This window comes from Rattus rattus, chromosome 11, assembly GCF_011064425.1.
Source record: "Rattus rattus isolate New Zealand chromosome 11, Rrattus_CSIRO_v1, whole genome shotgun sequence".
NCBI lineage: Eukaryota > Metazoa > Chordata > Mammalia > Rodentia > Muridae > Rattus > Rattus rattus.
In genome coordinates, this window is record NC_046164.1 from 43,360,667 (window position 1) to 43,432,755 (window position 72,089).

Here is a 72,089-nt window from a genome sequence, read left to right on the forward strand (position 1 = left end):
AGATTGAATTGCCCAGCAAGTAAAATTATAAAATATGATTTTAGATTAAATATAATGTAGAATATTTCTTTGATTTTTGTCATCATTTTTTTTTCTTAAAATGAGAGAATTACTTTTCCATCCCTAATTGGATGAAGCACAGTCAGGCATTGAATACCATGTGGTATAGTGATTTTTACTTGCTACATGTGGCCATCAGTGCTTGTTTTTCTACATATCATTTTATGTCTCAAACATTCAGTTTAATGAAGGTATAGCTAAACAAAGTTGAAAATTAATCAACTAGAAACAATAATTAAGAACAAACTTTATACCACACCCTTTTGCTGCACTTACTAGAAAACTTTGATTACTATTGCTACTCTTACTATCAACAACTACATGAGTCTGCAAGTGTTTAAGAAACTCTTATAGGTATATATAGTAAGAGTTTTATATCTGAAGATCATATAAATTATATTTTACTCCATATTTTTCTTGAAACTCATGTGTGGAAAGCCGTGATAGCATTCACCATTACAAGATGGCGCTGGCTTCTGCTGCGCCAGCCCGACTTCCTTTCAGGAAACTAGCTGTGTGCGCATGTGCAAGAGTGTGTTCACGCCAAGTCTTTGCCCACCCCGGGGCGTGCCAGTGAGATCATGGGTAAGCGACCAATCAGGCGTGGACGTGCCTTGCTAGGGTTTTATAAGCAGCGCCTTTCTGGGCCCCAGCTCTCTCCTCTTCAAGATGCAATAAACGCTTTGCTGCAGAAGGATCCAGGTGTCCGCGCGTCATTCTTGCTAGCGAGACGTTCGGCGCGTGACATTTGGTGCCAAAACCCGGGACAAACGCCTCACCATCGCCGGTGCCGAGGAGAGCCTCTGCTCGCGGAGAGGATTCAGAACTGCAGGACGAAAGGTAAGCTCTGAGAGGCATGTTTGGTCTTGATCTCTCATCTCTCTCCCCATTAGAAGATGGGTGGAAGCTTTTTGTTATTGTTTTGGCAGCGCCATTCTTTTCTTTTGGTTTTTTTTGATTTTGTGGCTGCCGCTAGGCACAGTCAGAAATCGTGCCTAGAAGATGAGAAATGCCGCCCAACAGTAATAGCAGGACAGGGGGCATTAGAGGAGTTACAGGACAGCATGTCAGAAACAGAGTGAGGTGAAAGATTAGAAGATTTAAGAAGGAAAGGTGCACCTAAGAAAAGAGGCCCTTCCAAGGACCTTGGATCCGAGGAAGCGAGCGATAAGGGAAAGGACGCCCTGGGAGAGAAAAAAGGAGGAGATAAAAGGAACACAGTATTTTGGTAGAAAAATTTTGTCTTTGTGCTTGTAAAAGGTGTGATTAGGCTCTGGAAACTTCACAGAGTCATACTGATCAGATTTGATAGAGGTAGACTGCCTGAAACATCTATTCAGGAGAATCAAACAAAAGATATCTCAATTCTAAACTTTTGTCTTCAGAGTTGTATTTTACAGAGTGTGCCTACTTGGATTCCTGGTCTCAAGGACTTTTAGCTGGGACCAGACAGAACACATCAGCTACAGCATTAGTTTCATTTTTCCTACCCCCTACCCCCAAGGACATCGCAATGCCCATGCACAGCTTGATGGAGTTAATGTAATTGTGTTGTGAGTGGGAATATTCAGTGCTGTGTTTCACTTCCATACCATTTGTGAATGTCAGTCGTGTGCTCAGATATCCCGTGATATATCTCAGTATCTTTCAGGAATTTGGTTTCAACACGTTGATGGACTAGTCCAGGAATTGAGACAATCCATCGTCCATATCAACTCCACTCGAGTGGATGGTCACCGTGGAAGTGGTGGGAAAGGGGAAATCCTACCTCTCTGCTGACTCCTATTGGAATCTGGGTCCCTTTGGTGGGACACCATCTAGTTTTTCCTCTTTGTCTATTGTCTGTCCTTGGTGCACCAAGCTGTCCATATATGTCAGTTTATGGATATCTATTGTCTGTCCTTGGTGCACCAAACTGTCCATGTCTGTCAGTTTATGTCTGTGGTTTTTGTTTCTCGTTGTTTAAATGTTTTATGTTTCATGTTCAAAAGCTGTGGTTTTTGTTTCTTGTTGCTTAAATGTTTTATGTTTCATGTTCAAAAGAGAAAATGGTAAAAACTTTATCTACTGGTCGTTCACACCTTGATTTTGGCTTTTATGTTATTGGATATGGTTAAAAAATGTAACATTGGTAACAGAAAGTTGAGAAAAAAAGTGTAACATTGGTAACAAAGTTGACATAAAACTGTTAATTTGGATGAAGTCATTCTAGACAACATGTGACATGAGCCAACCTAGGGAAACAGGTCTAAATTGAGATAATATTTTTATGGAACTCTTATCCTAGAAACCAGGCTTCTAAAAGAATTTAGGATAATGTCTCTTTGTTGAGGTATTGGAGACCGCACCATCGTGCGTTCATATGTAGGTATTGGCAATCAAACTTGGTAGCATGAAGGATAGACTTGGTGTTTTGGACACTGGATTTTGGAGACTAGATTGTTTGTTGGAGGTTGAGTTTTGCTTTCCAAAGTTGTGGTTTGCCCTGAAGTTATCTGTATTTTAATGCTAATTCCAATGCCCCAAGGACAGCTGCCTAGCCACTACTCAGAACTCAGGTGACCTTGTGGTTGTGCTCTGGTGTTACAAGGAGAACTTAAGGATTGTGATTAAGGATTGCCAGTGTTGCATTGACTAACTCAAACTTATTTATAATTGAGAAAAAAATCAAACAGGTAGAGACTGTTACAGGATTTACAAAGGATTGATGAGGTTTTGGAACTTGTGAGAGCATTACAGCCAGTTTGCTTACTCCAACTGCCATTTCAAGATAGATTTAGAGGATTGTTTTTATACAATTTATTTATGTCCTGGCGATTGTGAGTTTTCATTTCGTGAAGTTGCTTATAATTTTAGAGAGCCCATGAAGTGATATCATTAAAAATTTTTACAAAAGAATGGCTAATAGCCTTGTATTAAGTAATTTTGTTGCTTCTTCAATGTAAGAAGTTAGAACTTTGAATCTTTCAATGTATATGGAAATTTTTACTACAAACCTTTGTTCTCAAAATGAGCTTTAATATTTGGGGAGTAGCTGTTACACTACTCCAGAAAAGAATATTTGAAACTAATTTTAAGCTTCTAAGGATATGTTAATTGCCAAAGTACCTCACCTTACCAGAGGACTTAACTTTGTAATCCTCATTGGAGATAAAGCTTCAGTTGTGTTAATACAGAATTGTAGGCTAAAGTCATGGAAGTATTTTAAAAAGAAACCTGGTGAAACATACCTTATTCCAAACATCAATCAAATTGATTATTACAAAATACTGATATTTGGCCTATCACTTATACAAATTTTTCAGGCAAAGTTGATAAATTTACTCTTTGCATGCTTTTGTATTTACTGTAAATTTGTGCATGCAACCCATAGAAAATGCGCTTAGTGAATTTATAGGTGGTTCATCTAATGAAAAGGCTACATGTATGATTGGATCACTTGTTTATTCTCTTGAGTTTCCCCTGCTTCAACACAGACTATTAAATTACGTGCTGTAGCCACCGTTTTTAAAATGTTAAAAAATCAAGCTTTCAATTCATACCCTGATAGCCAATGTGTAGCTTGTGGTTTACAATTGATTTCAATTACTTAATGCTTTATTAGAGGCAGGTTTTCTACATAAAATCAGTGAGTGATGATTTCATTGTGAATGTCTGACAACTCACTGTCCTTTCAGTGCTCTGGCTCAGACAACTAAACAAAACCATAGACCCAGCTCTTTGAAAATAGTAATGGAGTTGATAACAGACCCTCACGAAAAGAGGAAGACTCCATTTGCTTACTTTCAACGCCCAGCCTCACCCTGCCAGCTCAGGGATTTCTAGTAAGACTGAAATTGGACAATATTTACAAGATTTGCCATTTCTAATTAATGCTTATGTTTAGGTAAATAAAGTTTGTGAGGTGCTAGAGAGATGGCTTAGTGGTTAAGAACACTAAATACTGTTCCTTTAGAGGCCATTTAAGAACTCAACTGGATTGCCTGGACCCCTTAGCAAGGGAGGACAATGATACCAGGCAGATTATAGGCCTTACATAGGAACAATTAGTCAAAAAATCTCATTCTTTATATCACCAAAACAATAATGCTAGAAACAATAATTTGGTATAAAAGTCAATTTATAAATACAAGTGCTCAGTGTCCTCAATTTAATCCTCAAGGACTTATCTTAATAAATAATATTTTAACAAAATTTCAATAAATAAAAAGGGGGAGTTATTCCTGTATGCTAAATAATACTCTTTTTATTTCAATTTTAAAATTTGGATGCCAAGGTTTATGGCACCCTACAACTAGGCATACTTCTGCCTAGGTGAAATAGAAAGATACACATATTGGCATGATCCTGTCCAGGTATTTTATATGGGGAAGAGGGAATGTTTGTGTTTTTTTACAGGATGCTACAGGAGTGTGCCAGCTGCCTGAGTGGCTAATGAGACTTTCTGATACTGGGAGCATAAAGATTCAGTTCTCATGGTTTGGGTCCCTGGAGTCATTACTGTGTCCTTGGAGGAAGATGGAGGATTCCCCCTCATCTTTTGTCATCACAGAAATTCTGGCGTTGCTGCAGTCATTGTGTCCCGTCCCACCGTGGCCTGCACTCCAACCCTCTGCGCACTGCTACTTGCTGGAGAAGACTGGACTCCAGCTTTACCCCTGCCCCCCTCATTCCCCTGGTGACTCTTGCTGCCTTAGTCATTTTGCAGTCTGTAGCTTCACAGGAATGCCATCTGCGTGAAGCTGCTGTGGACTGGGGAACTCTGCCCTGGTTGTGCAGATCTCAGACATGGTTCCATTGCCTGCTGGTTGTTCCAGAGAAGAATGACCATCCTAAACTGTCCTGGGGAAAGACCTTGTTACTTTAAGCTGCATATTGTAGCAGCCATTACTGCTGCAGCCATTGTGTCTGCAGTGTCTAGAGTTACCCTCCCCCAATCTATTGTTAGGCAAGCACAGTGGGTGAACTTTCTGGAGTAGTTGCTAACAATTGGGAATTCTAAATTTTATTATAGGAGCAGCTTGACTACGGCCCTAGGTGGTAGCATCTGAGGAGAACCAGATGAGGTGCTCACTACTTATCGGGAGTGGCTCTGTTTGGTGCAGTCCTATGCTGTGGATTAGTGTTCATGCTATGGTTGGTTTGCAAACTCAGATCTCAACAGAAACGTGACAAGGTCGTTGTCACTCAAGCACTTGTGGCCATTGAACAAGGGGCCTCCCCTGGAATTTGGTTATCTATGCTCAGGAATTAGTTGGCATCTGAGTTCTTTGCTCTTGCACCCCATGGATTTGTGGATCCATTGCACTGGGATGAGAGAGACTCAATGATTCTTTGATCAGCCCTTCTACATCGCTGAGGTCTCATTGCATGCGATAGGGTGATCATGATTTCCCCACTAACTCATTTTCTGGCTGGCCTTTTTTGTAAAGTTCGACCTAGGTCGTTTAGTAGTTACTGTCACACAGCACTGCGGTATCCAGAGACGGGCAACTTTCCTCATGCACAGACCAATCTAAGACACGGGGCCTGGTGGCGATAGGGTTACCCTACGACGGATAAGGCTGTAACGTTAGAGGAACGACCTAAGACAGGAGCCACAGCAGACGGACTTCACTGCAGAGGCCTAGACCAGCCTCATTCTAGTAAAACAAAAACGGGGAGATGTGGAAAGCCGTGATAGTATTAGCCATTACAAGATGGCGCTGGCTTCCGCTGAGCCAGCCCTTCTTCCTTTCAGGAAACTAGCTGTGTGCGCATGTGCAAGAGTGTGTTCGCGCCAAGTCTTTGCCCACCCCGGGGCGTGCCAGTGAGGTCATGGGTAAGTGACCAATCAGGCATGGACACGCCATGCTATGGTTTTATAAGCAGCGCCTTTCTGGGCCCTGGCTCTCTCCTCTTCAAGATGCAATAAACGCTTTGCTGCAGAAGGATCCTGGTGTCCGTGCGTCATTCTTGCTGGCGAGACGTTGGGCGTGCGACACTCATGTAAATATCCCATTTATGCAGCCACTAAAGCCAGTCACTATTGCTGATAACAAGAATGCTTGTTGACAGGAGCCAGATATGGAGACTCTGGCAGAGCCTTACTGATACTTGAGAATGGTTGCAGCTAACCATTGGACTGAACAAGGGAACCCCAGTGGAGAAGTTAGAGAAAAGACTGGTGGAGCTGAAGGAGTTTGAATCCCCATAGGAAGAACAAAAATATCAAACAACCAGTCTTCCCATGCTCAGATCTCCCAGGGAATAAGTCACCAACAAATGAGTACACATAAAGGGACTCATGACTCCAGCCTCATTTGTAGCAGAGGATGGCCTTGTCCAGCATCAATGGGAGGAAAAGCCCTTGGTCCTCAGAAGGTTCATTTCCCCAATGTAGGAGAATGCCAGGGAATTGAGGTGGGTGTGGGTGGTTGGGAATGGAAGCATCCTCACTGAAACAGGGGGAGGTGGAGGGGGTATAGGAGAGAGGGGAAATGGCATAACATTTGAAATGTAAATACATAAGACATCTAAGAAAAATAAAATTAAAAAAGAAAATGTTATTTTTATAAGTGTCAATACAAGGTGATTATTTTTATGTTATTTTAATTTCACTATAATAAATATAAAAATATTAATAGTAAATAAAATAAAAAATATATATATATATATATATATATATATATATATATATATATATCCTAGTATCCTAGTAAACAATTAGTATCCTGACTATCCTAATCCAAACTTAGACTGTTTTACTCTTTATCAGAGTAGGCTTTTTCATAGTAGATTTATATGTTCAAGAAAAATAATTCCAAAAAAAAAAAAAAAAACAGGGTCAGATGCCACGTAAGCCTTTCAATCCTCTTAAGCACAAACCAGGAAACGTCATGTTGATTGTCCTTGGATTGTGCACTTTATTTCATACAAACCAAATTATGCATTTGTTTTCGAGCACCATGGCATTTATTAATTATCCCAGTTGAATTCTCATTTCAGCAAATGGCACCTTGCACAGTGGGGCCATGTCATACAGGAGCTTTGACTAGGCAACAAATGTCAATGTGGTGAGAAGCCTGCTGAGTGTTTAATAACTACAAATGAAATGCACTGTTAGTGTTACAAAGCACCGTTCCATCACCCAGTAGGTTTCTTTTGTAAGTAAAGATAAAATGACTTGGACAATCTGTACTGAATCCATCAACATTAATTGTAAGGGCTCCAGGGAAGGCAAAAGTCCTTAACTTAGAGTGGATGTATGAGAAGAAAGAATAAAAATGCCATCATCTAAATATAGAGAAAAATTTTTGCAATATAATCAGTGATTGCCCATTATTATCGTTTTGGAAAATGATCATATTCACAAATTATTTTGAAAATGACACATATTTCATGGTTTATTGATTTTATCTTGAAAGTTTTACATATAATGTTCTGTTCTGTGGTATTAATTTCTTCAAAATAAACATTTAAATTGAATTGTCATTGTTATGGTATTAAGGAATATAAGACAACGATCTCCAAGCAATGACTAAATTATGAACGTGTGTCTTTACAAACATCCTGAAGAGGACTTGGTTAGCTACAACAGGAATAGTTCGCTAATAAAAGAATATCTGGTCACCACACTAATATTCAGCATGAGGTCTCATGGTACAAAGACTAAATAATCTTGGAAATAGATGTCTCTAGAGTTGACAGCAAAAAATATATTCTCTATGAAGTACTCATGCAAAACATTCCAGTTTCATTTCTGTGCAGTAGTAAAACTGTGAGCAAATTAAAATGAGAAGAAAAATGGATTTGTTTTGCTTCCATATCCAAGGAATGCTTGCTCTATTATTGGGAAAAGTTGGAAAAGAATTGAAAATAAGAACACAGAAGCAGGAACAGTGAAGGTACATCACTATCATGTGCTGGCTCACTTTCTAACTCTAATATTTACCAAGCTTTTTATATAGTCCAGGACTCCCTGCCTATTGATGGTACTATGTGCACTTGGCTTTCTACTCCTGCATAAATTAATAATCAAAACATTTTTTTACAGACATGGCCAAGAGCAATTAATTAAAAACAATTACTCAACTGTAATTCTTTTCAAGTAATTCCAGGTTGTCTCAAGTTGAGTGTTACTGTCAGCTCTAACACAGGATATTCTATCATTACATTAAAAATTGCTGTATCAAGGACATTTATCTTGTTTGTGTATTCCAGTGCTGAGGAAGAATATTGGAATCTATTTATAAAAATAAAAGAGTGATCCAGTTTACCTATAACATATATAGACAATGCAAGTTACATTACCACATTCTACAGAAAGAGATTACTGTAGCAAGTGGCCTTTCTTTCAGTGAAATTTCTAGATTTAAGATAATATTAAGAATAATGTCTCACAAAAATGATATTCCTTAGAATTATTGGGAACTGGAACAATAAATTGAGATCATTAAGAAACATTTTATTTAAAATAGATTATACTCAACTTAATTGATAGAATATCTGATTCTTATAAGGATTTTTTGATGTAAGTATTATTGGAACATATTTAAACATGATGTAATTTTGGTTGAAAGGGATTAGGTAAGTCAGGATCACTTAAAGAAACCAAATTCAAAATTATGAATTTATAAAACAACTGTGACCAATCTCTGCCTATCTTTAAGAGAAACAAAACTGTGAAGGAGCCCATAAGATTTGTTAGTTGGTGTTGTACTGACCTGTGCTATAAGATATTTTAAACAAAACAAATAACCCCCCTCAAAAAAATCCAAAACAAAACAAAATGTAGACCATTCCTCTGAAACATGGAATTATGTGTACAAGCGGATCATCTATGTTAATATTTAGCATCATCTGGAGAATCCAAAAATGATAGGAGAAAATTGATAAGGAGGGATTTGAAAATAGGGTATAGAGAAAGAAAAAGGATATCCTGCTTGAGTATATCAGAATGTCGTGGGTTTAGCCCACACTGGCCTATTCCTGCAATCACCCATTACTAAGCTTTACTCACTCAATATCCCAGTCCAGTTCCTCAATTACTGAGCCAGCTTCCCAGGGTTTTCTGATAATCTATACTGACCATGGTTGGTATTTTGCTCATATTTGATGTAGCAAAACTATCATGAGTTGACTGAAACAACTACTTGAGGTTTAAAGTACTATTAATCTACTTGCTGAATAGCTTGCATAAAGCCCAAGGTCTAAAAATTGTCTAAGTATTTCTCATTAAAAACTGGGATAGAATGATTTCTAATAGTATGAATTTAAGCATCCAGAAAAGCAAGGCCCTTTGTGCTAACATTGAGTAGCTTGTGCTCATAAATTTCTGGGAGCTACAGAGCTATTCATCCTTTCTGTAGTACCAATAGGCTTATGAAGTCATCTTCCACACAGGTGATCTGAATAGAGTAGCCAATTCTTCTCTTTTTAAAAAAATGTATATTTTGTGTATTTACATTTCAAATGTTATCCTTTTTCCCTCACACCCTGGCATTCTGGGGAAATGAGCCTTCACAGGACCAAGGGCTTCTCCTCCTATTGATGCCAGACAATGCCATCCTCTGCTACATATGAGGATGGAGCATGGGTACCCCCATGTGTAGTCTTTGGTTGGTAGTTTAGTACCTGAAACCTCTAGGAGGTCTGGTTGGTTGATATTGTTTTTCTTCCTATGGGGTTGCAAACCCTTTCAGCTCCTTCAGTCCTTTCTCTAACTCCTCTATTGGGACTCCCATGCTTAGTCTGATGGTTAACTACAAGCATCCTCATCTGTTTCAGTAAGGCTCTGGCAGAGTCTCTCAGGGGACATCCATATCAGTTTCCTATCAGCCAGCACTTCTTGGTATCAGCAATAATGACTGGATTTGGTGTCATGATGGATCCCCAGGTGGGGCAGTCTCTGGATGGCCTTTCCTTCAGTATCTGCTCTACTCTTTGTCCCTATATTTCCTCTCATGAGTATTTTGTTCCCCCTTCTAAGAAGGACTGATGAATCTACATTTTGTTCTTCCTTCTTCTTGAGCTTCATATGGTCTGTGAATAGTACCTTGGGTGTTCTGAGCTTTTAGGCTAATATCCACTTATCAGTGAGTGCATACCATGTCTGATATTTTGTGACTGAGTTACCTCACTCAGAATGATATTTTCTAGTTCCATCCATTTGCCTGCAAATTTCATGATGTCTTTCATTTTAATATAGGAGTAGTATTCTACTGTGTAGATGTACCACACCTAGGTTGTTTCCTGTTTCTGACTATCATGAATAAATCTATAAACATAAGTGAGCAAGTGTCTTTGTGTTGTGGTAGTGTGTGTGTGTGTGTGTGTGTGTGTGTGTGTGTGTGTGTGTGTGTGTGTGTGTCCAGAAGTGCTATAGCTAGATCTTTAGGTAAAACTATTGACAAATTTCTGAGAAACCAGCAAATGGATTTCCAAAGTGCTTGTATAAATTTGCACTCCCACCAGCAATGGAGGGGTGTCCCCCTTGCTCTACACATCTTTGTCAGCATGTGCTATCATTTGAGTTTTTGATCTTAGCCATCCTGATGGGTGTAGGATGGAATCTCAGAGTGGTTTTGATTTGCATTTCCCTCATGACTAAGGACATCGAACATTTAAGTGTTTCTAGGGTATTAGAAATTCCTTTGTTGAAGAATACATTTAGTTCCATATGCCATTTTTTAACTGGGTTATTTGGTTTGTAGATGTCTAATTTCTTCAGTTCTGTATATAACTGGGCATTATACCTCTGTCAGATGTAAGGTTGGCTAAGATTTTTTCCCATTCTGTAGGTGGTTACTTTTCCCTATTGAAGGTGTCTTTTGTCTTATAGAAGCTTTTCAGTTTCATGTCATGCAATTTATTGTTGATCTTAGTACCTGGGATATTGGTGTTCTGTTCAGGAAGTTGTCTCCTGTACCTATGTGTTCAAGGCTATTCCCCACTTTCTATTCGATTTAGTGTATCTGGTTTTATATTAAGTCTTTGATTCACTTGGACTTGAGTTCTGTGCTGGATGATAGATATGCATTTATTTTCATTCTTCTACATGTAGACATCATCCTGTTAGACCAGCACCATTTGTTGAAAATGCTTTTATTTTCCCATTGTGTGGTTTTTGCTTCTTTGCCAAAACTCAACGGTCTATAATATGTAGATCTATTTGCAAATCTTTGATTCAATTCTATTTACCAACATGTATGTTTCTATATCATTACCATGTAGTTTTTATTACTACTGGTCTATAGTATAGCTTGAAATCACAATTGAATAATACTTCCATAAATTCTTTTATTGTTTAGGATTGTTTTAGCTATCTTGGGTTTTGTTTTTTTTGTTTGTTTGTTTGTTTGTTTTGTTTTTTAAAGAAATGAAGTGGAGAATTGCTTCTTCAAGGTCTATAAAGATTTGAGTTTGAATTTTGATGGGAATTGCATTGAATCTACAAATTGCTTTTGGTAGGATGATCATTTTAAATATGTTAATCCTACTGACCTATGAGCATGGGCAATCTTTCTATCTTCTGATAGCTTCCTCTTTCTTTTTTCAGAGACTTGAAGTTTTTGTCCTACAGGTCTTTGTTTTGCTTGGTTAGAGTTGTTCCAAAATATTTTGTATTATTTTTGTCCATCGTAAAGTATGGGTTTTTCCTCTAATTTCTTTCAGAACATGCAAATATACTTACAGAAGGTCCAGACACTGGTTCTAGAGAATAAAAGTGCAACTTCAATGTTTAGGAATATATATGTACATTCACATGCATTTTGTATGCAATACAATTATTTTTTGAAAAAGATACCATGGATCTGCAGGAGAGTGTGGAGTATATGAGAGAAGGTGCTTACGTTTTATGGAAATAAAGGGAAAGGGCAAATGTAATTATATTATAACCATAAAATTAAAATACTAGATGCATATAAAGCACATGAAGACTAAAATATTCTTCGCTTTATTATTTATTCTACTAAATGTATGTTTTCTTTGTCTCTTTATAATTTCTAATTATTTTGGTATTAAAAAAAGGCTCTTTGGGAAAAAAGAAATGCTTTTATCTACTCTCAAAGCTAATACCATGGCTATAAGTAAGATAAGTAAGGTAAGAAAATATTTCTAGTTTCTAAACAGTTTTGAAAGACTTCTCTTTGATTTCTACACAGAGTCAGAAGATAATAGTTTTACCTCAGAAGAGAACAGTGCTGTCCACTTGCTTGAAAAACATCATTATGTGAACATTATTTATAATAAAAAAGCTAGAGTGTGTTAACTTGTTTCTTTTTGATGAATCCTTTGCACAATGATTATATAAGGCTTGTTCCTGAAGTTAATCCTATAAAAATCCAGCTTTTTAAAATATTAGCTGAATACAAAGGAAATTTATTCTTTGATCTTTTACCACTGATTCTTATAGCTTACTTATTAGCAATAATGATGATGTTGTTTTACCTACTTTGAAAATAACTTATTAGAATAAATGAAGAAAAATGAGGTTAAAGTCATTAGAACTAATGAAAATTTACTTACCATGTATAATTTCACTGTAATGTAGATTTCATTTATCCTATTATATTAAAACAGGTGGAAGATTTCTCAAAATGCTTTAAAGCAATACTGACTAATTTTAAAATTTATATTTTCCATTTATGTTCATACACATTAATATCAAATTATATGTGATTAAATATTATTTAAATACTGCCAATATATGACCTGTATCCTTCAAACTCTCAAATGCATAGAGATAATTCTAATCCATTTACTATTTTATTATTATTTGCACATTACCTCTGTTGCTATTTCTTTTAAAATAGAAACAAATGACAATTAAAACAAAGAAATTAAACAGGAAGCCAATGTGTTTTATTTGGAGATGATGTTGTTTCTAAGCATGTATACAGGTCTTGTTATCAATCACAAAGATAAACTGAAGTTTATACCAACAAACAATACATAGTATGTCAGTGAAGATGAAGAAAACAGCCACTTCTCTTTGTAATACAGCAACTGACGGTCAAAGCCATTATTTCTTATGCTAGGAAAGGCTCTACCACTCAAATATATCTAAAGTTTCCACTCCCTGATAAATAGAAACCAATATATGCTAACCAAAATCTAACTTGTGACTTAATAAATTTACTTTGACATATACTATTTTTTCAAAAGGGAAAAGTAAATAAACTAGTGTACAGGAATTTCCCTTAATTATCTGATTGGCTAAGAAAGAAGCCAAATAGCTAACTACTGGGTTAAAATGAGGAGGTGGGTTTTCCAGGCAAAGAAGGAAGAGGAGAGAAAGAGGAAGAGTTGCAGGAAACTGCAAACAGAGGAGGACAGAGGGACTGTTTTTTGGAAGGAAGATGGAATAGAGGTGCATGGCCTAGGGAAACTGCAAGTAGTAGGGATTTCATAGCTAGGAAAAAGGTTGTGCAGTGGCAGATCTGCCCAATATAGTCATGCAGTTTATAAATATACAACTGAGTTGTGGGTTTTTGGTTTTTTTTTTTTGTTGTTTGTTTGTTTGCATGGGTTTATTGGATTGGTGATTCCCTGTAACAAAGTTGTGTTTTCCTTGAATGGGCTTATTGTAGTTAGAGATTTACCACAACAAATTAGAAACAGTATTTGAGAAGAATGACACAGGTAGAGAGTTGTTACTTTAAGGCTTTGCTCCTTTACATTCTCAAAGGAGAACAAGAGGCTAGATTTAATGACCACATAGTGTTCTAGAGCAGAGCTTATGTTTCTGTAATCTCTAAATATGCATTTTCATGTCTTTCTGTTTTAGAGAGTTTTCTTTTGAATAAAGGAGCAATGTTAGGTGTAATGCAGATGTCAATTAATTAATGTCATAATCCCTTTATAAATATTAAAAATATATATAATAATATGCATGTTCAAATACAGTCACAGACATGGGCTCAGCTATCAAAAGAACATTTTGTTAGTTGTGGATGCAAGGACAAGAAAGCAGATATATAATTCAGATTGCCAACAAAATAGCTAATGAAGAAGATTTAAGTTACACCTTTAAATTAACATTTGTGTAACCATAATATGTAATATTCTAGAAAGGCATTTTACCTATTGTGTAAATTTTTATCTTTATATATTTAGTTTTTTTCAAATTACTTTGTAAACTTAATTTATTTTCTTAATCAAAAAGAAGTTTATTTGTGTTAAATTTAGAATATTTAGCTTTCCATTGATCTTTCCATTACTTGCCAGATAGATGCTAACAGCGCTCAGAACTGGGAAGTTAACACCCAATACCACATTTTCTAAGACTTTCCTCAAGGCATTGGTGATTGTAATTTAAAAATAAAGGAATTTTGTTGGGGATTTAGCTCAGTGGTAGAGCGCTTGCCTAGGAAGCACAAGGCCCTGGGCTCCGGAAAAAAAAGAAAAAAAAAATAAAGGAATTTTAATTAGCATTGGAAATCTAAGTGATGATGGGTTTCAAGAGCTAAAGATCAGATCTTTTAAAAAAGGCTTTGTTTTATTTTGAAGGACTCAAACCTGAAGAATGCCTCCAATAGAATACAGTATGTCCCAACTCCTAAATTAGTAAAGTCATCATTTCACCTTAGAGTAGGAGAATTATAAAATGGAATCTCTAAATTATTACATATGTAAATACATCATTTTAACAGTCATGTTTGCTAGCAGAATTATGAAATAAAAACAAATTCTACATTCAAGGTACAAAGAATAATGTTCTTTCACTGTTTTATTCAATTCCATCCTATTCTTCCTTGTTTTCCACCCCTTATTTATTTAAAGTCATGGTCAAAGCCAAGAGATGATAATTTTCTACACTCAGTAGTCCTTGATATCAGTCCTATATACAGCATGTGTCCTGTAATGGGCCCAGGACTCCCAGGATTGGAGAATTTGACAGCATGATTTAGGTGTGCTTAGGAGGTCTGTGACTCTGAGTCTAGTGCCCAACGCAAGCAGTCGGCACGATTAAGGCTATTATATTATACTGACCTGTCATGCACACAGACTTCTCCTATTGTTCAAATTGAATTAAAACAGGCAAAAATACTTAATATCACAGAAGCTGCATTATTAAGACAAACTTCCTTTTGCTGCTGATTTTATATAATCGAACCATGGACAGCCAGGGCAGGAAGGTGGTGGTGTGTGACAATGGCACTGGGTTTGTGAAGTGTGGATATGCAGGCTCTAACTTTCCAGAACACATCTTCCCACCTTTGTTTGGAAGACCTATTATCAGATCAACCACCAATGTGGGAAACATTGAAATCAAGGATCTCATGGTTGGCGATGAGGCAAGTGAGCTGTGCTCCATGTTGGAAATGAACTACCCAATGGAGAATGGCATCGTGCAGAACTGGGATGACATGAAGCACCTGTGGGACTACACATTTGGACCAGAGAAACTCAATATAGACACCAGAAACTGCAAAATTGTACTTACAGAACCTCCCATGAATCCAATCGAAAACAGAGAGAAGATTGTGAAACTTAACCAGTTTTCTGGTGTATATGTAGCCATCCAAACAGTTCTGACTTTGTATGCTCAAGGTTTACTGACTGGTGTGGTAATGGACTCTGGAGATGGTGTCACTCACATTTGCCCAGTATATAAAGGCTGTTCCCTCCCTCACCTTACAAGGAGGCTGGATATTGCTGGGAGGGATATTACCAGGTATCTTATCAAGCTGCTGCTGTTGCGAGGATATGCATTCAACCATTCTGCTGATTGAGACAGTTCTCATGATTAAAGAAAAACTTTGTTATGTGGGTTAAAATATTGAACAAGAGCAGAAGCTGGCCTTAGACACAACAGTGCTAGTTGAGTCATATACTCTTCCAGATGGACATATTATTAAGGTTGGAGGAGAAAAATTTGAAGCACCAGAAGCTTTATTTCAGCCTCATTTGATCAATGTTGAGGGGGTTGGTGTTGCTGAATTGCTTTTTAACACAATCCAGGCAGCCGACATTGATACCAGATCTGAATTTTACAAGCACATTGTGCTTTTTGGAGGTTCTACCATGTATCCTGGCCAGCCATTGAGGTTGGAACGAGCTTAAACAGCTTTAGAACGAGTTCTGAAGGAGATCATGGAAACTTTCCAGGGTGGAGTCAAATTGAGACCCACCTAGGGCTTTGTAATTCTTCAGTGGCACAGTCATAGACATTGAATGATCCCCCAGAGCTGGAGACCCTCACTCAAGTCTTGGGATGACGTGACTGACCCCCCCCCCCCAAGAACTCAAACAAGACCATCCTTGCTAATCACATGAGGTTTATGGATAGGAACCAGTGCACTGGGGTCGAGACTCATATCCCACGCAGGGGCAGTGGAGTTCGACCACGAGGGCGGGAGAAAAAAGTATTTAAAGGGCTGTGAGCCCCCAGGGGGTTGAGGGATGGCAAGGGAATGTCAAAGATACCTGAAGTTGCAAGTTGTTTTGTGGCTCCAGGAGATAAGGGGCCAAAGGTTTACAGGCCCCTTGGTTCCTGGAACAGAGCCTACTAAATCAGGAGGGTTGGGTCCTCAGGTCCTCACTATTTTTATCTCTTGTCCTGTCCCGGTAAAAGTTTGCCAGAGTTGATGAAGCATCTGCATTTGAAACATATGTGGTTAGGCTTGGGCCAGCTGGTTCCTGGAATGCTCTCTGCAGGACGCAATGGCAGGAAGGCACAATGAGGACTTAAACAAACATCACAGGGGCAGAACAGTTACTCACACAGGGTGATAAGCAAAGTAGTTCTCTTGCATTTTTAACAATCTGTCTTCCTGAATCAGGTCCTGTTGCTGAGTTTTAGACTAATTTAAAACTCTATCTCTCAACGTCGTGAAAGACAAAGACAACTTTTGGATGACCAGACAAGAGTACCAAGAAAAGGGTGTCTGTGTGCTGGAGAAACGGTGTGACTGTTCAATAAAATAGCAGGCTTGTCCCCATCACACTTCTAATGCTTTTCTTTTTCCCTTTATAAAAAAAAAAAAAAAAAAAAAATTCTTTATTGCCAATCTTTAAATTCATTCAACTCCAGGATGAAAAGAGGCCTCTCTTTCCTTTGACAGAAAGGTCAAAGTTTTTTCCCTGTCTTGGGGAAGCTTTGCTGAATTCATTAATATGGGTAAACCTTTGTTTGAGCAGCCGGTTCTCTGAACCTAAAGTGAGGACAAAGGTTGCTGCTGCATCATTTCACTTCATTCAAGATATTCTTCAGGCCAGTCTTTGCTTGCACTCTGCAGCTGTGGAATTTAGTTTTAGTGCTATAGGTGGGTATATCTCTTTATTAACATAAGAAAAAACTTTCCCAGGAGCTCTTACATAGTCTGGGCAGGGGTGGTATGGGATGGGTGGGCAACCCTGAGCCCTTGAGGGCATTTCCTCTGTAGTGTTAGCTCTCAGCAGTTACCTGCTGCTCCTTTTTTAGTACCTGAAGTGTCTCTGGTTAACATCTTAGGGAAATATTCAGTTAAGAACTAAGGTGTTGGGGTAGAGTTTTGTGATGAAACAAATGATTTGGTCTTTCTATTTGTGATTTTTGGGTTTCTTCTGGGTACAAAAGATAGATGAACCTCATTGCGTGCTTTGACTTGGTAAAGGTTTCTTCTTTTGGTCTGCAGGACTGTTTCCATGTGACAGGATAAAAGCAAGCCTAGAGGCTTAGGGGATGTTTGCTCTTTCAGTAAACCTATCAGCTGGGAGTATATTTCCTAGACTATCAGTGAAAAAGCTTTTGCTAGGTCAAATTGCAGATACAAAATTGCTCAAGGGCCAGCATTTTGTAAATGCTGTTGTTTTTTCTGGAAGCATTGAGGTAATGATACCAAGTTCCATTCTTGAAAGCTTCACGTTTATGTTCCTGATCAGCGCTTCTCGATGAAAGCAGCTGTACAGAGAAGTCGTGGCCGGAGTTAACAATAATTGCTGTGTTAGCATTGACATTGGGACTTGGTGCCAGCTGTGTTGTGTTGTGTTTTCATGAGACCTGGGACTACAATTTTAGCAACAACAACCACAATAGAAAATTTACCAGTAGTCACCTTGTCTGGTCAGTCATAGAGGCCATTTCCCAGCCCTCTCTTGTTCTTGCAGGAAGAGTGCAGACCTGTCAGGAAACCCTATTCATGAGTCCTGTTGGTATTGTCTGTCAATTCAGAGACAATCGGATGGTACCCAAGTGTGAGGTCTACCTAACACTGAAAAATGAAATGAGAAGCTGTATCACAGAAAATACAAAATGATGATTCTGAGAGAAATATTTTCCTTCATTTCAGAATATTCTTTACTAATGATGAATTTGAAAGGATGGCTTTTTTTTCCTTTTTCTTTCTTTTTGGATGCTTAAAATCAGAATTTTTAATGGATTTTTTTAAGGTAACTTTATAATATATTTAGTTTTAATATATCATTGAGATTATTTTTTTATGTGCTTTTTAATGGCTACATACAAATTTATTATTCTTTTTGATAGTTGAGAATTTAAACTAAATATGTAACTTTTGTATTAGTCAGGATTCTCTACAGTTACAGAACTTATGGAATATCTCTGTTTTTTAAGGAAATTTGTTGTGATAACTTACAGTCTATCATCCAACTAATCCAACCACGGGCAGCTCTGGATGGGAAGTCAAAGAATGTAATAGTTATTCAGACCCAAAGACTAGTTGTTTCAGCTGGTCTTCTGTAGGTTCCAACAGATGTGCTGACAAATAAATGCAAGCAGACAAGAAGAATCTTCCTTCTTCCAATGTCCTTATGTAGATCTCCAACAAAAGGAGTGGCCCAGAGGAAAGGTATCTACCACCATTCCTAGATCTGGGACTTGCTTTATCCCAGGCTGACCTGAATCTCAGAGATCTGATTGGCTCAAAATTTCCTGGGATTAATGTGTGTACTACCTTGCCTGGGCCTAAGTTTTTCATGGCCACTATGGCTCAAGATCTCTGTGCCAAGATCCAAGTCAGAAACTTGTTTCTTCTAGCCTCAATCCATATCAGATTACAGGTGAGCCTTCCAGTTCTGGATTGAAGTTCATTCCAGATATAGTCAAAGTAACAACCAGGAATAGCCATTACAACATATATTTATCAAATCTACTCTTCCATGTCTTCCCTTTCAATTTCTTCCCTATCTACCCATCAGTTTCCTTTTCACTAACTATGAATTATGATTTTATTAAATCACTAGATTATACTCAGTATTCTGCACATGCATGAGTTTAGAAGCAACTATTGGTATCTGGGCAGTCTCTATTGCCCCACATCTTTTACTGGAAAACTTGAGTCTTGCTTCGCTTAGCAGTTATAGAGGCGCCAATAGTTCTTCAACTTTTAGATGGTACTTCAAAGTTCACCTCGTTCGTTCTGTTCTTCATCTATCTGAGCCTTTCTGAGGCTGTGAATGCTATCTCAACTACTGTGAAGTACTATGTACATTCGAAGTACTTTGACTGGAAAAACACTAGTGTTAGGCATCTAAACTTCTGGTAAATTACAATATTTCTGTTGTATCTCCTGACAAGATTCTTGAACTTTTGGAAGAGTAATACCATAATGGATTCTTACATTGACTGGAATTAATGGACTCTTATGCATGTTGTGCAACTCTGGATCATCTTGTTAACATAATCTACATACAAAAAGAAGCTTTTTGGTGAGGTTGAAGAATACACACTTGTCCATAATAGGTGTAACAGTAAGTCTTTAGAGTCAGTTTCATACTAGGTCATTATCAGAATAGTAGCAGATCCTCCCCATAGTCTGTGACCATTCTATCTGTTAATTCTTGGTCCTCATAATATTGCTTGAGTATGAATTTCAATTTGTAGAGTTAGCCTTAAATAAAACTGGAAAGGTTTATTTAACTCCATGATATCAGGTTGTTTTTCGGCCATAAGGTAACTATAATATATTTAGTTTTAATATATCATTGAGATTATTTTTTTTTATGTGCTTTTTAATGGCTACATACAAATTTATTATTCTTTTGATAGTTGAGAATTTAAAACTAAATATGTAACTTTTTTGTATTAGTCAGGATTCTCTACAGTTACAGAACTTATGGAATATCTCTGTTTTTTAAGGAAATTTGTTGTGATAACTTACAGTCTATCATCCAACTAATCCAACCACGGGCAGCTCTGGATGGGAAGTCAAAGAATGTAATAGTTATTCAGACCCAAAGACTAGTTGTTTCAGCTGGTCTTCTGTAGGTTCCAACAGATGTGCTGACAAATAAATGCAAGCAGACAAGAAGAATCTTCCTTCTTCCAATGTCCTTATGTAGATCTCCAACAAAAGGAGTGGCCCAGAGGAAAGGTATCTACCACCATTCCTAGATCTGGGACTTGCTTTATCCCAGGCTGACCTGAATCTCAGAGATCTGATTGGCTCAAAATTTCCTGGGATTAATGTGTGTACTACCTTGCCTGGGCCTAAGTTTTCATGGCCACTATGGCTCAAGATCTCTGTGCCAAGATCCAAGTCAGAAACTTGTTTCTTCTAGCCTCAATCCATATCAGATTACAGGTGAGCCTTCCAGTTCTGGATTGAAGTTCATTCCAGATATAGTCAAAGTAACAACCAGGAATAGCCATTACAACATATATTTATCAAATCTACTCTTCCATGTCTTCCCTTTCAATTTCTTCCCTATCTACCCATCAGTTTCCTTTCATAACTTCATGAATTATGATTTATTAAATCCACTAGTTATACTCAGTATTCTGCACATGCATGAGTTTAGAAGCAACTATTGGTATCTGGGCAGTCTCTATTGCCCCACATCTTTTACTGAAACTGAGTCTTACTTCCTTAGCAGTTATAGAACGCCAATAGTTCTTCAACTTTTAGATGGTACTTAAAGTTCACCTCTTCGTTCTGTATTTCATCTATCTTGACCTTTCTGAGAGCTGTGAATGCTATCTCAACTACTGTGAAGTACTATGTACATTCGAAGTACTTTGACTGGAAAACACTAGTGTTAGGCATCTAAAACTTCTGGTAAGTGCAATATTTCTGTTGTATCTCCTGACAAGATTCATGAGACTTTGGAAGAGTAATGCCATGTGGATGTTACATTAGGCCTGGAATTAATGGACTCTTGTTCTCTGCATGTTGTGCAACTCTGGATCATCTTGTTAAACATAATCTAATACAAAAAGAAGCTTTTTGATGAGGTTGAGAGATGCACTTGTCCATGGGTGTAACAGTAAGTCTTTAGGAGTCAGTTTCATACTAGGTCCATTATCAGAATAGTAGCAGATCCTCCCATAGCGTCTGTGACCATTCTATCTGTTAATTCTTGGTCCTCATAATATTGCCAGGTATGAATTTCAATTTGTAGAGTTAGCCTTAAATAAAACTGGAGAAGGTTTATTTAACTCCATGATATCAGGGTTTGTTTTCCAGCCAAACTTTTGTCTTACCATATTAACAGCTGGATAAGACTGATGGTTATTTTCCTCCCCCAAAATATACATAGTACCTTGCATCACTCTGGATGCTATGAGCAGGGGTTGGATTTTCCACATTGATGCAGCTTGATACCTCCATGTTTCATGATGTTTTCTTCAGGAAGATTTTACCTTCAGGCTCTAAGTGCTACCAAGAGCTAATACCATTAGGAAGTTTGTGCAACCTTTCTGACTAACAATTGCAAAATCTGTGTTAGTTTGTGATGTCAGGTAGGGACATTGCCATTCTGCTACATTGTAAGGCCATTTAGACTCTTCTTATACATGTATATGCTTATATTTTTATGAAGCATTAATAGTAATAGATACACATATGATTATTTCTGCAGGTGTTTAGTTACTTCACCCCATCCTTCTTTTTGTACCTTCTTTTCCCATTCCCACTCCTAATCTTATCCCACTGTTCTGCATATCTCCTTAATACTAGACATGTTCTATCCAAGCCCCCATTATGCTTTACTAGCATTCGATCCTCTATAAGTATTCTAATTTCTTAGCATTTACATATTAATGCGAACATAGGATGTTTGATCTCCTGGGTATAAATCAGCTCAATCAGACATATTTCCACCTCCATCTATTTACCTGCAAATTTCATGACTTCAGTTTTCTGTTAAGAAAACTATCCCATTGTGTAAACATACAATACTTTTATTTCCCATTTATGAGTTGATGAACACTCAGTTTGTTTATATTTCCTGAATATTATGACTAGAGCTGCAATGAATATGACTAATATCTCTACAGTAGGATATAAAACAATTTGGGTTTATGCCAAAGAGTGGTATAGCTAAATTATCCTGATAACTAAGGGTATTAAACATTTAAAAATATATAAATATATAAAAGTTTAACAGCCATTGTGTTTCATTTTGAGAGCTCTCTGCTTAGTTCTGTAAACTTAGTTTTTAATTGTTTTCTTTATTTACATTCCAAATGTTACCTCCTTTTCTGGTCTCCCTCCAAGAATTGTTCACCCCTCACTCTTTGCATTTGAGAGGGTGCTTCCCACCACACCCCCACCCAATCATCCCCTGCTCACACACCCCTGCATTCCCCTTCAGGAGCATCAAGGCCCTACAGGATTAGGCACATCCTGACCTACTGGGGCCAGTCAACAGGGTGCTCTGCTATATATATGCCTGGGACCAAGAACCAGCCTGCCCTGGACTGCAGGGCAGTCAGTGGAGGTTGGAGACCACCTTGGAGAGAATGGGAGACAAGAGACGAGAAGGATGCCAATACAAGAGTCTGATCAAGGCAACCAATTTTGTTTTTTCCCAAGGCTGAATTTATACCATAGCAGGGGTAACAGAGGGAGGGGAAAGCAGGAAACATCTATACAAGCCAAGGAGACTGTGCTCTTGTTGTCAGCTTATGTCAGGAGGATTTTTTTTTTCTCAGAAATGTCACACAATTGTCATATCATTAGGCAACCTGACATCAGATGTATTTCTCACAAAGGTCACAAGTTTGTCATACCATTAGGCAACCTGACTACCAGATGTGTTTCTCTGAAAGGTCACACGTTTGTAATATCATTAGGCATTCTGACCACCAAATTGGTATTAGCCTTCTGAAGCTGGCTGGGGATTTTCCATTGTCCTGATCTCTTAATGAACCCAGTCATACTTAACTCTAACTATAACATCAATAATGGAGGGTTTGGGCATAGCTCCCACCATCTCCCCCTTCCTTATAATCAAATAAAAGGGTGACCAATGGCCATGCTGTCCTGGAATGAGACCCTCTAGAACAGCATCTGTCTTAGGTTAGAACAATATCTGTCACATGAATCTCGTGGCAAGGGTCCATCATGGGATAAGGCAACAGCTAATAGCAGCCCTCCTGTGTTAGGCCCTTTATTCATGAGTAGATCGATCTCTTACCCATCATTGACTGTCCAGCTCTGCACATAGGGGTGACAATTTGTTGATGTCTCAGTGAAGGCATCAGAACAACAGGCATAAAAGAATGTTGGCCTCATTTGGCTCAAAGACATAAAGGTCCTTGCATGGGCTGGGAGGAGATGTGTAGGTGAGCTTGGCCCTCATCAAAGTCATCCTGCATAGCTAGCCTATGATAATATACCTGAATAGGTTTTGTTGCCTTATTATCTACCTGTTCTTTAATAATGATGGTTAAATGATTAAATGCCCAAGGGTCAAAAGATATAAGCAACAGAAGGACTACTAGGGGAGCCCAAGAAGGAACGAGCAGAGTGAACAACCAAGGGGAGGTAGAGATCCAATTTTGATACCAGCTCTCGGCCTTTTCTCTTTCTCGATTTCTCTTTTCTAAGCCTTCTCTGACCTTTTTCATGCTCTCTTTAACCATTCCTAAGACACAGGAAGTATCCAAGCACTGCCTTTCTCTCACAAACCAGAATTCACTGTGATTGCTCAAAGTTGGAAAATTAAAGGTAAAAAGCCAATCAGGTATCCCATGAATGTTATGTAAGAAATAAGCAAACCCCAAGTCAACACAGTATCAATGACTGAAAGTTAAATAATATGTTGATACAAAGAAGGAAAAGATAATATGTTGACCAGCATTATTGAAATTCCCAAAATATTTTGCAGGAACCCAAATTGAATTGTCTATTGGAATTATTTTGGGAATTTCAATAATGGTGGTCAACATGTTGTGTTATCCAAAATCCCAAACCCTATGAAAGGTATCACATTGTAGAAGAATACATACCTCAGCTGTCCTGGAGTGGGTAGCAGAAGTTCCAATTTTTCTTGATTGATGGCATGGCATTGGACTCGAAACAGTGCTGCTATTTGAGCAAGCAGCTCCTCTTGTTGGAGTGCAGTCTGTAGATGAAGTCCCATGTGGGGAATTTCAACAGATGGAAGTCCTAGGGACTGCATTGTCCTGGGCCTGCCTAGGATCACACACAAAGCCTGGAGCTCTGGTGCCAGGGTAGCTCTAGTCGGACTGGTGGGGAGACCACTGGGCATAGTCCGATCCTAGGGAGCCCAGTGTCTGGAAGGAAGAACCCCCTAGAGGGGTTGACATTATCAAAAGCTAGCTGTTTAATAGAGGGGTTTTCAGGCTCTTGGACACCAAATAAGCTGTCTCCACCAAGAGACCAGGGGAGAAAAGCATTTGAGCCTCTCGCGTGTTGAAAGGAGGCTTGTCTAGGAGGGGTGTGATCCGACTGAAGCCTCAGGTATCAGAGAGTAAGCTATAGTCAGAGATAACTGACTTGCCTGGGCTATAAGGACTTTTTCCTTTGCCATTCCTGAGGCAGGAGTCATAGTTGAGCTGGACTTCCTGCTTCTTACATCCAATAAAGAGATTTCTAACACTGGAGTATTGACCTTTAATAGAACTACAGCCCTCTCTGTGCCTCTGAATTCCAGGACTCCAGTAGCAGTCCCCAACTTTTCACTAAGCTGTCACACTGGGTTAGAGGCCCATGGAAATGAAAATATTGATCCTGACCTTGGCCACAGCTTCCAGTTGGAGTAGGTTGAAGAGCCTGTGCCAAGACTTCCTCTTTATATAATCCTAGAGTAAACACAGACAAAACCTGTTCTGAATTCTGTCTGGCAAAACAAAGTTCCTCTCAGTTTGCTGCAGACTCTTTCTGGAACAAGCAAGAGATTAGAAGAAACTTGAGTAGGACTGAGCACCTACATGAGAATGAGCCCAAGACAGAAGTTTCTCAAATGCTCTAGGCTCTTTGGTGGGCTGGACAAGGAGTCAGATATGTGGTATGTGGCCTGGACAGGGAGTTTGCCTGAGCCAATCACAGGTCAGGTGCCATAGAGGCCCAAATTACCCATGCCTAGTGCTATAATTCATGCAAGTGGCATAACACTCCTGAGACAATTCCAGACACTCAGAGACACAGTCTCCACTAAGAGGGGCAAGTAAGTGGTGGAAAAATGGAAGAGAAAGAGAAACAGAAGGATGTGGGCACAATGAACAGAGGTGGAACTAGTGATTCGAGGGTAGTGAGGAACAGCCTGATGTGAGTGCTTGGTGATGGCATCTGGGATTATGATGAAGTCCTAGGCTGTGCTACCAATTTGGACCATACTTACATCAATGTCCTCTGCAGCAGCAGGGGCTTGATACCACCAAAGTTGAAGCAGATGTCTGGACTACTGCATAGGAACCTGTTGATGTCTAAGGGTTATACAGAACTGGCCCCACCCCTTACCGGACAATTATGGTATAGCTGGTCCTGGGTGCAAGAGAGCCAGAGAGTTGACCTGCAGTACTTGAGAGAGTGGGCCCCATGCACTGCAGGATTTTTGAGTAAGCCATACCCTGTGTTTAATAACAAGTTGGGAGACCCGGCTCTGACACTCTTCTTTTGTGAACTGACATGTACAAGGGAGAAATACCTTTCCCCCTCATTACTAGCAACAGGTGGGAAACCTTGCCCTGGGATCATAAGATCCATGCTTTAGCACTCAAAAGAATGGGCCTTGCACTTTACCTGGGCAACACAGTGTATCTGACTGTTTTGGCAGCAGAATTGGTGAGCTGGTTTTGAGGGTATGAGCATGGGAGAACTGGCTCCAAAACTTGCCTAACATGTGGTGACATGGGCAAAGGAATGTTGAACCCTGCTCCTTGCTGCCAATGACAGGCAGAAGAGCTGGCCCCAAGGTCATAATAGCAAGAGAACTTGCCTTGTCCCTAACCATTGTACCTAACCTGGGCAACATAGTACAGCTGAACCTAGATGTGAGGACTGTACATTAGTCAACCATGAAGGTGTGAGTGTGGAAGAGCAGACCCTGCCTCTTCTCTGCTGGCCAGTGACACAGATGAGGGAGACATGCACTCCTTTTTTCCCGCACCCCTTGCTTTCTATAGCAGTCAAGTGTGCTAGCTCTGGTTTCATGAGAGTAGGAGAACTAGGCAAGTCCTTCTCTGGCTGTAGCACTCAGTAGAGCAAGCCCTGTACTTCACCTAATCAAAATCATCAGGATAGATCTAGCTATGGTAGCAGGGGTTCCTGGTGAGCCAGCTCCAAGGACATGAGAGTAAGAGAGATTGAGCTGACCAGGTCAGATACCTCTCAGGCACAGAATCAGGCCTTAGATTTGACCAACTCCAATGTTTACCCCATCAATGAATCACCATGGGGGTTGGGGATTTAGCTCAGCGGTAGAGCGCTTGCCTAGGGAGCGCAAGGCCCTGGGTTTGGTCCCCAGCTCCAGAAAAAAAAAAAAAAAAAAAAAAAAAAAAAAAAAAAAAAAAAAAAAAAAAAAAAAAAGAAAAAAAAAAAAGAAAGAAAAAAAAAAGAAAAGTGAATCACCATGACACAGGACAGTAACAGGAAATCCAAGAGCAATCCCATTGAGATTCTCTCGTATTGATATAGTAATGCAAGGCAGAAGCCAGACAAATAAGTCTTTGCAATGAATATTTGCAAACAAATCAGTATAAAGGCTTAAATAAGGAATACACTGTGACAGTATAGTTTCTATAATGAGATTTTTTTTCTTTGTTGGGAGATACTTTGGAGTGTTTTTTTTGTACACTGTGTGAAGATGAGTTTTTCTCCTTGCTTGCCTAAGGTACTTTCTGATTGGTTAAAATATAAACCCTAGAGACTATAAAAACAGAATAGTAAGGTGTGATTTCCTGACATACAGAAGAACTCTGGAAAGGAGTCAGACATGGGAGATTCTACAGCCAGCCAGGGATGAAGAAGCTGGAGTTAGGGGTTAGGGGGTGGTAACTAACCAGCCATATGGCAGAATTTAGATTAGCATAAACAGGATTAGCTGCACCAAAAGCTGAAAGCCAGTCACCAGAAGGGTCAACATACCTGAGAGCAGAGATAAGACCAACTCTTCTGCACCGAGCATCCTGCCTGGTGGCCTCAGGACACACAAAGTCAGAAGTCCTCTGGGACAGGACACTTCCAGTCTCTGGCTGTGCCTAGAACTGAACTGAACTGATGCCATTGTTCCCTGCACCCAAACCAGTCCAGAGAGAGCTGAACTCCAAGAAGTGCAGGCAATACTGAGACCTCAGCAGAGACCACCACTTCTGCCTACTTCTGCAAACATTCCTGGCAGGAGAGGTAACTGCATAGTGTCTCTGGATATAGGAATATTGGAACAGTCAGCTGCAGGAACCTGGTTTCTTCCTGCTCCCAGAACTGAGCTGAACCTGTCCTACAGCTTACTGTACCCAAATCCTGGGTGGTGGTGGTGCTGCTGCTGCTGCTGGTGGTGGTGGTGTTGAGAGCTAAACCCTGAGAAGTTTGGACACTCCTGAGAACTCAGAGGAAACAAGTACTTTCAACCCACATTCCTGACCCAAGAGGAAACTGCCTAATGCCATCTGTGCCCTCTGGGCACAGGGACTTAGGATCACTGAGGGGCAGGACCCTTCCAGTTTCTGCCTGCACTGAGAGTTGAAAGCCAGTCACCAGGAGCACTTAAACACCTGAGAGCAGAGAGCAGACCAACCCTTCTGCACCAAGCAATCTGTCTGGTGGCTTCAGGTCACACAAACCCAGAAGCAGCTCTCTGTTCCTGGATCCTGCTGAAAGAAAACAGGTGTACAGGAGTGCTAACACACAGGCCTAGAGGAGGGTCAAGCCACTCTCAGAGACAGCAAGACAAGCTGCTAACACCAGAGAAAATGTAATGGAAAGAGGCAAGCACAGGAATCTAAGCAACAGAAACCAAGACTACTTGGCATCATCAGAGCCCAGTTCTCCCACAAAAGCAAATACTGGATATCCAAACACACAGGAAAAGCAGGATTTCGACTTAAAATCTCATTTATGATGATGATGGAAATTAAGAAAGACATAAGTAACTCCCTTAAAGAAATACAGGATAACACAAATAAATATGTAGAAGCCCTTAAAGAGGAAACAAAAAATGCCTTTAAGATTACAGGAAAACAACCAAACAGGTGAAGGAATTGAACAAAAATATGCAGGATTTTAAAATGGAAATAGAAACAATAATAAAAGCACCAAGGGGGACAACTCTGGAGATGCAGAAACCTAGGGAAGAGATCAGGAGTCACAGATGCAAGCTTTACCAACAGAATACAAGAGATAGAAGAGAGAATCTCAGAGACAAAAGGTACCCTAGAAAATATCAATACACTCATCAAAGGTAATGTAAAACACAAAAAGCTCCTAGCCCAAAACATCCAAGAAATCCAGGACACAATGAGAAGATGAAACCTAAGGATAATAGGTACAGAAGAGAGTGAAGACTCCCAATATAAAGGGCCTGAAAATACCGTCAACAAAATAATGGAAGAAAACTACCCTAAACTAAAGAAAGAGATGCCCATAAACATACAAGAAGCCTAGAACTACAAATAGATTGGACCAGAAAAGAAATTCATCCCTTCACATAATAGACAAAACACCAAATGCACAAAACAAAGAATATTAAAAGCAGTCAGGGAAAAAGGTCAAGTAACACATAAAGGCAGACCTATCAGAATAACAACAGATTTGCCACCAGAGACTATGATAGCCAGAGGATTCTGGGCATATGTCATTCAGACCCCAAGGGAACACAAATGACAGCCCCGGCTACTATATCCAGCAAAACTCTCAATTAACATAGATGGAGAAACCAAGATACTCTATGACAAAACCAAATTGACACAATTTCTTTCAATAAATCCAGCCCTACAAAGGATAGTAGATGGAAAACTCCAACACAAAGAGGGAAACTACACCCTAGAAAAAGCAAGAAAGTAATTCTCCTTGCAACAATACCTAAAAAAAGAGAGAAACACGGAAAAAATTAAACCTCTAACAACAAAAATAAAAGGAACAAAAATCACTATTACTTAATATCTCTTAATATCAATGGACTCAATTCTCCAATAAAAAGACATAGACTAACATAGAATACATAAAGGGGACCCAGAATTCTGCTGCATATAGAAAACACACCTCAGAGACAAAGATAGAAACTACCTCAGAGTAAAAGCCTGGAAAACAACTTTTCAAGCAAGTGGTCTGAAGAAACAAGCTAGATTATCCATTCTAATATTGAATAGAATGGACTTTCAACCAAAAGTTATCAAAAAATATAAGAAATGACACTCCCTATTCATCAAAGGAAAAAATCCACCAAGATGAACTCTCAATCCTAAACACCTATGCTCCAAACACAAGGACTCCTACATTCATAAAAGAAACCTTACTAAAGTTCAAAACACACATTGCACCTCACACAATAAGAGTAGAAGATCTCAACATCCCACTCTCATCAATGGACAGATCATGGAAACAGAAATTAAATAGAGACATAGAAAAACTACCATAAGTTATGAACCAAATGAACTTAACAGATATTTATAGAACATTTTATCCTGAAACAAAAGAATATATCTTCTTCTCAGCAACCCCATGGTACCTTCTCCAAAATTGACCATATAATTGGTCACAAAACAGGCCTCAACAGAAGCAAGAAGATTGAAATTATTGCATGTATCTTCTCAGATCACCATGTGTTAAGGCTAGTCTTCAATAACAACAAAAACAACAGAAAGCCCACACATACATTGAAGTTGAATAGCACTCTACTCAATGATAACTTGGTCAAGGAAGAAATAAAGAGAGAAATTAAAGGCTTTTTTGAATTTAATGATATTGAAGGCATAACATTCCCAAACTTATGGGACACAGGGAAACGAGGGCTAAGAGGAAAACTAATAGCTCCTTAGAGGCCTCTAAAAAGAAAGAGGAGAGAGCATAGATTAGCAGCTTAACAGGACACCTAAAAGCACTAGAACAAAAAGATGGAAAGAAGTAGAAGGCAGGAAATAATCAAACTCAGGGCCAAAAGCAACCATGTAGGAAAATAAGAAAAAAAGACTATACAAAGAATCAACAAACCCAGGAGCTGGTTCTATGAGAAAAACAACAAGATAGATAATCACTAGCCAGACCAACCATACAGCACAAAGAGTGTACCCAAATTAACAAAATCAGACATGAAAAAGTAGACATAACCACAGGATCTGAGGAAATACAAAAAATTATCGGATCCTACTACAAAAGCCTATATTCAACAAAACTCGAATGTCTGGAGGAAATGGACGATTTTCTAGACAGATACCAGGTACCAAATTTAAATAAGGAACAGATAAACCATCTAAACAACCCCATAACTCCTGAAAAAAATAGAAGCTGTCATTAAAAGTCTCCCAGCCAAGAAAATCCCAGGACCATATGGGTTTTATGCAGAATTCTATCAGACCTACATAAAAAACCTCAAACTAATACTGTACAAATTATTTGATAAAATAGAAACAGATGGAGCACTAACGAATTCCTTCTAAGAAGCCACGATTATGCTTATACCTAAATCAAACAAGACCCAAGAAAGAAAGAGAACTTCAGACCAACTTCTCTTAGGAATGTCTATGCAAAAATATTCAGTAAAATTCTTAATTCTTGCAAGTATAATACAAGAATAAAAGATACAATCATCCATCATCAGCAAGTAGGCTTTATCCCAGGAAAGCAGGGATGGATCAACATAAGACAAACAAACAAAAAAAAAAACAAAAAAACAAAAACAAACAAACAAACAAACAAAAAATAGATGATGATTTCATTAGATGCTGAAAAAGAGTTTGACAACATTCATCACCCCTTCGTGATAAAAGTCCTGGAAAGATCAGGAATTCAAGACTCATACCTAAACATAGTAAAAGCAACATACAGCAAACTAGTACCTACGATTAAACTAAACCAAGAGAAATTTCAAAAGATCCCACTAAAGTCAGGGACTAAACAAGGCTGCCCAGTCTCTCTGTACTTATTCAATGTAGTACTGAAAGTCCTAGTCAGAGAAATCAGACAATGAAAGAGGTCAAAGGGATAAAAATTGGAAAGGAAGAAGATCACTATTTGCACATGATATGGTTGTATACTTAAGTGAGCCCAAAAGTTCCATCAGAGAATTACAAGGCCTGATAAAAAACTTTAGCTCAGTGACTGGGTATAAAACCAAGTCAAACAAATCAGTAATAGCCTTCCTCTACTCAAAGGATAAACAGGTTGAGAAATAAAATAGGGTTATGACACCTTCAAAATAGTCCCAAACAATAAAAATAACTTGATGTGACTCTAACCACCAATTGAAAGATCTGTATCACAAGAACTTCATGTCTCTGAAGAATGAAATTGACAGTGCCAGAAGATGGATAGACCTCTCATGGATTAGAAGGATTAATATAGTAATAATGGCCATTTTTTTCCAAAAGCAATCTACAAATTCAATACAATCCCCATCAAAATTCCAATTCAATTCTTCATAGAGTTGGAAAGAGCAATTTGCAAATTCGTTTGGAATAACAAAAAACCCAGGATAGCAAAAACTATTCTCAACAATAAACAAATTCTGGGGAAATCATCATCCCTTACCTCAAGCAGTATTACACAGGAATAGTAATAAAAACTGTATGGTATTGACACAGAGACAGGAAGGTAAATCAGTGGAATAGAACTGAAGATCCAGAAATGAACCCACACACCTATGGTCACTTGATCTTTGACAAAGGAGCTAAAACGTTACAATGAAAAAAAGATATCGTTTTCAACAAATGGTGCTGGTCCACTGTAGGTCAGCGTATAGAAGAATGCAAATTGATCCATTTTTATTGCCCTCTACAAAGGTTAAGTCCAAGTGCATCAAGGTCCTCCACATCAATCCAGAAACACTCAAACTATTAGAAGAAAAAGTGGGGAAGAATCTTGAACACATTGGCACTGGGGAAAATTTCCTGAACAAAACACCAATCGCTTATGCTCTAAGATCAAGAATCAACAAATGGGACCTCATAAAACTGCATAGTTTCTGTAAGGCAAAGGACACTGTCATTAGGGAAAAGACCTTTACCAATCGTACATCTGATAGAGTGCTAATATCCAAAATATACAAAGAACTCAAGAAGTTAGATTCCAGAGAGCCAAGTATCCCTATTTAAAAAATGGGGTACACAGATAAACAAAGAATTTTCAGCTGAGGAATTTTGAATGACTGAGAAGTACCTAAAGAAATGTTCAACATCCTTAGTCATCAGGGAAATGCAAATCACAACAACCCTGAGGTCGCACCTCACACCAGTCAGAATGCCTAAGATAAAAAACTCAGATGACACCAGATGCTGGAGAGGATGTTGAGAAAAAGGAACACTCCTCCATTGTTGGTGGGACTGCAAACTGGTATAACCAGTCTGGAAATCAGTGTGGAGGTTCTTCAGAAAATTGGACATTACCTGAGGACCCAGATATACCTCTCCTGGGCATCTACCCAAAAGATGCTCAAACATACAAAAAAAAAAAAAAAAAAAAAAAACAACAAAAAAAAAAAACACATGCTCCACTATGTTCATAACAGCTTTATTTATAATAGCCAGTAGTTGGAAAGAACCCAGATGTCCTTCAACAGAGGAATAGATAGAGAAAATGTGGTACATCCACACAATGGAGTACTACTCAGCTTTCAAAAACATTAACTTCACAAAATTCATAAGCAAAATTCATAGGAATGGACTAGAAAATATCATTCTGACTGTGGTAATCCAATCACAAAAAAACATACATGGTATGCACTTACTGATAAGTGGATACTAGCCCAAAAGCTCTAATCACCAAAGATACAATCCACAGACCACATGAAGCTCAAGAAGAAGGATGACCAAAGTGCAGATGCTTCACTCTTTCTTAAAACGAGGAACAAAAATATTCATAGGAGGGGATATGGAGGCAGAGTTTGGAGTAGGGACTGAAGGACCAGCCATTCAGAGCCTGTGCCCACATGTGCCCATATGTATATGTATGTGTGTGTATATATATATGTGTGTGTGTGTGTGTGTGTGTGTGTGTGTGTGTATATATATATATATATATATATATATATATATAGTCACCAAGACTAGATAAGTTTAATGAAGCTATGAAGGGAATGCTGACAGGAACTGGATATATTTGTCTACAGAGAGACACAGCCCAAGCATGTCAAATACATGGGAATGCTAGCAGCAAATCAGTGAACTAGAACAGGACCCCTACTGAAGGAATTAGTGAAAGGATTGAAAGAGCTGAAGGGGCTTGCAACCCCACAAGAACAACAACGCCAACCAACCAGAGCTCCCAGGGACTAAAGTACTACCCAAAGACTATACTTGGACTGACCCATGGCTCCAACTGCACATGTAGCAGAGGATGGCTTTGTTGGGTACCAATGGAAGGAGAAGCCCTTAGTCCTGCTAAGGTTGGACCCCTAGTGCAGCGGAATGCCAGGGTGGAAGCGAAGGGGTATGGATGGGGAGGGGAGCACCCTTACAGTAGATGGGGCAAGGGATAGTAAAGGGGGCTTATGTCCGGAAAACCAGGAAAGGGAAAAACATTTCATATGTAAATAAAAAATTCAATAAAAAATAATTATGTTATATAAATTTTACCTTCTTGAAAGTGTTCTGGCTATTTTTATGATCTGTTTTTAACGATTAGACACAAATTCTAAATGACTTTACCTTTTAAACTTACTGCAATAAGTTTGATATGTTATCTCTCCTGTTAATTTTTGTTTATGGTAGTTCTGGGCAGAATGCATTCTCTTAACATTTTGGGTTGTAATGTTTGTATATATGTTTTGAACTCTTATTTCCACAAAATTGTCTTCCTTTTACCTATTTTTCTCTAACTCAATGAACCATGAGTTTTACTGTGTTTACAGGAAAGGGGGTAAGAAGTTACTTACAGGTATGATAAATGACTCAAGTACACCTGCATCATCGAAGTTCATCCCTGCATGGGTGACAGCACATTAAGTTAGGAATCTAGAGCACACTGCAATGTCTGAAGGCACTCTATAAGTGGAAGGTTAACCTGTTCATGTGCCTCAGTTAGTGTATACATCTTTCAGTAAGCTGGGCCTCCTTTCTGCTCCCTGCAGGCAAATGGACTGGTCTCAGAATCTTCTTTGTATCATTTGTTCTTCTGAGATTTTTTTCCCAGCTTAGCTAGTCTGGGAGTCTTTTTCACATCCTGGCTTGTCTGCAAGTCTTATGATTTGAAATAGTGTTTCCTCAACACTTAATTTATATCCATTTTCTTCTTGATTGCTAAAAATCTAATGTGAATCTAGAAGTTACTCTTAGTTTACTGTCTGGTCTAAATCCTCCCACCCTTGGCTACTCCTATAATTTTACTTTTATCATTAGGTGTGTGTGTTTGTGTGTGTGTGTGTTTTGTGTGTGTGTGTCTCTGTGTGTATGTGTTTGAGAGAGAGAGACAGAGACAGAGACAGAGAGACAGAGACAGAGAGAGACAGAGAGACAGAGACAGAGAGAGAGACAGAGACAGAGAGAGACAGAGACAGAGAGAGACAGAGACAGAGAGAGACAGAGACAGACAGACAGATTATATTCCTTTGACTTTACTAAACTTCCCAGTAGATAACACTGCTATCATCAAGCATTTAGAATTAATGTCCTCATTTCTCTCCTTTTAAACCTCAAATCTACCAAACCTTTGCCTACTTGAAAATCACTTCCTCTAGCTCCACTGTCTTCATTTCTTACCTCCTTTTCTTATAACAAAGACTCTCCCCATAATTCTTTAGGATTATAAAGATTTGATTTTGCAATATCTAGACTGTAATTTCTGGGTTTTATTTCTTTTTAATGTGTTATTTTGAACTTTCCTCATCTTTTATTTCCTGAAGTTGTAGAATAGAGCTCCCATTGTTGAAATAATATGTCTGCTAATTTTTTTTTCATTTTCATATTTTCCAGTTTTATGCTGAATGATTTTCTTTAGGTGAGGTGTTGTGCTTTTTCCAGTTGGAAGTCTGAGGTATACCTCATTTATGAGGGAAGGAGTTGATACAACTTACTGTTGCCATATGGATATATGAGTTCATATTATCTCCACTGGATCATAAGAGGGTTCCTTCACTAGTGCGTGGTAGTGAAGAAATTCCTGTCTCCTATTTTAGCATTCTCACATACCATCCTGGTGAGGAACTGAAAAAAAAAAGTTGGCTGATTTCTTACGAATTGATAAGGATACAAGTTAATAATATAATATGATGATGAAATTCATCATTTTATGCATGTGATGCATCACATTACAGAGCAGTGGACACTGTGAAGCATGATTCTCATTTACTAAGGGTATAGACTAACAAAACTCTGAATCTGCTCTTCAAAGCTAAAAGACCAATGAAGTTAATGTATTTGAGATAAAGCATCGGGACAATTCTCTCTAAAGTGGTTAAAAACCACAGGAAGAAAACACGTGTCACTTCACCTGATAAATGCTCTGGGAGGTCAAATACAGAACAACATTTTTTAAGTAGATAAGGAAAATAATTTGAAAATGAGATGGGACCAGAGAGCAATGTTGACTTTTCATTTAAATTTTCTCTAGGAACTCCCAGACCATGGAATCAGGGTTCAGGTATAGTGACAATTTTAGCGTTTTTGGTTTCTTTGAAAAGCATAGAAAAATTATATATGATGTTTATTCCCAGTTGTGAGCTTAACTATACTTGGGATGACCCACAATCTAGAAATGGAGAGAAAAACCTGTGACCCATAACTTGAGGACTGAAGACACAGGCTTTGATCCAGATCTTGAAGCATAGTTGCCCAGGCAAGGTTATACATGTCTTTAATTCGAGGAGACAGATGTAAGAAGATCTCTGAATACAAGGACAGCATGGGAAAGAGTAAGTTCCAAGTGAAGAACAATTTAGGTATGGGCGATAACTTCTGCTGGAGTTAGGCCTACGCAAGGAAAATGGAAAAAAGAAGGCCTCCTTTTCTTTTCCTGTTTACACTCACCAGCACATCTGTTGAAACCTACTTCTTCATGTTTCCAGCTTATACAACACTAGCTCAAACAACTAGTCTCATGGGAATGAGCAATACTATATTCCTGGAATTCCCAGTCACAGCTGCCCATTCTTGAGTTACTTGAGCTGCAGACTATAAGTCATTCCAATAATTTTTCATAAGGTCTTTGACTCTAGTGAATCCCTGACTAATATACTATATGAATATGTTTTTGTTTTAATTTCAATTGTGAGATATGTGGCTATTTAAGACACTTCACGGCAGTTGATTCTGATTTGTCTCATGCTCTAGCAGGGGTATGATTTTGCCAAGAGCAGACTGTTTCTGTGATTTGTGATATTTGGCATTCTGGTGAGATTTCAGAGAGCATATAAATGTGATGGTCCCAAGAGGTGGTTGGGTTTTTAATCATTGGTTGGCATTATTGGTCACAGTGTGGAATTTCATCATGCTTAGAGAAAAAACAAAAAAATAGATATTCTTAAGGCAAAGATTAAATTTTGCCCCCAAAGATTTTGATGACGCTAAGCATCAGGAAGTAGTCTAACCATAACATTACCCCCATTTTCCTCTATTCTTTCTTCTCTACTCTCTAGTGTGAGAGGTTTGAAAGGATTGAAGAAAAACATTGGAGAAGGGTATAAGAAAAAGGGACCCACAAAGTAGCCAAAAAACAGCTACAATAAGTCTTCATTGTTTTATACTCACTTACATAAAGAATGAGAGGTTAGACATGGAACTATTACATTCATTCTTAGGTTTTGCCTAAAGTGTGCACGGACACTTTTAAAGACTCTCAACTTAATAAATAAAAATGGAAACTTAATATGCTTAATCAAATTATACCATGGGTTACCATTCCTACTTGGAGTAGTCTTTTATGCTTTTATGAAATTACAACTAACTTCTAAGTGATATTACTAAATTACTAAATTTGGATATAAATTAGAGAGTTATACATGTTTTAGGTTTTACTGTTTGTAACAAAAAGTGTTTTGAGTGTGATAAGATTAGCCCCTCTTCTTAGTTTCTCTTATATCATGCTGTTTACATTTAAGTACATGTTACACAGAGTTGTGCATATTGTCCATATACAATGTTTTAACCTGATTTCTTTCATATCTCTTTTTAAAATCCCCTATTACAAAAAGTAGTTTTGAGTCTTTAAGATGTCTCTCATCTAAAATGGCTTTGAAATAAGTTCATTTTCTAATTGTTTTGAAAATAAGTTCATTTTCTGAATGGCCTTATTTAAAAAAATTAGTCAATTAGTATGAATATCTTCACTGAAATGAATGAAAATTAAATATTAACATCATTGAAAAGAATAAAAAGTAATTCTGCTTCAACAACCATTTCTGCATGATTTTTAAATGACTGGCAGAACAATGGTGAAGTCATTTCAACTGTATAGTTTACAGCTATTGGCTATTTCCAATAGTAAACACCTTCTGTCATTTATCAGCAACCTAACAGGATAGGTTTCAATGTAGAAACATTTTGTTTTTATCTGAAAACCTCACTATCCTCATGAAAAATGCAATTTTCGGGCTGAAAAATGACTGAGTGTATAAGAGAACTTAGTTCTTTCTCAGAAGACTCAAGTTCAGTTCTGTATATCTATAACTTACAACCACCAGTAACTGCACAGACAAGAGATCATAATAAAAATAATAAATTTGAATTTTAATCACAAAAATAGAATTAAACAATATTATCTGGATTCATTATTCTTTTCAAGAGTACAAAGCATAGTATGGTATGGCATTATCTCTCAAAATTGACTTCATCATTCTATTGAGCTACAGTCATTCCACTGAATAGCCTTTGAAAGTTAGGAATTAAGCCCAAAACATATTTTACAATGAACTCATAGTTGGTAAATCTAATTTTCTGTAATTTTTATAAGATGATTGTCTGAGTATAAATGACATATAGTAACAAAATGATTGTTAAAGACGTAGATATATTGTTTCTGAGATAAAATCTACAATACTAAAATGTGAAAAGAGAGGAAAGTGTTTTGTATGTTAAGTAGCATTAAGTTTTACTAAATTTCATCATGAAGGCTAATAAAAGTTTTATTTGCTGTTTTATATATTTAAATGTTATTTTGATCATTTGATTATCAATGACTATTATTGTTAAGGAAAAAGATATTATTATAGAATTGTAGAAGAATGCATATTGATCCATCCTAATCTCCTGGTACAAAGCTCAAGTTCAAATGGTTCAAGGACCTATGTTAGGCGAAATAATAATGATGGTGATGATGATGATGATGATGATGATGATGATGATTAATGATAATAATAACAATAATAATAATAATAATAATAATAATAATAATAATAATAATAATAATAATAATAACAATAATAATAATAATGCCACCATGCTATGATCAGCAGGAGGCCGGTGAGTGTGGCCTTTTCTGACTCAGAGCTCTGAAATCTGTCCACTGGACCTTCTAAGTTCCCATGGTGGGTTGCTGCCATGCCAGCCCCACACATCCAAATTTACAAGGCTAGCTGAGGTGCACCTCTCACAAACTCATGCCTTGAGACCATACCTTTCTATCTGGAACCCAGCAGAATCACCACATGAAAGAAAACACCACACAATCTTAGTTTGGAATCAACAGGTATCAACTATTGATAATGGCACCACTATCATCCTAATTTGTAAGCCATTCTAAGTTAAATCCTCCAGTGGTGAATCCTAGTGGATCCATCATCTAACCCTGGGGCCTCTTGTTTGCTACACCCTCCTCCAAGTTCTCCCTGTCCAAAAGCTTGTCACCTTTTTCTGTCTCTTCTCCTCTCAGACCAGATGTCCTGCCTACTCTTTGCTGAGTGATTGGTACCCTGAAATCTTTATTCATTGAGCGATGGTTCTGCCATAGACCTCCACATAAAACCAGATGTGCTGAATCAAATAGAAGGGAAAGTGGAGAACAACTTCGAACACATTGGTACAGGAGAAAACTTCCTGAAAAGAACACTAATGACCTATGTTCTAAGATCAACAATCGGCAAATGAGACCTCATAAAATTGAAAAGTTCCTGAAAGGCAAAGGACAAAACTGCAAATCTCAGATTGGAAAAGATCTTTGCCAACTCTACAGCTGAGAGAGGGCTAAAACATATACAAAGAACTCAGGAAGTTAAACTCCAAAGAAACAAAGAAGCCTATTTTAAAAATGCAGTACAGAGAGAGCTAAACAGAGAATTATCAAGTGAGGGACCTCGAATGGGTGAGTAGCACTTAAAAATGCTCAACATCCTTAGTCACAAGGGAAATGCAAATCAAAACGATGCTGAGATTCTACCTGACACTACTCAGAATGCCTAAGATCAAATAATGTAGGTGACAGCATATGCTGGCGTGGATGCAAAGAAAGAATGCTTTTTCATTGCTATACCACTACTGGGCATATACCACAAAGATGCTCCACTATGTTCATAGCAGCATTATTTATAATAGCCAGAAGCTGGAAAGAACCCAGATGTCCTTCAACAGAAACTGTGGTATATTTCCGCAGTGGAATACTACTCAGCTATTAAAAGCAATGACTTTATGAAATTCTTAGGCAAATAGATGGAACTAAAAAATATTATCCTAAGTGAAATAACCCAGACACAAAAGAACATACATTGTATGCCCTCACTGATAAGTGGATATTAGCCCAAAAGCTAAAAGTACCCATGATAAAACCCACAGATCATATGGCGCTTAGGAGAAAGGAAAGTCATGGTGTGTATGCTTCAGTTCTGCACTGAGGAGGTAATGCGATGATAGTGCGAGGTGGGAGAAGGGGGAACCAGGGAAAGAGAGGAGGGGAAAGAAATAAGGGGGGGGGCAGTATCAAGTCCTGGAAGGAACAGGAGAGAGGTACAGAGGGTGAGGAAATTGAAAAAAAATATGTAGCAGTGGGGGGTGAGAACTAGGGATAGCCACTGGAGAGTCCCACACATCAGTGAAAGGATAGACTCCCAGGACCCAAAGGAGATGACTTTAGCAGAAATGTTTGTAGAAGGGGAGATAGAACCTATAGAGCTCATCTCTAGTAGATTAGCTTGGCCCCTGATTGAAGGATGGGGCCACCCAACAATCTTAAATGTCTTAACCCAGAAATGTTCCTCTCCAAAGGAAGAACAGACAAAAAATTGAAGCAGGATTGAAGAAAGGGCCATCAGGGAATCCTCCAACTGGGGATCGAACCTGTCTGCAGACACCAAACCCTACACTCTTACTATTGTCCAGAGGAGCTTGCTGACAGGAACCTGGTGTGGATGCTCTCTGAGTGGTTTGGCCAACAACTGACCAACGCAAATGTGGATGTTGTAGTCAACCATCAGAAACTGATCTCATGGCCCCAAGAAGGGGAGCTTACAGAAGGAGCTATAGGAGATTGCCACCCCATAAGAACAACCTCAGCTGAATGGACCACCCAGTGCTCCTAGCAACTACACCACCAACCAAGGAGTGAACAGGGAGGGATCCATGTCTTCAGATACATATGTAGCATAGGACAGCCTTGTTTGACATCAATGGAAGGGGAGGACATTGTTCCTGTGGAGGTTTGATGCCCCAGGGATGCTGGAGTGGTGGGGCTGGAGAAGGTGGGTGAGTTAGGGAAGCACCCTCATAGAGGCAAAAGCTAGGCAGGAAAGGGTGGAGGGTCACATGTGGAATGCAGGGTTTTGTGGAGTGTTAACCAGGGAGTGGGATATTACTTGAAATGTAAAAGAATGGAATGATTAGTAAAAGTATAAACAATTAACAAAAAGAAAAGGCAGCACCTTAACTTACATATTTTTCTGTAAATATATCTATACTTTATAAAAACATGCTGCTTTTCTGTATTTGTGAATGTTTGTTTTCCTTCTTTAATTTTTATTAGAAGTATGAAGAATATTTCTAGAATTGTTTTACAATACATAGTTATATAGTTGGGGAAAATAATTATTTATTTTGAATCTGCTTCAGTTTGTCAAGGATTATTCAAAGATAGGATTTTGGACTTCACTCTCTTTGGGCAAATGGTTCAGTTTTTGCTCAAAGTATTATAGTTAGATATTTTTTTCTTGATAGATTCTCATTCAAACAAGCCTAGCATTAAAATTACTGTTTATTTGATGTTGGCCTTGACCTCGATGCTCTTGCTTCTACCTCCCAAGTGCTAGGATTCAGACCCACCACATTTTGATTCAGTTATACATTTTGTATTGCATTGAAATAAAATATGAAGGTTCTTAATTTTAATAACAAGGGCAAGAAGCACAATTACTTGATTAATTCAGTGATGCTTTTAATTCTGAAATGCCTGATACAGAATACATGTTCAAATCTTGTTCTCTACTGAAGGAAATATTTATTTATATTTGATGACCACATTGACTTATTTACTATCTCCTTGAAGGCTGCTGACTAGATAATTTTGTTACACCGAAAAGTGTGATTCATCTTGGCATTTGTTGATATTATTTCTGGCAGTCTTAGTGTTTATTATGAAGAAACTTGGGATGGTCACATATACATCCCAGGAAGTACACTAGCATAGTCACTTAAGGTAAGTTTTGGTATGCTTTCAATTGGAAATTTTTAGTGAAATGACTTCTTGTGTCTTTTGATGAAAATGCTAATATGTACCCATAAGTATTCATATGAAGAAATAATATAAATATTTATAAGAAATTAAACATTTCCTGAATTAAAATATATTTTGCTTGGAACACGGCATCAACAATAGTAAGCCCGATTGTCATTCCTATGTTCTAGTAACATTTCAACATCTTGGGCACTATATGTACAAAGAAACTAAGTTTTTGTGTTTCATTGTATTTAAATAAAATATGTGAAATTCTTTTTTTCCAGTGATATGCCAGTAACACAATAAGGATTTTGTATATATTTAAGCTGTATTTGTTCCCATCTATCCACATGCTGAAAACTAGAAATGATTGTGAACTGCTATTGCTACTCCAACACCCAGGGAACTGTCCTTATAAATTAATTACAGAGGGCTCATGAGAATTAATCTCATTTGATTGCTTAGAGGTTGCATATTTAAATATCTGAATTTAAAACCATGGTGTTATTTTTCTCAGCTTCAAAAATAATTAGTAATTAACAACCTAAAATTGGAAATACCTTTTAATGCATTATTTGTATTTTCATGGTATAAACATTGTTGTCAAATTATCTACTATCATAAAGTGAAATCCGGGTATCTCAATTGAACAATGGCCACAAAGGCATAACTTTGTTTTTAGGTTAAGTATGGATGATTTAGTCCTTATTATCAAACCCAGTGGCCCAAAAATTGACAGTTAAGACACATCAGCTTTTGATGTTCCTTCAATTGATCTTATTTATAGTTCATTAGGCTTTCATTTTTTAACAATAATAAAACAATGGAAAGGCAACACCTGTGGAATATTCACTATCTGCCAGGCATATCAATAAACACCTTTGGAAAGTTTAATTTTGTGACATGTAATATGAAGGTGGAATGGAGCCTGCTAGAGGTGAGGGAATGAAAGAAAGGGAGAAGAATGAAGATAGAAAGAAGAGGGGACTAAAACAAAAAAAAAAAAACATTTTATTGGAAAAAGTCTTAATGAACAATTGTTTGTAAGCTACTGAAAGGTAAATGTGTTGAAAATCATCTAAAATAAAATGGAATTCTCATTCTTAATACGTTATGCATAAGAGATGGAGGGATTAAAGTTATTGAGCAAATTGCCATTGATATTTTAGTAGATTGGGATCAGTACACAGCTGTCTGCCTTCAAATACTTGTTTTCTTCAGTTGTCTGTAGCTTCTGTAAAGAGCTTCTCTTGAAAACACATTCGAACATTGAAGCCTGTAAAGAGGAGAGAGGATTTATGGATAAGAATTAGATGTTATCAATGGAAAACATTGATGTTTATTGTGAATTTTCAAAGTATTTGCAAAAATTTGTCTACTTTTCTAATAAGGCTGGTGATTTTATTTGCCAACATATAAAAAAAAAATAAAATTTGCTCTTCCTCTCTTCTCTTGCTCCTTGCTCTTGCCCTTTTGCCCTCTTCCCCTTTGTTCCTTCTCTCCCCATTCCCCTCCCCCTTTACCTCCATGTGCTAATGACCAGCCTTTACTCTTCTCCTCTTCTACTCTTCTCTGACTAAACATTTCCTTGTGAAAAAATAATAAAATTTGTCATGAACGTGAAGTAACAGGAAAAGAGTAAAATGCTTTATAAAGTAAGGTGTACGATATTCCAAGGAAAATCAGGAAAAATATATGATCATTGCCTACCACTGTTATTTTATAAATTGGCTCTTGATAAGTCTGAACTGTATTAATCCCCATTCTACTTGCCCATTAGTGAGCATGAAATACAAAACAAATAGCTTCTCTTTTTAGACCAAACCATATTTCTAAGAGGACAAAAAACCAAGTAACCTTAAGATATTTGAAATTCTATAATTCATAAAAAATAGCACATTTACTTTCATGTTTAAAATAATTTCAAGTAAAATTTATGGGAAACAACTTGTTTTTTGACCAAATGTTTTTATATAATGTCACTGGCAAATTTTGACACAGCAAAATGTAGTACTTTAACCTGTTATGAAGTAGTTCACTTATTTCTGTAATATTTTATCAACTGAAACACAAATCATGCATATTACTAATACTCTTTACGGCTATGAAATTAGTTATACAATTTATTATTTAAATTACTTTTTATTACATAATTAGTTCAAAATTGTACCACTGGAAGAATTATTCAGGGTGCCAACCTCTTTGAATGCTAGCTGCAACAACTGTCATCCTCTTGCTTGTGTGAATTTTGTAATCATGTATATGTTCTCTCTCTGTCTCTCTCTCTGTCTCTCTCTCTCTCTCTCTCTCTCTCTCTCGATATGGGTTTGTGTGTGTCATATATCATCCGTATGATATTGAAAAAGTAAAATATAAAAACATGATATTAAAGTTAACTAAAATAATGGTATGTTTTAAGATCCTGCAGACAAATTATTTCAGTACATGATATTTTGTAATATTATGACATGTTTCTGAAGTGTTTGTACATTTTGATACTTTTGAAAATGTAAAGTTATTATAATGAAAAACATTTTTAACAGGCATATAGTAATATACTGAATATGTTGAGGGAAATATGTTTCTTTATTGTGCATCAATGAAAAACTTTCCTCTCTTCTACCCTTGGTTCCTTTCATCTTTCCTCCACCCCTTTCCTATCTTTTCCCTATCTCACCTTCTCTTTCCAGCTCCTCTGGCTTCTTACTTTCCCCTCCTCTACTCTCTTATTCCTCTTAACCTTCCCTTCCCTTATCTCTCATTATAGTAGATTCTGTAATTATTTTATAGTTCACCATATAGGACAAATCATGGATGTATAGGTGGTAGTTATTTTATGGATTCAACCAACCTGCTGAAGTTTATTACATATGCAATAGTTCATTTTTGCCCTGGTATAATTATGCTGTTAATACATTGTTAACATTTCTAAGTTTTACAAGAAATGTTTTCTTTAAAAATTCAAACATAGCTTGTTGGGATCCACAACAGGACAAGCTAGTAACTAGCTAGCAGGTGATCATTGCGAGATTGCCAGCCTCGGATTATAAGACCTGTGACTATTTTGCCCTTTTTAAGCAAGGGTGTAAGAGATTCATCTTAGGAAAGATTCTTGCTATTAAAATGCTTTTCCTGATATTATTATTAGACATATATAACAATCATTAAATAATACCACACCCCTTTAGAGCAGATCTCTGCAGATCTACAAAGATGTACTCTCTCATAGTGATCCTATATAGACAAATAGATGACTGAATGATGATCCCATTAGAATTCCTAAAATTATATAAGTGATTATTAAGCTCTTTTATAGTGGGACTGCTATTAAGTCTTTTTCTCATAGTCAAAACTACAGTGAAAACTCTGCCAGTCACCAGTTAATTGCTCTTAGATGGTAAACAGACTTTCTCCTACTCAGAGCACATTCCAAGAGATTGTAAAACAATTAACCAAAGGTCATAAAAAGGGAAATAATGATTTATTATAGGTGCTAGGACAGAGGATGAAATATTGATTGGGTTTTTCTGTAAAAAGCTTCACTAATAACTTAGTTATGGTTTTAAACCTTCAGTGAACCTGTGGAGCTGTGACAGGTGATAGATATTTAGCCAGATAATTACTCCTAATGATATGCATATAAACATTCTCTGTTGTAAACTTCTATTTCAAAGTACGATTTGATTTTTCATGTGAACTTGTGATGAACTTATAACATGTGATCATGTATTCTGAAAGATGTTTAAGTGCTGAGGACAAAGAAGAAGTGAGCAGGACAGAGCTGGAGAAGACAGAGTTGGAGTGGATTGAGCTGGAAGGGACTGAGCTGATGAGTCAAGACTGAGTGAAAGAGAACTCAGCTGAATTGAGTTAAGGAGAACTGAGCTAAAAAGATCTGGGTTGAGAAGAATGCAGAGTGGAATAACTTAGAGACTATAGGTAATTTAAATACTAAGAAAGCAATGTGCAGAATGCAGAGGGAAGGAGGAAAAAAGAAGCTGGAGAGAGCAAAAGAGCAAGCAGGTTTTTCCTTACCATGGGACAGAACAGGTCATTTCTCAATAGCAACGTAGGCTTTGTCTTATTAAAGGGAACAAGTCTTTTACAAACTGTAGGGAGTCATTCTGAGCTATACAGTCACAAAGGATGTGGGGAGCGGGTGTGGCGGCAGTCCCAAGATGGTGCCCAGGACTGCAGTTAAGTCTCATAAGTAGCACCTGACATCCTCATACACCTGAAACTAGCCACATCCATTGTGAGAGCTGTGCAGGTGCACCATGACGCAAGATCAGGCCATGTGACATAGACCTATGAACTGAGATTATGCAGTCTGGACTGAGGAGGCAGAGTTGAGGGAGGATATAAGGGAGTGTGCTTGGGGACTGGGGGAGGAAGGAAGAAAAGAGATTGCTGCTTGCATGCAGAAAGAAAGTCCTTGTATAAACTGCTTTGAGAAGAACGTCGTGGTGTCACTCCTTTCTGCGGGACGGAGATGGAGACGACAACAAACTTGGGTGTAATTCATTTAGTATTAAAAGGGTAGAAGCTATTTTTTTCTCTATGCAATAAAGATTGAATCTCATCTTTCATTCAGATTGAGTGAGTTCTTTCTGCACTGGTACTTGGTCTTTTTCTTCATATGTATATGTAAGTATGGATGTGTGTTTAAGTATGTAATTGTGAGAATGTATGCATGTGTATGTGTAAGAATGTAATTGTGAGAATGCATATAAGGTGGGCTCAACTAGTTGTGTGGAAATGTATAAATGTTCATTTATGAATCTTATATGAAATTATATACATTTATGCATATTTGCCTATGTAAAAGTTGTTCCTTCTGCAATCGCTATTCACTTCCCTTGGTTCAATAGAAGTTTATTGCTCAAATTTTCCTCTAGCCTGACAAGCAAGAGTCATAGGAACAAAAGGAAAAAGGGTCTAGCAATTAGTCTTCTACTTTATCTCCTGCTGTTTGAGAATGAGGAACTCAATGCCAGAGACTGCAATTTCTGCCTCAGAGAAACACAGGAGGCAGGTCAATTACAGTATCAGGGCATAACGATTTAGGCATAAATAAGTAAATCAGCTATAGTAACATAGTAACTTAGACGTAGATAAGTAGACTTACTATTGTGCAGCAACCCTAAATATCTCATAAGACAAAGTTTCACTCTCTTATCTTTTTTTTTTTTTTTTTTTTCCAGTTTTTTTTTTTTTTATTAACTTGAGTATTTCTTATATACATTTCAATGTTATTCCTTTCCCGGTTTCCGGCAAACATCCCTCCCCCCCCTTCCTTATGGGTGTTCCCCTCCCAACCTCCCCCATTGCTGCCCTCTCCCGAACAGTCTAGTTCACTAGGGGTTCAGTCTTAGCAGAACCAGGGCTTCCTTCCACTGGTGCTCTTACTAGGATATTCATTGCAACCCTCACGAGGTCAGAGTCCAGGGTCAGTCCATGTATAGTCTTTGGGTAGTGGCTTGGTCCCTGGAAGCTCTGGTTGGTTGGCATTGCTGTACATATGGGGTCTCGAGCTCCTTCAAGCTCTTCCAGTTCTTTCTCTGATTCCTTCAACAGGGGTCCTGTTCTCAGTTCAGTGGTTTCCTGCTGGCATACGCCTCTGTATTTGCTGTATTCTGGCTGTGTCTCTCATGAGCGATCTGCACTCACATTTTGATCATCCGTCTTGAGTTTCATTTGTTCTAGGCATCTAGGGTAACTCAAGCATTTGGGCTAATAGCCACTTATCAATGAGTACATACCATGTATGTCTTTCTGTGATTGGGTTAGCTCACTCAGGATGATATTTTCCAGTTCCAACCATTTGCCTACGAATTTCATAAAGTCATTGTTTTTGATAGCTGAGTAATATTCCATTGTGTAGATGTACCACATTTTCTGTATCCATTCCTCTGGTGAAGGGCATCTGGGTTCTTTCCAGCTTCTGGCTATTATAAATAAGGCTGCGATGAACATAGTGGAGCACGTGTCTTTTTTATATGTTGGGGCATCTTTTGGGTATATGCCCAGGAGAGGTATAGCTGGATCCTCACCCTTTTCTCATAAGACAAAGTCCTACACACTGCTGACACTCTTCCCCTTCCACTACCTCAAAAAGAACCAACAGGAGAAAGAAGACCAATGCCGGGGCTTGCCGGCAATAGCTATATTCAAAGTTAAATACATTTGTTTGTTATTTTATATTTGTTAGGGATTTATTGCTGTGGACAGACACCATGATCAATGCAAGTTTTATAAAGGACAACATTTAATTGGGGCTGACTAAAAGTTTCAGAGGTTCAGTTCATTATCAAGGCAGGAACATGGCAGCATCCATGCAGGAATGGTACAGGAGGATCTGAGCTCTCCATCTTTACCCAAGGCCAGGAACAGAGAGAGGAGCATCTACAGGCAGCTAGGAAGAAGGTCTCCAAGCCCACCCCGACAGTGACACACTTCCCCCAACAAGGTCACATCTTCTAATAGTGCCATTCACTGGACCAAGCATATGCAAACAATCACACATGCATATTATACAGATGTGTATGCATCTTATGAAGTTATATGTGTTTGTATTAACATGATTGTGCACACATACATGTAAATTAGATGATTTATTTGATAACTCCTTGTCTACTCGCTAGCCAATTTCCATGAAAGCCATAGAGATTTAAAAATGGTAATCCATGTCAGCTGTGTCGATTTGATGGCAGTCTTCTTTTAAACCTTGCTAAAACTTTCTTCCTTTCTGGACCTGATTTAGATTCATATGGTACAAATCTAGAAAAAAAAAAAGTTGAAACTCTTTAAATCTTTAGTTGAAAATAGAGAAAATAACTTTGCATGATCACTTTGTCAGCAAATTATCAGTGACAGAGTATCAATCAGTATTTCTAGATGTTAAAGTATATATCATATCCTAACACTACCTAAGCCTCATGGTATTGTCATCTAAAACTGTTTGTCACGCTGCCTTTAAGAGACCATCCCAGCATTTCCTCAGGATTCCTTCTTTTTTCAGATAAGGTATTTTAGTTTGCAATATAATTATTTATTTGCTTCCTTGATAGTGATAATTCAAAATTGGTGTGTTGCTTAATTCAGTTGGGTGAGATCATCTCTAGATTCCATGTTTTTGCCATTTCTGTACATTGGGAGTGAGTTCTATGTATTTCTTTTGAGATTATCAATCACATCTAAGTGTTCTTACATTACATCCAGTCACTCAATATTCTAAATTTCGAGGTAGGTCACAGAGATTTAGTGTATATACAGCATGTGGTTTATGGTCAAAATAGGATAGCCATAATTATATGTCCATTTAATAGTTTTTGGTGATAAAATCAGGATTTTGTTGAAAAGTGGTGTTTTGAATCTTGTATTATATTTCAAGGGTAAATATTTTAGAGTTGTTTACATATCTAAATTGCCTATATGTAGTTAATGTGAATAGATTTCAGTTGGTTAGAAGAGGTTGTCATTAGAGACATTAACAAGATAAGGCAATCATGTTAAAAGCAGAAACCTTTCCCTGTAGATTATTGGATGACAAGTCAGAAAGATTGTAAACATGAGAAAAAATTCAATGTTGTCTAAGGAGTTTTGAAAATGGTTGGCAGCCTGTGGAAGCTGAGAATCTAACTGAGAGTCAGTAAAGAAAATGGTACAGTCAAGCAACAGCATGGCACTGAGTTCTGCTAGGGATACATAAGGTTCCAGAAGTGAAATTTCCCTCATATCTTTGGATAACATGTTAAGCTTATTTGATACTTCCTTACCTTGTGAAACTCACACAGATGATCTAGCTGAACCTACTGGGGTTTATTATCTATAAAATAATGATTAATTGTTAATAAATGTGTTATTTTAAATGACTATATTATTTAGTCATTTGTTTTTATTGCTATAAGAAAACCATAAGAAGTGCACTTGTAAAAATAGGTAGTTATTATGGATTAATAGGTTTGGATGCTTCAATTATTGACACTGGGATATATGGATTTGAGCGTGTAGCTGTCTTTCAGGGAGGGTCTTCCTGGCAGTGTGCCATCCCTCTGTTTAACCAGGTCTCCTGTTTCCTGACATAAGATCTTAGTTTGCAGTATGAAACTATGATCAAAACAAACCCATTGGTTTCATGGCCAGAAACTGAAAGTCGAAAGGAAAGTTCAGGATCACAGCACCCATTACAAAGGCGCACAAATAACTTGAATGATTCCCACTGGGCCTCACATTTTGATGTTTTAGCACTTCCCACAAGCACTGTTCTGGAAACCAACCTTAGAAGGACTCTTATGCATGAAACTATAGCTGGAAACAATTTTTGTACTAGCGACCGTGTGTTGTTAGACTTGTGTAGAACTATACTGATTATTTCTTACTTAATCTACTGTATAATCACAGGAATATTCAATACTGTTATAGTTTATGTCTGTTAAGTTAGTAATTTCATACACAGCACCACTACTGGAATACTTCTTAACTAGAAATTGTCTTATTACGGATATCAGATGGTTTTTCTTAGTGATAATACACAAAAATATGTGCATCCAAGATTGGGGTCAGAATATACTCTACTCTAGACCAGCTTGGTAAGCAAAGTTGGTTATTTCCTTTCCTTACTGGGACAGAGGTCACTCTCAGGCAGCTTCATCATAATAATAGCTCTACCTCAGCATAAATTACATGAGTCACTGGAGTCATTACCCCAGTCAATCCTCTACCTCGTGCACACTTTATTACCACTAAAGCCTTGTGCAGATAAGGCAGGTTCATGCTCTCTATTTTAGAGGAAGAGTGTGGTAGCTGGAATCTCAGGTGAGTTTTAGATGACCACCTCTTTGCTGCCTTTATGAAGGAATGGTGCCAATCACTGGAGAATCTTCCTTCAGTGATCACAAATGCTCTAGAAGACAAAGTTGCTCTACAGGGGTGATAGCTGAAGGTTAAAGATAAAAATCTTAGTTTAGGATGCTGAAGAGGCAACATGAGTGCTAGGAATTTCTGATCACAGTAGGCATGCTCAGTTGGTAAATCTTTGACATTCCTTTACTCTACAAGCTAAGTAGCCAGTGAGTCAATGGGAGTGAAAAGGGCACTAAAAAGACTAATTTACTAAACATGGTAACCATATTATTGCTAAAGTCATACTGCCATCCTACAAGGATGTCAGTGACCTTTGCTAGAAAAATTATTTTCCTATGGTCTGCACCACGAACCTGTAGTTAATTTATAGTGACCTATTTTGCTAAAGCTGAAGTCAGCACAATTCATGAAAATCATTAGGAAAGCAATGCCTGAGATGAGATGCAAAATGCTTACTGTTAGTGTAGCCAGTTGAGTCTTTTCATTTTTATTTGTTTGCTTGCTTATTTATCTACATATTTAATATTGGGGAGAGAATCTCTTGTGTACTGTATAGAAGCATCACCTGCCAGTAAAACTGATGGCCTGTTAGCTAAGACAGGGAATAGGAGATAGGAATTCTAGCAGGGAAAGAAGTCTGGGTTAGAGTCAGGAATGGGAAGGGATTTGACTCAAACTTTGAGAAAACAGAAGCATGAAATTGAGCCACAGGGTACTCATTGCCTATAATCGACAGGTTAATTAAGTTATGAGCTAATGAGAGAAGAAACCAAGCTTTATGTCCTCTCCACTTATGATTAAATATTAACTCTCTTATTTCAGGAACAACATGTGGGTGGGAAAGACTTTACAATTTATGTATGTATGCATGTATTATTTGTTTATTTAGCCTTTATTTATTTATTATTTCTGTATCTATCTGTGTATTTAAAGCTGACATGGGAGGTTTCAGAAAAGTAGACTATTAGCTCTCCTCAAGTTGATTATCTTCTTAAACACAAGCTATCTGCAGCAATTGTAGTCCCTTGTGGTTGTGAGCAGAGGACACTTCCTTGCCTCTTCAGCTTCTTGAAAGTCATTCTATTTTGCTCATGTGTAGGAATACTCCTATACCTTCAAAGGCAACAGATTAAGTACCTCTATTGAATCACTCTTGCACTGCATCCTCTGGATCTTTGTGCTTTTAAGGACCCATATTATAAAATTCCACTTGGAAAATCTGGAATCATCTTCCTATTTGGAACTGCATAATTAATCACTTTAATTATCAGCAACCATAATTTACTTTTGTGGGGAAACTAGAGACATTATTTTGTTACAAATATTTATTTACATGATCACTTATAAAATGAGAAATACTTAATGTATTATTGCTTGTCTTACCGCATTTCTTTATGGTCTAATAAAAAAATCTGACAATTGTTTAAGATGTGGTCATTTATTCCAATACTTAGTTTGCCTTTAAAAACATACTATTGTCTACATATTTATGTATATTGTAAGCATACGTATATACACAGGAATCAATGGACATAGTTGTACATTTTGATTATGTTTCTCATAAATGACTTGGAACTTATTTTTACCAGTGTAATTTAATGAAAATATTAAACTTTTGGAGTTTTATTTAGGAGTGGGATTACTTGGGCTACATAAGATCTTGATTTGATATCCCAGATAAAAGACTAGGTGGAAAATAGAGGGAATAATATAGTTGTGGCCACTGTATACTCAAGTGACATGAGTTATGATATATAAAATGGCATTATGTCAGTTGAAACATTACAATATATCAAAACACAGCATTAGTTTGTATGAAAAACAGATACTAATCCTTTATGATACAAATAATCTGTTTTGCACTAGAGCTTGCTTTCCAGATACCATACATTGAAAAACAACAGAAAACTGCAACATATCTTTGGTTACTCTGGAATGACAAATAATTTTAATTTTCAAGACCTATTAGCAACATGGCAACATATAAAATTAAAATTTATTGTTGGGTATGAAAATTAGAAAGCAAGTTATACTATGATTTTAAGTAAATGAGGGCACATTAACATTGAATTCTTATTTTTTTCCCCCTCTCTCTCAGTTCATGTGATTGGATTCCTAACACACAGTTTATCCTTGATGGATGAAATGAACTAGTAGGGGGAGGATGAGCTAATAACCGTAAAGTCAGTATTGAATCAAAATTATACTGAAATTCTGAGAGAAATCAAGATATGTGCTTCGATCATTAAAGTTTGTCTACTGAGATTTGCTGGTGAATGAGCCATCAATGAACCAACAGAAACAAGTTTTATAAGAGTCAGCTAGGCTTTTCGAAAAAGTACTATATACCCAAAGGCATCTGTATAAATAGAACTTACAAACTAAAAGTGACAATAAAGTTTGTAGATCAGGAAAGATAGAGTTTAACTTAATTCCAAAACAGACAGCCTCTATATTTCTCTCTTAGTGCCTTAAGATCCTTATAGTGACGTTTATATATGACAAGAGTCTCTGCATTTTCTTTCTTCAAGGAGTAAATGTGAAGGGAAAGCAATATTATATTTATCCAAACTGTCCAGTTTAATAGCATTTTGTAGCTATTTCCATGGTTTACTTTCACCAAACTTTTAAATCCACTGACTTTCCATGAATTTGATTTTACTAAATGTTCTAAATAACACATACAATTAAAGTATAAATGCAGAGCTTAACATGACTTTTGTTGTTTGCAATAGTTTGTATTAATATTTAATAATTTTACTTGTGAGTCTCTCTGTGTGTGTGTGTGTGTGTGTGTGTGTGTGTGTGTGCACGCGCTTGTGTGTCTGTTGGGAGCTACGTGTGCCTTTGAGTGAAAGGAGAAAGCTTCAGAACCCCTTGAGATCGAGTCAAAGCAAGTTAGGAGCTGTCTGATTTGGGAAATACTAACAGAATTAGGGAACTCTACAAGAGCATCAAACAAACTAAAATGCTGATCCTTCAGACAATGTCCATAGTACAACAACAATATTAGTAACTAAACTGGTTACATAAAGTACACTCTGTCATCTACATGTCATCTACTTGAACATATAAGTACCTGATATTTTTCTCCCAAAATTTTCTATTCATTGTTTATTATATGAAAACATGTTTTGAGATTCAACTTTCTGAAATTGTTTGGCTACCATTTTCTGAGTATTTTCAGTAATCATTTCTGAACTCAGTGATGTGTCTTGTTTCTCTTGCACATTGACAGGAAAAGAGATTATCAAAGAATATCTGCATTCAAGGAATAATTGGAAAATTTAGCATTTAAGGCATTGGTGATTGGTTTTATGGAGCAGTTTGTCTTATAGGTTCAATTATCTCCAGGCCATATAAACAGTCTTCAGAATTGAGACTCAAGACCTCTGAGGAGGACAGTCTTGTTCAGTGTAGAGTATACCTGGCTATAGTCTGTCAAATAGTACAGCCTGCTGCTCCTGGAAGAATAATATGAGAAAACCAATTGCTAAAGAAAAGAAACTGGACTTGTAACATTTATTTTTCTGAAGGGATTGGTTAGTTACACCTCTCAATAAATAATGAGCATTACTGTTTATGAGAGATGGTTCTCTGGACTACTAAAAATAAGAATTGTTCTTTCTTTTCTTCAAATCAATATATTTATGATGGACTTTGTAATTTAAGATTCTATTGAAACTAAAGTAGAATCTCTTCATCAGCAACTATGGACATCCCAGTGTATAGCAATGTCAGGGTGGGGAGGTGGGAAGTGGGGGGTGATTGGGGTAGGTGAAGCAACCTTATAGAAGAATGAGAGGGAGATGGGATAGAGGGATTATAGCTGGGAAACCGGAAAGGGAATAACTTTTGAAATTTAAATAAAAAATCCAATAAAAAAGAAAAAAATTAAAAAAGAAAACATATTAATGTAAATTCCTTAAATTATTGTGTCAGTACCTTAAACACAAGAAGAGAAATAGAAAATTTAAATATGGGCTCAACTTGGTCATACTAGTCCAAGAAGGCTTTTGTTTTCATAACTAATTGTGACACTGACAATGAATGAAATTTCACATTAGACATAAAAGTTTCATTTTGTAGTTTTCCTTTTACTAGATATTTAATGTATTTAATGCACTTAAACATATAGATTCAAAGTAGAATGTATTTCTGACAAAAAGCAAAACAATAACACAACTGATCACACCAATTCTACTATTGGCATGTTGTTCAAAAGCAAAACAAAATAAAAGAACAACAAAAATAAAGCTTAAAATTGAGTAACTAATCTTAATTCTGATCTTCAATATATGGTTAGTGAAAATTTATACATAAGGATAAATATTTGGAAAATTGTTTAATTGAAACTTAATAGTCCATCTCTAAAATGGAATATAATAATAATTTTCTTGAAGAAAATCAGCAACAAAGGCGCATTTCTACACTAATGAGATGAATGCATTCCTGTCTTTGGCTTGCTTGTTTCTATTTACAGAATTAAATTATAGTTGAATATTTGATAGTGCAATAGCAGAAAATGTTCAATGTGTTATAGATTTAAATCATATTTTCATTTTATAATGACTGCTGCTGGGAATGATAATTCATATAAATGTACTTTCTACAATGGCAGTAGTATGCCAAGATAAACTATTTTGATGCTTCAGGTTTTTGTTTTCCCTATCCTACACATGTTTTGATAAGACAGAACAACAACAACAACAACTAAAATAATAAAAAAAGTAGACAAAAAAGTCTTTGTGTGTTCACTAAAACCCCAAGTTATAATATAAACATCTCTGATCTAATCTGAGGTGAGGTGTTAGACAGCATTCAGTGCCACTGCAAAATGCACAGAACATTGTGTTCATGTCGTTTGTTCATAGCCAATGATACACTTAGACCACAGACATAACAGATGTGTATTGTTAGAAACATGTAGAATCACTGCAAATAAATGTTGAATTAAGTTCTCACCGTTGAACATTCAAATACCTTCTATTTTAACAAATCTTGAAGACCACACATTAAGATCCCCAGCAGTATATGTACTCCTTACATATTATTCACACAGCAGTAGTTGATGAAGCTGACAACTAGACTAGAATTTCTTTATGTTTCTACATTAGAAAGGAATCCCAAAATACCTGAAGTTTTTGTCCATTTCCAGTCTTATTTAAAAATATCTTTATAATTATAAATTATATGCATACCTACCCAAGATACAATGCACAGACCACATGAAGCTCAAGAAGAAGGATGACCAAAGTCTGGATGCTTCAACCCTTCTTAAAAGGGTTAACAAAAATATTCATAGGAGGAGAGATGGGACAAAGTTTGGAGCAGAGACTGAAGGAATGGCCATTCAGAGCCTCCCCAACCTGGGGATCCAGTCCATGTATATAGAGTCACCAAAACTAGACAACATTGGTGAATCCAAGAAGTCCATGCTGACAGGAGACTGAAATAACTGTCTCCTGAGAGGTTCAGCCAGAGTGTGACAAATACAGAGGCGAATGATAGCAGCAAACCATTGACCTGAGAATGGGGTCTGGATTGGAGGAGTTAGAGAAAGAATTGAAGGAGCTGAAGGGGCTTGGAGGTTCGTCTTAAAAGAGGGGACATGAAATTCATAGGCAAATGGATGGAACTGGAAAAAATCATCCTGAGTGAGGGAACCCAATCACAAAAAAACACACATGGTATGCACTCATTGATAAGTGGATATTAGCCCAAATGCTTGAATTACCCTAGATGCCTAGAACACATGAAACTCAAGAAGGATGACCAAAATGCGGATGCTTTACTCCTTCTTTAAAAGGGGAACGAGAATACCTTTGGGAGGGGATAGGGAGGCAAAGTTTAGAACAGAGTCTGAATGAATGCCCGTTCAGAGCCTGCCCCACATGTGGCCCATACATATACAGTCACCAAATTAGATAAGTTGGATGAAGCAAAGAAGTGCAGGCTGACAGGAAGTGGATCTCTCCTGAGAGACACAGCCAGAATATTGCAAATACATAGGCGAATGCCCCCAGCAAACTACTGAGTTGAGTATGGGACTCCCGTTGAAGGAATCAGAGAAAGGACTGAAAGAGCTGAAGGGGATTGAGATCCCATATGAACAACAATGCCAACCAACCAGACCTTCCAGGTACTAAGCCACTACCCAAAGTCTATACATGGACCTACTCTGGGGTCCAACTGCGTAGGTAGCAATGAATAGCCTAGTAAGGGCACCAAAGGAAGGGGAAGCCCTTGGTCCTGCCAAGGCTGGACCTCCAGTGACCCAGATTTTGGGGGGCAGTGGGAATGGGGGGAGAGTGGGGAGGGGAACACTAATATGGAAGGGGAGGGTGAGGAGTTAATGGGATGTCGGCCTGGACACCGGGAAAGGGAATAACATTTGAAAGGTAAATATGAAATACCCAATTTAATAAAGATGGAAAAAAATTATATATCACTGAAAATTTTAAGACAATGAAAGAAATTTAGATTAATGGCTTTTCTACAGTCTTAGCAATGTATCTTTGTAGTGAATGTTTGCATCAAAAGTTGAGGAGCCTCATAATAAAATTTTAATTAAGTAGCTAAACGTTATCATTAAAATTTCAATTGTTTGCAATGTAACATTGTTAACATATTCTTATGTGTTTTGTATAAATAAAAAAATGTTTTCAAATAAGTGTAAACCCAGAGACTACTCTACTGAGGTAGAAGTTCCCAGTACATGGTGTATTCTGGGATTCAGGGATCATCAAAGACAGTAGAAGTGCACTCACTCTTTGTGGAAGCTGATGGATTATTGCTGTCATTCTTCTGGCAACTTTCATGAATACTCAGGTATTCCAATGTGTCCCTGATACCCTACAAACCCTATATTCCCTTCTGTCTCTGAGTTCATCCTTCACCCTGATCCCACTATCTTGTATAAGCCACTATGCTTGTTGATAGTAAGACTGGTAAAGCTAATGGCAGATGGTTATGAGAATGCCTTTTTCCACTGTGAGACTGTTAGCTAAAACTAGAAGTAGTTGTTGCTTTTAAATGAAAGCCATAACTTTCCTTATCAATTATCAGATATTGTCCACAATAAACATTTGCTCGTAAAATTTATTTAATTGGATTTCTTGAGCTGACTTTGTCCTCACTAGATCTTCAATGAAAGCAGAACAACTTGAGGTGTAAGCAATATTGGTACTTTCAATCCACAGGAGAACACAGGGCACCTACAAAGATCATAAGAAGGAGAAGAGAGCATGATAATTAACAGCACATTGGAGCATATGGTGTGGGCCACCTTCAGCTCATGTGAAAATGTTAGAATAGTCCTTTAAAGAAAGAGTGTGATGTCAGAAGCTCTCTTAATTTGGAAACATTCCTCTAACTTGAGCTTGAGCCTCTTGTGTATGGTATAAAAGCAGGTCCCATGTCAAAGGGACTGAATAGATATCTCCATTCAAAAATAAATGAATAAACAACATAGAATTATAAGATGTTAAGTTTATAATATACCTGTTCTCACATTTTGTGGAAATGTATGTGATTTTCTCCTATTGAATATAAAATTCCAAATTCTAAAGAAAATCATTTAACTAAGAGACTGTATGAAGATAGGTTCGTCGGTACAGAGATAATTAAAAAGAAAAAGTCAAACACTTTGGAAGCATAGTTAAATTTAACAGAGAAAGTAACTGAATGGAAAAAAATGCTTCTGGAGTCTGTTGTCAACCAAAACCAATGAATATAATGAATAAGGCAATTAAGTTTACTTTAAATAATAGTTAAACCAAGTATAGTTTTAACTGAAAGATATTTATTGCATAAAACAATATTTATATGGATAATTTACCCATATTAAGCGGGAGCAATGTAAAATTACAAGGATCTTACTCAAACCATAATTTTAGACTAAAGTACAGTATTTAATTTGATTTACTATTTTTATATTACTAAAGATAAAAGGGCAAATACTGTCTGTTGGAGTAGAAAAGAAACCCTAAATATAAATGCATTTCTGAAAAATCCTGTTTGCATGGAATACCTCCTCAATAAATTATAAATTCATTCAACAATATTTTGTCTAAAACAAACGCTGAACTGTTACAAACAAATTTGTAATATGGGTATGTAATATAACTACTCTTTTTGATGTAATGACAAGGACAAGAGTTTGGAGAGTAGTTTAGAAAAGGGGCTAGGAAGTCAGCAGAGTAAAGTTCTGGCTTTGGAGGTTACACCTAGGAAACACCACAGTAAGGATTTCTTCATCACAGTTAGAATGAATCTAATGCTGAAAACAATCCATAACATTGTATTTCTACCAAGTTGTTCTTTGACAATTTATTTGAGAGGCAATTAAATTTTCTTAATATGTGATAAAAAAAAGAAAGAACAACACTCTCACAATCTCCAAGGAGACTAAGGCAAGAAATACTTTTCGGAAAACTAACCATAAAAAATGGATGATGTATTGGGCAGCTTGAAAGTAGCTTAGCAATTAAAGGGGCAAAGATTGTAAGGAGAACTGTTTTCAATTTCTGATTGGTAGTATCAATCTTAAGGTAATGGAAAGAACCCGTTACTAAAATTGAATGCATAAAATTATGTTTCATCACCATGTGCAATATTTCTATAATATAGTTTCACATGGCTCTTCAGGGGAATGGAACTGACAGACTGTATAATTATTACTAGAATAGCTTACAACTGACATGAGGCTGAGTAGTCTAACAATGGCTGATGTTCTGTTTAGAGAAACTGGGAAATGTAGCAGCCTCTCAGTTCACAGAGCGGGGCACAGTAGATCCAAGGCAGTCCTGAAGAACTGGGAGATTCAAGACGTTCTCCAGTCTGTGTTGACAGGGCATTGAAGATAGTCTGATGTTAACAAAAGATGCAGCAGCAGCAGCAGCAACATACAAATACATCAGTAAGAAGTGAGGACAAACAGATTTTACTCTGATTTTACTTGGGTTTTCTTATATATAAGTTGCTCAGTACAAAAGACCGCTAGAAGAAGCCCATTTTAAGTATACAGAACTGAAGAAGTACCCTCTGTTAATTCTTCCTGGAAAGTCCTTCACAGACCCACTCAAAAAACATGTTTTTCAGGTGACTTTAATCCCCTTTATTTTATCACCCATGATCCATTGAGGTGATATCTGTGTGAGTGCCAGTGCCTGTTCCACTAAACAATTTACTAAAGAGTTGGAAGAAAGTAGTATTGATAGATGATTAAACAGTGCTTGAAACTGACAATCAAATGTTTAATATGTCTTTGCTCACATAAGTGGGTCTTGTACCATAAGTGTTTGTACAATACCTATGTGCATTGTATATCATTATCTAATACATGATATAATTTTGATACAGAGAAGAAATATCTGTAATAAAATGATGATTAGGTACAATGCTGGACAAAGCAACTAAGGTCAACTATTGAGTTCCTAATGAAAAATTTTTAATCCATTGTTTTATTTTTTTATATTTCAAATGTTTTCCCTTCCTTGTCTCTCATCTGCAAATCCCCATCCCATTCCACTCCCCATTTGCCTCTAAGAGAGTGCTCTTCCTACCATCTACTTAGTCCTGCCTCATGTCTCCAGTATCCTTCTCCTTCAATGAGCGACAAGACTCCATAGGACCAAGCACATCCCCTCTCGTTGATGCCAGATAAGGCAAACCTTTGCTAAATATGTAGCAGGAGCCATTGTCTCACCATGTACATTCTTTGGTTGGTAGTTTAGTTCCTAGGGGCTGTGAGGTATATGATTAGTTAATATTGTTGTTCTTCCTATGAAGTTGCAATGCCCATCAGCTACTTCAGTCTTTCGCTACCTCTTTCACTGGGGTCTCAGTGTCAGTCTAATGCTTTGCTGTGAGTATCTTCATCTGTCTTAGTCATGTGTTGGATGGGCCACTCAGAGAACAGCCCTACTGTACCCCTGTCCACTGTTGCCATATCAGCAACAGTGTTGGGGTTTGGTCTCTGCAGATGTGAGGGATCCCAAGATGGGGCGGTCTCTGGATGGCCTTTCCTTCAGTCTCTGCTCCATTTTCTTCATTTAGACAGGAACAATTCTGGGTTAAATTTTTGAGATGGATGAGTGATCCCTTCCATCAACTGGGGGCCATGCCTATGTACTTAGTGGGGGGTCTCTTCAGGTTCTATCTTCCCTCTGTTATGTATTTTGGCTAATGTCATTCCCACTGGGTCCTGGGAACCTCTTGCATCCCTACGGTTTGGGACTTTCTAGTGGTCCCTGCTTCTAACTCCCTGCCCACCACTGCTACATATTTCTATCCATTTTCCTGGCCCTCTGGAATTCTTTCTTGTCTCTTCCCATACCTGAACATGGCCCACCTCTTTTGTCCTTCCTCATCCTCTGTCCCATTGAGGACTTAGTGGTAAACATAACTGCTTTTCTAATGCATCTTTAAATATAATAATTTTTGGTATTGTTCTGATTAAAATCAAATGGTGATTTGTTCAGTTTCTGCTACTTACAGAATGCTTATTTTAGTGTCGTACTCTCCCTGAATTACTGTTAGTATTATAGAGAATAGGTTTATCCTAAAGTTTGGAGAGAAAGTATATGTGTGTGGTGTGGTGTGGATAGTTCAGTAGTAGCTTCTGTCAGCATTTGAAAATAATTATTGTTATGTCCATTGTAATAGGGTGAAAATTCTCTCTAAAATTATATTCTGCATGCAATTTGGAAAGACAGCAACACTCTGCTTTGCTATACTCCAGTGTGGACCACTCACATTATCTGTTTTTCCTAACAGAAAAAATTTCATCATGATTTTTAAAGCTTAAGAGCTAAAATTCCTCATGGTAAATCCTACTAATCATAATCTTTTAAGGCTTCAAAGACATCCAAAAAGGCCAACAAACAGCCCCAGGGGTTCTAAAATGAGCATGTGGACTCCCATTGAGTCCTTCAAATTTTGGCCATATTTTTAGGGCCTAGATTTCAATACTTTCTGATAGAGGATTTGTAGATATACACAACATGGAAAATCTGAGATTGAAGAATTAGTTTTCATCTCTCCTATCCATCTCAACTGATAAATCTGTTTTAATGCTATATCAAAGTGATTCCTGAAGGACATTCGTTCTGATACTGCTGACTGGGAACACAATTTGCAGGGATTGTTGGTTAACATGCACTTTGAACATGAAATGAAACTTGTCATTTTACTTATGTGTTCTTTGGATTTTGGTATTGCACATAACTCTATGTCAGGGATAGGCTCATCTGTGAGGAAGGCACAGGTGGATGGACAGTAGTGAATATTTTGGCCAGTATTTCTTCTTCCCAGTCAAGAGTTGTATTATTCTATAAAGAATATAAAAGATGGGTATGAAGTTTCAACAAAAACAATGCATGGAAATATACCAAGAACCAATTATTTTATTATTAAAAATTAAAATAAAACAACAAACCACAGTAATGTTTCATTTCTTAGTTACAGCATTACCTAAAGTTGTTTTTAGGAGGGAAGGATTATTTCATTTTATAGTTTGATGATTATCATTCAGGGAAGCTAAGGCAGAAACTTAGAGTAGGAACCTTGAGGTAGGAACTGAAGCTGATGCTGTAGAAGAGTGCTGCTTATAGGCTTATTTCCCATGTCACACTCAGCCTGCTTTCTTATAGCTCAGATCTGCCACCCCAAAGGGGAACTGCCCATAGTTCAAGGAAACTTTCCATAAAATTCTTATGCAGATTATAGCTTTAAAATTATTATAAATCTGTTATTCATGATATATAAATGAATGTGCTTAATTTTATTCTAGTATATTTCTGCCCAGAAGACTTGCCTTCTACTAATTAAAAATATACTATATTTCCATGCTGCAGGTTAACTTTTATTACCTTCTATTTCAAATTGTTGCAATATTCTGTGATAATATACTATTATCTAATTTTCCCCCCTTTATTGGCTGGCAATAAAAACGTTTGATATACCCAAAGTCCTAATTAATTTGTGCCATTTTACATAATAGAAAATTTTATATATTTAGTTGATTCAACACATTTTATCTTTAAAGATATGACCCGAATCATTTTTACTCACACGTTGTTCCTACAGTGCTGAAATTGCAGGCAAGTAGGAATGATTTCTAAGGTCATAACTGGCTTACTACTGTTATAATATTATTACAGAGAAATTTGAGATGTCAGATACTATTGAAATCTAGTACATATTTTTCCTTTGTAGTTGTTCAATTAATACAAATAACAGTAGGGATAAGGATACCATCACTTGGAACTGCAACTTCATAGAAGAGAGAGAAAAAATTTCAATGAGTTGTAATGATATTATTATTTTATTATTGTAAGAGAAAAGATTACATTTGAAATGGTATAAAAAGTAGTTGTATGAATTAGATGTATGAACACTTTCATTTATTTTTTTTTAAATGTGCAACACTAATGTTTTTTAGAAGAATTCCCAGGTAATGATTAAGAGATTAGGATAGGTCCCAAATTCTGCATTTGGGCCTGACTAAATCATTTTAATTCTAGACTCAGAGCAAGATTTGAAGGAAAGGAACAGAAATATTACTAAGGTAACTGTTGGTAAGTAAAAGTTGCTAGCGACCTGGGCAATCAATAGAGTTGGTTATTATCACAATATTACACATTTATCTGAAATTGAAGACAAAGGAGTAATAATAGTATACACACAACACAACATATTTCATTGCATATAAACAACTGTCATAAATGTGTTTACATATTATAAAGAATACATATTACTTCCTTCAAAATGGAAGTTATTTGTCTGAGGTCGTTAGCAAAATTCTAAATGTGAAGTCATACTAAATGAATGTCTCTTTTCTGAAAATTTTGTAGTTTACTATTTTGTATGTAAATAAATCAAGAAAAACATAATGTTTATTTTTTTCTTGTAAAATGTATAATGAGTCCAACATAGACAATGCAGAATAAAAAAAAAGGTCAGTAAAGACAGAGTTCCTAATGTCAAGAATATGTAAAACTTACATTTTCAGCAAAATGACTTTGGAAAAGAAATAAACCTAACAATCTTGAAACCACAAGATTATTTTGGATTATCTGAGTGGAATAATGATACAATTAAAAAAAGTTCTGTGGGATAGCAATCCCATCCCGTACTTGATGCCCTGTCTTTGTGCCGGAGGTGGGCTCTACAATTCCATCTTCCCACTATAGGTCATTTAATCTAAAACTCTGACCCATAAATGTTCCTGTCTGAAAGGACTGCAGGGATGGAAATGGAGAAGAGCCCGAGGAAACGAAGGTCCAGTGACAGGCCCAAAGTGGGATCTATCTCAAGGGAAAGCCCCAAGACCTGGCACTATTACTGAGTCTACGGAGTGCTCACAAAAAAGGGACCTATTACGACTGCCCTCCAAAAGACACAACAGGCAGCTGAAAGAGTCAGATTCAGAAATGTGCACCCTACCAATGAACAAGGCTTCTGACTCCTGTGGTTGAAATACGGGAAAGATGGAAGAAGCTGAGGAAGAGGGCAAACTTGTAGGAAGACCAGCTGTCTCATGTAACATGGATCCCAGAGATCTCTGACACTGGAACACCAACCAGGCAGCATACACCAGATGATGTGAGGCCTCCAACACATATACAGCAGAGGACTCCCAGCTCTGGGTTCAGTCAGAGAAGATGCATGTAACCCTCAAGTGTCTGGAGGCCCCAGGGAGTTTGGAGGTCTGGTGGGGTGGGAGGGTTGGGGACATCCTCGTGGAGTCAAGGGGGATGGGGAAGAGGTATTGGATGTCGAATGTTCATAGAGTGGACTGGGAGTAGAATAGAATCTGGAATGTTAAAAATAATAATAATTTAAAATTTTAAAAATTAATAATCAAAACATAAATCTCCAAAAAATAATTTAGCTAAACATTAAAAAAATCTGTACAAAAGACCAAAATTTGAAGATCAAAATAGGGAAATCACGAATGATTCAATAAAATACATTTTACTATCTCTAGAGATGAAGAGAGGTGCTAAACATCAAGAATTGCAAGGCATCATTGTAGATGTTGAACTCATCTGAAATGGTATTAGTATTACTTGATTTTGTCTGCTTTTTTTCTTTATTTTATACAGACTGATGTATGTCTTAAAATCTGTATAATATGAGCATGTATCAATGGGCAAAGCTATCTATAAATGACGATTTCAAAATATTGCTCCTTTGTTCTGCTCCACTCTATTCTTCCTATTGCAAGTGATATAATCAATCTCACTACTCTATGTTTTCAATATTACTTTTTTGATAGTTAAGAAAGCAGATAAAATAATGTTGACTTTCTATTCTTTTTCTAAAAATTTAATATAGACAATGAAATAGGCCTAATTTTGGCACTTAATACATTATCCATTTACTGGAGTTCTTCTTTTTAGATAGGAGTATTGAACTTCATCAGTTTGCCCTTTAATATATTTGGAGTCTTGGGTCATGTCTAATAATTTACAGTTCTGATAATGGCACAATAAATAACCTTGAACAAATTAAAAAAAAAAAAGAAATGCAAGGCAGTAGTCCTCATGCTGCAAAAAACAAAGGTTGACCCTCTGCACCAGGACTTGTTCTCAGTACTACATTCCAGGGCACTGGAATCTCACAGAGCCTAAGGGACTCAAGATTGCTTTAAGAGATTAGTGTTACTCCAATTCACCAAGATAGCAGTGATTTGTACAATTGGCATACAAACTAAAAGCTGTAGATTTCAATAGAAAGAAGAAAGTGAGGCATGACCAATCTTTACAAAAGGGTGCCTACTACTAGAATAAGATGTAAGAAATTTATGTACTTGAACCAATGATACAGATCAATCAGAAAGAGCCTGAACTAGCACATTGGGCTATGAAACTAAGACCTAGGAAAAAAAAAACAAAACTAAAAGACAGCTGATGCCAATGGTAAACATGATGGGCTGAAATCGAGAGATGGGAAGTAGAATTGAGAGATTGAGAGGAAAATGCTCTGTGGTGATCAGGGTCCATTCAAAGTTTAGAATTCCCAGCTGAAAACAGCAAAGGACAATGGAGAGGCTCTGAGGACTCTGAGCATCTCTACAGGCTTGTGATGTGATTGGCGACATTTCTCCCTCCCTTTGGTTCTATTTGTAGCCTCTGTCCTTCAAAGAGGTAGAGCTTTACAGGTGGAAGTAAGGAGCTGATGTTCGATTATGACACTCATTCCTGTTTGCTTATCAAGTCTCTTCTTCCTCTCTCCTACCTTGTGAACACCCCTCACCTCATATTTCTCTTCAATAGAAAGAGAAAGTTAAAAATCAGGCACTCACACAGCCTGCCCTCAGGGTCTCAGTGCCAGCAGCCACTGCATTTCTCAGTACTGCCAAATGCCCCACATTTCCACTCTTTCCACAAGTCACATATTTTCCATATGCTATATATACCCTTGTCTACTGTTAAATTGTCATGTACTATGGAGAACAAATAAATAATGGATATATCTGTGAGCAGAAGCATTATACCTAAAACATTTGTGTTTATGAAATAAATATCTTCCCAATAAAAGGTCAATTTATTTCTATGAGGTTACAGAACTCTCTATACTATGTTTTAGTGCTCCTTAGCTGAAGTTAAATTCTGTGTACAATATTTTACTGTAATCACAAGATGAATCACAGAAAATGAATTCAAAAGACCAGGAAGCATAAGAAAGCTCTTTTGTTAAAAAGGTTTATTTCAGTACTATGTACTTTCCTCTGATCCCTTATAAATCTTACTAGTGTCACAAATCTTAGTTCATTCCCAATTCTTTCTTTATATATTAGAACATTTTAAGAGAAAATAGATGCCCATTTTCTTTTGATTTTATCAAAGACAAAAATAAACAGCAAGAAGGAAAAGAAACCACATTTAATGAATTCAATTATTCATTCATTCATTAATTAGTCAACATCAAAAACATCAAATCATGTACATATACATTATCCGGGACATATGATAATGTATAGTAAGGTCAGAAATGCAGTAATTCAAATACTTTACATACAGTCTTTTAAAAATATATCTTAGATATATGAGATATCCTAATATTTTAAAGCAGTCTTTAATAATTTTACAAATGAAAATGAATATACAACTTATGGTTTTAAAGTAAGTTGCTTTTCTCCTGGGGATTTACAGAGAGGAAGTGTCACCCAGATGAACCATAAATGAGGAATAACAGACTTTGTTCTCAGCACCTGAGCATTTCAGTGTCAGTTCTTATTTATTCTGGTATCACCATAACTTAAGCCACTGAAACAAACACCTAAGGAAGGAATAAGCAATTTTTGATCATGTTTGCTGAAGGACTTTGGCTGCTGCTACTCCTGTTGCTGTTGTTGCTTTTGTTGTTGTTGTTGTTGTTGTTGTTGTTGTTGTTGTTGTTGTTGTTGTTGCACAGAAGATGGGATAGAGTTATTCTGTTAAGATTTAGGAGCAAAAGGAGTATTTGACTGTTCAGGGGAAAGTATATGTCAAAGACCACACATCCTATAGTAAATCTCAAACAAAATATATTGGGGAAGGTGCAGGCTAAATGTTTTTCAGCATTTAGAAATATGTCGGTTAAATTTAGCGATATTACTTTTGGAAAATAAAATGTTCTTCTATTTTTATTAAACGAAGGACAATACTTTGAATTCTTGCTAAAGAAGCTACTGTAATTAAATTTTTCTTAGATTATGTTTTCATGTCTATAGAACAAAAGTACTCACACAAAATCACCAATATTATGGCAAATACAATTGATTTATCCATTAAATCTATAATATAATAAGGCAACATTTGTATGCTTAATAGAACTCTCATTAATTTTACTATAAATATATTCCACTATACACAATTAGAATGAAAAGCATTGGACATATTTGTGTAGTAGTCTCCTATATTCTTTAACAATTTTTTCAGGTGTATCTGTCATCTATTATCCGTCTCTTTCTATATCAATTATCATTATCTCTTCTTCCACAAATTAACTTTAATAGATCTTTATCTATAAGCTTTAAATCTCACATTTAATTTAATAGCAGAGAAAGAGAATTTACTACAGATGTAGAGATACTTCATAGCTTTTAAATATTAGATAACATGCTTTAGCATAACATTTAAAACTTGCTACAGCACACAGCTCCCTGCTCCCAAACACCATTGGAGTGAGAGCTCACCACCCAGACAGGTGGGCACTCCTGAGACTGCAGGGCAGGAGAGATCGCCACAGATTAACAAACTGGATAATCAAGTATTCAGTTTGCAAGGACCCAAGCATTTGCTGCCTACAGGAAACACACCTCAGAGACAAAAACAGACACTACCTCAGAGTAAAAGGCTGGAAAACAATTTTCCAAGCAAATGGTCTGAAGAAGCAACTTGAAGTAGCCATTCTAATATCGAACAAAATTGATTTTCAACCAAAAGTTATAAAAAAAAGATAAGGAAGGACACTTCTTATTCATCAATGGAAAAATCCACCATGATGAACTCTTAATCCTAAATATCTATGCTCCTAATACGAGGGCAATTACATACATAAAAGAAACCTTACTAAAGCTCAAAGCACACATTGCACCTCACACAATAATAGTAGAAGATTTCAACACCCCACTCTCATCAATGGACAGATTATGGAAACAGAAATTAAACAGAGACATAGACAGACTAAGAGAAGTCATGAACCAAATGGACTTAACAGATATTTATGGAATATTCTATCCTAAAACAAAAGGATATACCTTCTTCTCACCACCTCATGGTACTTTCTCCAAAATTGACCATATAATTGGTCATAAAACAGGCCTCAATAGATACAGAAAGATAGAAATAATCCCATGGGTCTTATCAGACCACCACGGCCTAAAGCTGGTCTTCAACAACAATAAGGGAAGAATGCCCACATATACGTGAAAATTCAACAATGCTCTACTCAATGATAACCTGGTCAAGGAAGAAATAAAGAAAGGAATTAAAGACTTCTTTGAATTTAATGAAAATGGATGTATAACATACCCAAACTTACGTGACACAATGAAAAACTGTGCTAAGAGGAAAACTCATAGCTCTGAGTGATTGCAGAAAGAAACAGGAGAGAGCATATATCAGCACCTTGAATGCACATCTAAAAGCTCTAGAACAAAAAGAAGCAAATACACCCAGGAGGAGTAGAAGGCAGGAAATAATCAAACTCAGAGCTGAAATCAACCAAGTAGAAACAAAAGGACTATATAAAAAATCAACAGAACCAAAAGTTAGTTCTTTGTGAAAATCAACAAGATAGATGAACCCTTAGATAGGCTAACCAGAGGACACAGAGAGTGTGTCCAATTAACAAAATTTGGAATGAAAAGGGAGAAATAACAACAGAACCAGAGGAAATTAAAAAAAATCATCTGATCCTATTACAAACGCTTATATTCAACAAAACTTGAAAATCTGGAGGAAATGGACAATTTCCTAGACAAGTAATAGGTACTGAAGTTAAATCAGGAACAGATAAACCATTTAAACAACCCCATAACTCCTAAAGAAATAGAAGCAGTCATTAAAAGTCTCCCAACGAAAAAGAGCCCAGGTCCAGATGGGTTTAGTGCAGAATTCTATCAGACCTTCTTAGAAGACCTCATACCAATACTATCCAAAGTATTCCACAAAATTGAAACAGATGGACTGCTACCAAATTCCTAGTATGAAGCCACAATTACTCTTATACCTAAACAACACAAAGACCTAACAAAGGAAGAGAACTTCAGACCAATTTCTCTAATGAATATTGATGCAAAGATACTCAATAAAATTATTGCAAAAGGAATCAAAGAGCACATCAAATCAAACACCCATCATGATCAAGCAGGCTTCAGTTCAGGGATGCAGGGATGGTTTAATATATGGAAAACCATCAACATAATCCACAATATAAACAAACTGAAACATAAAAACCACATGATCATTTCATTAGATGCTGAGAAAGCATTTGACAAAATTCAACACCCCTTCCTAATAAAAGTCCTGGAAAGAACAGGAATGCAAGGCCCATACCTAAACATAGTAAAGCCATGTATATCAAACCAGTAGCTAATATTAAACTAAATGGAGAGAAATGTGAAGCAATCCCACTAAAATCAGGGACTGTACAAGGCTGCCCACTTTCTCCTACTTATTCAATATAGTTCTTGAAGTCCTAGGCAGAGCAATCAGACAACAAAAGGAGATCGAAGAGATACAGATTGGAGAGGAAGAAGTCAAAATATCACTATTTGTAGATGATATTATTGTATAATTTAGTGATCCCAAAAGTTCCACCAGAGAACTACTAAACCTGATAAACACCTTCAGCAAAGTGGCTGGGTATAAAATTAACTCAAATAAATCAGTAACCTTCCTATACACAAAAGAGAATCAAGCCGAGAAAGAAATTAGGGAAATGACTCCCTTCATAATAGTCCCAAATAATATAAAATACCTCGGTGTGACTTTATCCAAGCAAGTGAAAGATCTGTATGATAAGGACTTCAAGCCTCTAAAGAAAGAAATTGAAGATCTCAGACGATGGAAAGATCTCCCATGCTTATGGATTGGCAGGATTAATATAGTAAAAGTGGCCATTTTAACAAAAGCAATCTACAGCTTCAATGCAATCCCCATTAAAGTCCAAACTAATTCTTCATAGAGTTAGGCAGAAAAATTTTCAAATTCATCTCGAATAACAAAACACCCAGGATAGCTTAAGCTATCCTTAACAATAATTGGACTTCTGGGGGAATCACTATTTTGAATTCAAGCACTATTACAGAGCAATAGTGATAAAAACTGTATGGTATTTATACAGAGACAGATAGACCAGTGGAATAAAATTCAAGACCCAGAAATGAACCCACACACCTATGGTCACTTGATTTTTGACAAAGGAGTCAAAACCATCCAATGAGAAAAAGATAGCATTTTCAGGAAATGGTGCTGGTTCAACTGGAGGTCAGCATGTGGAAGAATGCTTATCACCCTGTACAAAGCTTAAGTCCAAGTAGATCAAGGACTTCCACATCTAACCAGATACACTCAAACTAATAGAAGAAAATGTGGGGAAGCATCTTGAACACATGGGCACTGGAGAAAATTTCCTGAACAAAACACCAATGGCTTATGCTCTAAGATCAAGAATCCACAAATTGGATCTCATAAAACTGCAAAGCTTCTGTAAGGCAAAGGACACTGTTGTTAGGAAAAAATAGCAACCAACATATTGGGAAAAGATCTTTACCAATCCTACAACAGATAGTGGGCTTATATCCAAAATATACAAAGAACTCACAAGGTTAGACTGCAGAGAGACAAATAACCCTATTAAAAAATTGGTTTCTGAGCTAAAGAAAGAATTTACAGTTGAGGAATGCCAAATGGCTAAGACACATAAAGAAATGTTCAACATCTTTGGTCATAAGGGAAATCCAAATCAAAACAACCCTGAGAGTCAACCTCATACTAGTGAGAATGGCTAAGATCAAAAACTCTGGCGACAGCACATGCTGACGAGGTTGTGGAAAAAGAGGAACACTCCTCCATTGTTTGTGGATTGCAGACTGATACAACTGTTCTGGAGATCAGTCTGGAGGTTCTTCAGAAAATTGGACATTGAACTACCTGAGGATCAAGCTATACCTCTCTTAGGCATATACCCAAAAAATATAACAAAGACACATGTTCCACTATGTTCATAGCAGCCTGATTAATAATAGCCAGAAGCTGGAAAGAACCCAGATTCCCTTCAACAGAGAAGAATGGATACAGAAAATGTGGTACATCTACACAATGGAATATTACTCCGCTATCAAAAACAATGACTTTATGAAATTCATACGCAAATGGATGGAACTGGACAATATCATCCTGAGTGAGGTAATCCAATCACAGAAAAACACACACGGTATGCACTCATTTGACAAATGGATACTAGCCCAAATGCTCGAATTACCCTAGATGCACAGAACACATGAGACTCAAGAAGGATGACAAAAATGCTAATTCTTTACTCCTTTAAAAGGGGAACAAGAATATCATTTGGAGGGAATAGGGAGGAAATGTTTAGAATAGAGGCTGAAGGAACACCCATTCAGAGTCTGCCCCACAGTGGCCCATACATGTACAGCCACCAAACTAGATATGATGAATGAAGCAAAGAAATGCAGGATAACAGGAACTGGATGTAGATCTGTCCTGAGAGACCCAGCCAGAATATGGCAAACATACATAGGCGAATGCC

The 72,089-nt window shown here is 37.1% G+C and overlaps 1 pseudogene across 1 annotated transcript; it reads left to right on the forward strand.

The window, feature by feature from the left end:
- The first annotated feature begins 15,161 nt into the window (after window positions 1-15,161).
- LOC116912288 lies at window positions 15,162-16,110 on the forward strand (annotated as a pseudogene). Its single transcript, XR_004389439.1, has one exon. The product of XR_004389439.1 is annotated as an actin-related protein 2-like (transcript).
- The last annotated feature ends 55,979 nt before the right edge of the window (window positions 16,111-72,089 follow it).